This window comes from Micropterus salmoides, unplaced genomic scaffold (genome assembly GCF_014851395.1).
Source record: "Micropterus salmoides isolate LMB-PRFRI ecotype aquatic unplaced genomic scaffold, ASM1485139v1 Ms_hic_scaffold_20, whole genome shotgun sequence".
Classification (NCBI taxonomy): domain Eukaryota; kingdom Metazoa; phylum Chordata; class Actinopteri; order Centrarchiformes; family Centrarchidae; genus Micropterus; species Micropterus salmoides.
Window position 1 is genome coordinate 21,532,103 of NW_024041151.1, and position 60,109 is coordinate 21,592,211.

Genomic DNA, 60,109 nt, shown 5'->3' on the forward strand with positions numbered 1-60,109 from the left:
GAGTGTGTGGCATAATGATCAAAATTCATCTTGGTATGTTTAAACCATTTGTATATCTTGGCTTGATTTGGCAGCTGGCGGCTTTCAAATGTAAAAAAAATTTAAAAACAGACTGGAAAAGTGTACAGTAATGTAGCATTTGTGAATTCATAAATTGGTTTGAGTGGATGGAGCCAAGGTGGGACTAGAAAGCAGCAACTTATAATAGCTTGATCAATAGGTCTCTAAAACTAAACTTAATTAAAAAGAAAAATCTCATTAAAGGTTTGAAATAAGTATATTATAGTAAATGTATTAATTCTAATGACAATTGTAAATTCAGCTGTAAAAAGCTAACTTTGTACCCTTTCTCCATGAGGTTGTACAGTATATCAATTTAATTTCCAAATCACAACAACAAACATTAGACATAGCCTATAATAAGCAATTATATATCCAAAACATATCCAATTTATCCTATCCTTATTGTCAACTCAGTGTTGGGCAAGTTACTCAGAAATAATATCTATTACCTAGTTACTTATCATATAGGTTACTCCTTAAAAAAGTAAAATTAGCTACTCTAGCCCACTTATTACTGGGTGATATAACGCCACTCTCTCCCGATGAGTCCAAGCATCACTGGCAGTAGCGGCTGGAGTTTCTTTCTGAGTTTCACGTTGCTGTGTTGCTTTAGCTGATGATTAGCCTACGTCAATGTGGAATTGTTCGCGGTTGAAAGCTTTTTGCTGGTCGCACAAAGTTTACAACGGACAACAATGTTGCAATTCTTTGCAGCTGTTGAAAATACCTCTCCTCCCTGTTCTCCTGTCTTCCTTTTTGGCTAATAGCTGATAAGGTCCGGGGCAGCTTAGCTGCAGCGCAGTCGCGCATTCACATCACGGGTGGCGCGTTCAGTAGGGCAGCCTTAATATGATTAGTAACTGTAATAACATTACTGTTTTGGAGATAGTAATCTGCCACACGAGAGCAACTGTGGTTTATACTGCACAGGTGTGGAATGGGCAGCTGAACGCAAACGAACATCCTTGTTGATACTTGGAAAGGAAGAAAACTTTATGCACGTCAGCTTGTAGATGGCCACATTACTTTTTTATTTCACTCAGCCAGCCCCTTAAACCCCCCCCCCTCCCATCCCCCATTATTACAGATCTCTCACGTGGGTCAGAACACCACTATGCATAGAAGGGTATTGCTGCCACAGCAGAAAAAGAAAAACGGATCTGTATTTTGTCACAACACGGAATGTTATTGTTATAACAATTCATATTACAATACAAATGCTCACTTTATAACATGAATCGTTTTGTTATAACAATATGTTATAACATAAAACTCTTCACATTATAAAGTGATAACTTGTATTGTTATATGACTTGTTTTAACAAAACCTTATAATAAGATAAATTGTTTCTTGTTACAACGTGATAAGTTTGTATGTTGAAAATAACGTGAAAAACATTTGTTATAACAATAAACGTTATAACATGATACTGATCTGCTTACTTTTTTTTGGTGTGGCAGCAATATGCTGCCATATGTATGAGTCTTCAAAACTGCTATATCAACATAACTACCACTCCCAAGGCCCGGCCCAGCAATCAGCTGTGGCACTCCTGAGGCAGAACTAGGACAGAAAAGGAACAGCACAGGGAAACACATACAGCCATACCCCCTCCCCTTAAAACAAAGAATAACTTATTTGTCACACAATCTCATGTACAAAAACAAGTTCAAGTCAGCAAAGCATTCACCCTGTCTAAATGTGAACGTGTGAATATAAAGCAGGGTTTAAAAGACACCATGCAGCCTCTCTGGGATAAGTAAAGAAAAATAAAAACTGGAGTGTTCCTATAGACCTGGAGTGTTCCTATAGACCTGGGGGTCTATAGGACAGGCTGGCTGAGAATATGGGGGCTAGACAGCCGACTTGCTTGTATCACAAGGTCCCTACACAGAATTAAATACGCTCCACTGGACCCGAGTGAGCGTCTTGTCCCCGCCCCCCTCAACAAGGCACAGCATCCAACCTCATGCGCTCACACGCTGCGTGATCCCCATCACAAACCGAGAGCGGTGGCTCTGCTGAACCGATGGAGTAGTAGTACTCGTAGTAGTGGGAGTGCTCGCGGGTTCCTTTCGCCCTTTTCTCCTCCTTTTTTTATTCAATGGATTCGCCTTTTCTCTGGACTATTGCCTCATTCAATCGCGGTAAGTGAGTGTGATGCCTGCAGATGCTGTGGGGGAGAAATAAGAGGAAACGGGACTGTGCAGCTATTGTCTGTTGCTGAGGCAAGTTCGGACCTTTAATCAAGTCGCAGCGCGGGAGTCTCATTAGATACAACGAACCAAAGCACGCAATGGAAACGGTTTTGTGAGTGGAACGGATTTCCCCGCCGATTCAGTGAGAAATCTGTGTAGAATAGTCTTTTAATGATCGTAAAGTATCGATATCGGTATTTAGACAGACACCTGTCTCTAGCAGCAACAGTGACCGCCCTCCAGAGCGTATTTGCGCTCCCACAAATTTTTGCATCCCTCATTTTGAACAGTTAGGGAAATCTGTGCAAATGTTCAACCTTCGTTGCCGAGCAAATGTGTCTTCAGTCCAGCAAGAAAAATGTGGCCCAACTCCCCGCCCCCCCCCCCAACATCAGAGGGTGGCTGTTCCTCCTCAGCCAGCCCCCCTAGACGTGCACGGCGCAGTTTATGTCTTTCAGATCACTGAAAGACTGGAATCCCATGCTTATTAAGACGCCTTGATGAGCGGTTTAGGGTAACCTTGAAATTAATTCAGTGTAGCATGTGTCATCATCCTCCTCTGATTGCTTCTCCTATCATCATATTCAGTAAAGCAGTGTCAGATGTGCAGCCTTGGCCTTGGCTTGAATATGAGAACTGAATAGAGGAACCAAACCTCAGCTTCTGTTAGTGCCCTGAAAGGAAACAGCCTTCCAACACAATAATGCTGATAAGTCTGTTTTGGGCTTTGTAGACGCTAATAATGCACCTGCTTTCTGGACCAAATGCATCAGGAATATATTTTACTGTCAGCTTCAAGTTGTATGTAAGGTTGTTACAGTGACCGAAGAGTACAATTAAAAATCTGCGCTGAATAACAACAAAATTAATCAAATTTCTTGCAAATGTACGGTTGAGAGGTGTGGCAGATACAGTAGCCTAACCAAACGTAGAAGTAGCCAATGTTGCCCAAAGCTGTTGTCAAAAAAGTGCAGATTTTTTTTGAATCAGCTGGAATTTCAAATCTGCTTAGTTCACAGTGATGGGTATATATTGCCTTTGACTCTTCCTGACTGCATGTGTCCATGTTGCCATTTGTATTGAAACCTCCTTGTGGCCCTTGGCTGGGCATTGAAAATAAGATAGTATCACCCGAGCCAGAGAGGCACATATTTCTACCAGCTATTTTTAACTTGGACCTGTGAGCTTGTGGGTTTTGCTGTGTGTGTTTATATTTGACAGGTGTATTCATTGTCGTCCCTGTAGTATAGCAGGCAAGTGGTGTTATTCCGCAGACAGATGGCAGGTGGCTGGGCATCAGGTGAGCCTTTACTTGGCTGTCACCGGGGGCCTGCTGAATACAAGACACCTCTTGGCATACTCCTACAATGCCATTCTACATAATGTCGTCACAAGGTGTGTGTGTATGTTGTAGGTTTGAGTATGCAAATGTACCTTGCATACAATTGATCAAACACTCAATGGAATGCACATGGGGTTTTGTGTGTGAAAGGTGTACACTACTTATACAGAAGGCCTTGTTTTGCTTTAGGGGATGTGTGTGTGTTTGCACCCTTCCTTGAAAGGTTATGTCACTTTTGACCAATCAGATAACAAAATACACTGAGGTCACAATTACATCATCATGCCTGGAAATGACATTAACAGCAGAATCAAGTACACTACTGTGGGGTCTCAGTTTCTAACACTTATTTAACTAATCATGATTGATGCTGTTGTCATTATTCATTTTTCATCACAATTCTGGTCAACATCACCTTTTTATCAGATTCATCGATCATTCTTGGTATTATTATGTCACAATTTTGTTACCAGAATTTGTGTTTTTACAAGAATCAGTGTCAGTGTTGGTCACATTTCATTCATTTGATTATTCTTGTCCTGATCGACACATTTGGATCTTTAGTAGCTTAAAATTGAGGTAACACACTTTCTGAGGCTAACGCTGTCACCATCTGTGTTCTGAATTGGATTTATTGCTTCATTTTGAACCTGGAGAAAAGAATATGTTTTGTCATAGTTTCAGAATTGACTGTCATGCCTTCGGTATGGTTTAGGCTCTGCCACATTTCGCCTTGCAAGCCCAGCTTTTAGAATAAAGCTGCACTAAGAAAGATTTCTCCAAGTGATGGACAACGAAAGGTTTGCTGGCAACAGAGTACAGCATGCCATGAGATTTGTCAAAATGAAATTCAGCTCCAGTGTATGATTTCCTCTTCACATAGTGATTGATAAATCAAAACCATACCAAGTGAAATGTAACATGCTTCCTGAGCAGCAGTGAGTGAGCGCTCGGGGGGGAAACTGGATACACAAACATATGTTGCTACAGTGCACCTAACCCATGGAGAAAGAATCATATTAGTTGAAACGTGCTGTTTCCGAAATGTAATTACAACAAATTACAATGCTTAAACAGAGACACCGGCAGATGCCTTGTGTTATTAAAAAACAACAACCCACCAGACGGACATATTGTAGTGAGGCTGCAGGAAGGACTGACCTCTGAACTCACGTCTGATATCTAACGCCTCCTCCACTCCCACACTAGAGACTAACTATTGATTGTACATGCACACACATACATACATGCCCAGACTGCCACCACACACAAACCCTTTCCATGGTCCACTGATAGCAGGTATTTGATTAGCATTAGATGTGGGGGCAGCGTTATTAGTGCAGTGGGGGTGTCCTGATTGGGCAATAGATCTGTCACTATGATGTCTCTGGGGTAATGATTAGCCCTACAGTGAGATAAGGCCTTCCCCTGGAGGCTGAGCAGCCCTCCTCTTTATCTGTCTATAAGAAGTCTGATACACACAGGTGATATGGTGTCAGAGAGGAACAAGAAGAATGGGAACACTAACAGCCCCTCCATGAATATTTTTTGCTTGGTGCCAGAAGCCAGACAATAGAGTAGCAGCTAATGTGGCTAAACATCTATATTTACAAGGATGCTTGATTAATATGTGGCAAAAGTGGTATGTTGTTGGCTCAGATACAGGAATATAACCAGTATTTGTAGCATGCCAGAATGCAGCGTGAGCATCTCAGTCCAGACTCATGTATATAATTAGTCAGAATGGAAACGGGGGCTAATGGAGAAATACTTGAAATTGCAGCCAAATATCCCTGCTGGCTGAGAGCTCCAGTTGTGTGTGTGTTTTTTTTTAAAAAATCCATGGCAACTGACCATATTAAGGAGGAATTTGAGATAGCTAATTTACTTATTTGAGTACACACTGAAAACAGATCAGACGTTTCATTTAAAAATGTATACCACTACAGTTTGGTGAAGAGTAATACAATTTGTTTAATTATTCACCACTAGTTTCCATGAGAAGTCTCATAGTAATGTTTGTTTGTAATGAATCTTCTGTATTGACCTGCAGCAAGTTGAACTAATACATTTATTATAGGGATGTCCCGATCTGATACTTTTATTTTCCTAGATAATACAGTTGCACAGTGCACACTTAAAGTACATTAAATTGATTAAATTTCTCTCTTCTTTAAAAACTATCCTCCAGTGTGTGCAGCCGTTGCCTGAGTTACCTGAGTGAACTTGCTTTATTCTGTCAGGGCTCTACGCTAACCCATTTAAGAGCACAGTGAAGAATGTTTAAGTTACACAGAGTTTATTAAAAAACAATTTAATATAATCATACTTATACTACCTTTGTGTGCTACTTCTCCTTGTGTACAATTATGATGTCATACCAGTAGGGGACTATGATATTGAAGACCCTGGTATCCACACACACACACACACACACACACACACACATACACACACTCTGCATGGGCCCAAAATATTGTCAAACCTTTTAAAATTAAAAAAAGATTTTTTGAAATTTGACAGCAGTAAGATTAACTTGTACACTGTCCTCCTAAACTGTTTTTCTGGTTCACCGCTATATATTTTTAAGTAAACACAACCATCAAATATTCGCCTTTAATTTGGTTTACTACAGCGGTATAAAAAGATTGCTGTGGTTATATTGCAATAAACAGCTCAAAAATGCCGAAATAACTAGACAATGATGCTGATTTGTTTGACATATGAATTCATGCTTTGCCAGGTCTGTCAGCAAGATGACAAGCAAACAACTTTTAAAATGCTTGTTTTCTGTTTCATAGCCAAGCGCAATGAAATTAACAGAATTTGAGTATTTTTTTTCATGTCACTTTCTACTACATCACCACATCTCAAAGGGAAATATTGTAGCTACATTTTACTTTATCTGACAGCTTCAGTTACTAGTTACTTTAAAAAATAAACTTTTTTCACACAAAAAAATAGGATGTTTTGATATAAATTAAATTACATAACAGTTTATACAAGTCCAGCTAGTTGAACTACATCAGTTAGGCTAATTGACAGAAATTTAATTGGCAACTGTTAAAATCAAAATGCTGGGGAAAAAAACCTACAGTTATCGCATGCATCGGGTCTTGCGCTTCCAACTTCCACTCCATGTGTGCATCCATGTTGCCTGGTAACAAACGTGCTTGCAGCAGATCACGGAATTCACCCTGAAACAACACATTTTAATTTCGTATCGGCTTAATGGCTCTGGCATTTAGTAGGCTACAGAGAAATTGAATATAGTGGGACAACTTCGAGGGCGTTATCTCATAACTTACTTACTCAGCGTGAGGTGTGGCGTGTGAGCGCGTGAACTGGCTGAAATGCGCGTGTCTCAGGGTGAATGCGTGAGACTTGAGAGCCCTGCAACAGACACATATTTTTTTAGAACTTACCAGGTAGTTCAGCTTCTTCACTTACTTTTCTCCAAGCAATCTCCTCTTTTAACATTTTAATATACATTTTTGATTTAATTTTCCCATGAAAGAATGTGCTGTCTGCTTCTGCATATTTATAAAACACAAAGACAGGGAGAGACTTGTTGCAGACATTGATTGGCGTTTATAGTAGCCAATAGCGCTGAATGTGCGTTGAATTTGCATCCCCAGGGCTGACTCAGCTAATAAAGGACAGCTAGCAGCACGGCTAACCGAGCTAACTAGCTACAGATACAGTTTACATTTATGGTTTAGCAAAAAGTAAATGTGTCCATCAATAAACTCTGTAAATCACCTCGGTACTGTATTCCCTGTTGGTCTCCGTGTTCGGTCCCGCTCATGCTGTGTTTACTGGGAGGTGCTGAGCGCAGTGTCGTTGACCACTCGCTCTGCTCCGGTTCTGGGGCGACGCTCTCTAACGTTATCCCGGCCTGTAAACTTTCTTGAGTAGAGGTGTAACGTTAAACGCAAAACACTCCCCAGGTGCTCCGAGCTCTCAGTCCGGGCTGAGACAGCAATGACCACTAGGCTAACTGAGCTAATTATATAACAGCAGCTAGTTAGCCGCGGTCAGTGGTTACTTTAGCAACAACAAGTAACACTTTCTGTTCATCAGCAACCTCCGTAAATCACAGAGAGTTGAGGCAGGGAACTTTATTGTTCATTTTATGATGCCCAACTGTTCCAGCGTTGCCTTTGTAGACAGGAGGACGCAGGCAGCGAGGCAGCTGACTTGCAATGTTAACAGAGCTGTCAACTGTGTGTATAGCCACAGAACTAACTTGATGGGAAAACTGATTGTGCACTGTAGCACAATAGTAACAATCTCTTTGAAAAGGCAGATCGTGGAGACTTTTTAATCGTTCATGATCAAATATTGTAACATCGCCTACCCCTATAGTTAAGACACTGATCAGTCTAGATAGTGTAACAGGGTAGGACCACAAACCAAAAGCAAGAACAACAAACATTAACTTGATGGGATTACTCTTCATCTTTCCAGGGCAATCACTGCAAAAGTGTGTGTGTCATTTTCATTAAACCAGCAGTGATTATTGATTTCAGAACTTTGTTTTTTACATTTTTATGATGAGTGGTTTATTAATCAATTGGCGGTGGTCTTTGTGTCTTCTAGAGGCATAAAGTGACAAGAGCAGGTTAGATAAAAAGGTCAAAACTCATTAATAGTGTCTTTGAGCTCTGAGTGCCTAAAATAGTTGTAGTAGTAGTAATAAGGGATACATTACAAAAACTAAAGTAAAACAAGTCCAAATAAAACATTGTGTATATACTTTAAATTAAATGACTGCATGAGAGGCGATGAGACGCTGCATTAGCATGATATTGTGGGAATATTGAGAAATCCCAGAAGTAAATAGTAAATGGACTAAACTTGTATAGTGCCTTTCTTCCGACCACTCAAAGCACTTTCCGCTGCATGTCACATTCACAACATTCACACACACTAATACACAGGCACAGCCTTCGGGAGTGATTTGGGGTTCAGTATCTTGCCCAAGGACACTTCGACATGCGGGCTGGGGGAGGCCGGGGATCAAACAGCTGATCTTCTGATTAGTGGGCGATCCGCTTTACCTCTAAGCCAAAGCCGCCCCAAAAGGGAAAGACTTATTTGTTTCCAGCCGGGTCAGGAGAACGGTGTTGCGATGGTTCTGATGGCTGTGATTGGGCTGAAAAATATCTGAACCCTCAGAGATCAAGAGCTTGTTTGATCTAAATATAGGAGCTGGAGATGTTACAAGGCATGAGAAAAACTTGCCCAGCATCATTCAGCATTCAACACACGGAGTGAAAACACACACACTCACAAGCCTCTGAGCAATTGTGTAAATGCATTTTCCCAACTTAAAAATTTACATACATACATATTTACCTGAAGCATTTGCAGTTGTTGACCAAATGGCATTTGATGGGATGGAAAGCGATAACCTCCATTTCTGCTGGATAAATTCACTACAGGAGCTTATCCAAAACTGTTTAATCTATAAATATAATTTCATTGAATTAAGTCAACAAAAGAAGATGGTATTGAGAAGGTACCAAAAGTAAAAAAAAAGAAGAACAGAACCAAGTGTAAACAGAAAAGCATTGACCTCAATTCAGTAAGATGTCACTGCACTGTGTTTATTCAGTAGGAATATTTTAATGAAGTAGGTGGTGATGAAAATTGACTGTTTTTCCATGAGCTGACAGAGATATGACAATTAGGCAATTGAGCTTCAGAGACAAATACCACTTTGCTTAATCAGGAAAGACATGTGGGTGAAACTCAGGTCAGCAGCTGATTCAAAACCTTTATATGTGGAAAATACAGAAATGTGTTTGCAGACTTTTAAGGCTGTACGTGTGAGCGTTTTGCTGTTTAGCAACATCTGAAGAAAGAAGCTTAATATCACCTCTGCTTTTCTCTGCTGCTTCCTTAGGGCTGGGCGATATGGCCAAAAAGTCATATCCCGGTACTGTTAGGCAGAATTCCGGTATAAAATATATATCGGTATTTTCTGCTAAAAAACCTGGAGGACATAATACAACATCTGAAATCCTCCTCATGCTGCCTCGATATTCTGCCAACAGGTTTTTTCAAAAATGTTTCTAAATGCATGGCCTCAGATTTACTACAAATTGTCAACATGTCTCTTCTCTCAGGTTTTTTCCCACAGGCCCTGAAAACTGCAGTCACTCTTAAAAAAGAGCAATTATAGGCCCATATCAAATCTCCCAATTTTAAGTAAAATCATTGAAAAAGCTGTTTTTCAACAGCTTAGTGCTTTCTTGGCACTAAATAACTGTTTTGATGTCTTCCAGTCAGGTTTTCGACCATACCACAGCACTGAGACGGCTCTTGTTAAGGTCTTCAATGACATCCATTTAAACACTGACAGTGGCAGAATTTCAGTCTTAGTATTATTGTATCTCAGTGCTGCATTCGACATGGTCGACCACAACATATTACTAGACAGACTTGAAAACTGGGTTGGACTTTCTGGCACAGTACTAAAATGGTTTGAATCCTACTTAAAGGACAGGGACTACTTTGTGTCTATAGGTAATTACACATCTGAGCTGATAAAAATGACATGTGGAGTTCCCCAAGGCTCCATTCTGGGACCTCTTTTGTTTAACATTTACATGCTTCCACTGGCTCAGATTATGAAAAACAACAAAATATGTTACCATAATTATGCAGATGACACACAGATTTACATAACCATTTCACCAGGGGACTATGATCCCATACAGGCGCTGAGTAACTGTATTGAGCAGGTCAACGATTGGATGTGCCAGAATTTTCTTCAATTGAACAAGGATAAAACTGAAGTTATTGTTTTTGGAGCCAGGAGGAACGATTGAAAGTCAGTGCTCGACTTCAATCCGTAATGTTAAGAACCACAAATCAAGCCAGAAATCTTGTTGTGGTCATGGACTCAGACCTGAATTTGAGGAGCCATATTAAGACAATTACAAAGTCAGCCTACTATCACCTGAAGAATATATCAAGGAGTAAAGGACTTATGTCTCAGCAGGACCTGGAAAAGCTTATCCATGCATTTATCTTCAGTCGACTTGACTACTGTAACAGTGTCCTTACAGGGCTCCCTAAGAAATCCACCAGACAGCTGCAGCTGATTCAGAACGCTGCTGATCAAGTCCTCACTAAGACCAAAAAGGTGGATCACATCACTCTAGTTCTGAGGTCTTTACATTGGCTTCCTGTATGTCAAAGAATTGATTTCAAAATCCTGCTGTTAGTTTATAAAGCACTAAATGGTTTAGGCCAAAATACATTTCTGATCTTCTGCTCCGTTACGAACCATCCAGACCTCTCAGGTCGTCTGGGGCAGGTCTGCTTTCTGTCCCCAGAGTCAAAACTAAACAAGGAGAAGCAGCGTAGCAGCGTATCATGCTCCGTATATTTGGAACAAACTCCCAGATAACCGCAGGTCTGCTGAAACAGTCAGTTCTTTTAAATTAAGACTGAAGACTTTTCTTTTTACCATTGATTTTAATTAAATATTTAAGATTTTTCTTTTTATTGATAACTTACACTGCACTGTAACTTTTACTGTCCTGTTTTCTTTTTCTTTGTTTTTAGCTTATCATTGCTTTTATCCATTTAACTCTTTTAACCCTGAATGTAACCCTAAAAATATTAACCCCCCTCCCCAGCCCGCTTAGCAAGGCTGGGGAGGGGGGGTTAATATTTTTAGTTAGCTTAGCTTGTTTCTTATTTCACCGTTTTAATTATACTTCATTCTCCATCTTAAGTATCACTCACTTATTGAATTCGCCTCCTTCAGTTCTCTTCACACTCAGATCTAACGTACCTCTGCTGCAAACAGCCATTACCAGTACCAGCTCAACTTGCCTCTACTCGGTTTGGCCTTCCTCTGTTTTCCATTGCAGATGGTACCCAGAGAGAGTGCCCCTCACTGTAGCTTGTCGTTATAGCGACGCCACACACAACTGCCGCGACGTAATGTTCAATGCGACACACACACCAGTGACCCACACACAACTGTCTCTTGATTTTAGTTAAAACGTTTCAACATTACTCAGAATGTTAAGACAGGTAAGACGGAGGTGACAGGAAAAAAGTACCTGGTAGCAAAGTACAACAACTTTTACACAATGGAAAACCAAAAAAGGCGAGTCGAGCTGGCACCGTGCAGTGGAAAAGGGGCTTTACCGTCTCTCTCTCCCTGTATGTCCGCTTCGGTGACTTTCTCCATCAGTAGTAGGCTAGGCTGTTTAAAGTCAACGAAAAAACAGAACTTGTCTTCTGGACTTGTCTTCCTGTGATTCACTTTACAGCAGCAGCTGAGCTGCATGTTGAGGAGGCGTGTTGACAACGTAGCCTTTCAAAACAAAACCAACGTGGTAGCTAACGAATAACATCTGACTGGTGTGTTCACTGTTGCTTTACCCCGTCTGCTCTTATAATATAGATAAATATCCACAGTGTCACGACTTGTAACGTAATCACCGTGTTTCTCTGATAAATGCTACAATGTGTACAAAGTGTATGTGTGGGAAACACTGAATGAACCGTGTTTTTTTTTTTACAAGACAGGTCTTTAACAGTGTCGACCAGCACCGTGTCTCCCTCCCTCTTGTTAGAGAGTTTGTGAGTAGACGGCTGCGTGCAGACGCACAGTGAGGGGCGGGTCTGCGTGAAATTATATCGGTATACCTCATATACTGATATACCGCCCAGCCCTATGCCTCCTCATGTCTGGCTTCTTTTTCTCTCATACTGCAAAGTAACTCTCTCTGGATAAATGTTTTTTGGTTAGTTTGAGAACTTTAGAAACTTTCTTTTCTAAAAGGAAATTCTCTTTCTGATATCATCTTACTTCTGTGTTTGACATTCTTGTGCTCTCTACTGCATATTGTTGCCAGGCGTCAGGCGGATTTTCTAGCTAAGCCTTCTGTCAGAAAGACAAAAAAAAGAATTCCCATAGCAATCCCTCACAATCAAGTGTTGATGCTAATCCACAAGTTATTTTTATCATTGCTGGTGCAAAGACAACACAACTTAATTCAGACTTTGTGCGGTGGTAGGACATGAATTAGATACTAACCTTCATCGTGGTTAGCATTGTTTTCATTATAATCTAAAGAAACAGTCACAACATATATTAAAGAGACACAGGAAGTTTCCATCATTTATTTTTTCAAAGATATAGGTCTCCGGAATACTATACAAGAGTATACCACCGATTTAATATTGGACTTCTATGACATGGTCGGACTCATGTTGAGATGAAAAAAAAAATCAAAAGTAATGCAGCTGAACCTTTGTTATCCCACACATTTTTGTTTATTGCCTAATCCTGGCGGCTACATTACCCACAATGCAACTTGATCTCCAACAGTTCCAACACAGATTTGTGTTTGTTTTGACGGATAGAATGTGTGCAATAAAAAAAGACCAAATCTCTCGTTCTGCTGCATCAAATTTGATACTTTTTCCCCCCCAAACTGTCCAATGTGGATCTGACAGTGTTAAAAAAGTTACAAGAAAGCAATGCTTAAAAAGTGGAGTACCCTTTTAAATTGATCTTTGGGGAGCTTTTGTGATTTTTTTCTAATCTTACTAGCTACGTGATCATCTCCCCAGCTTCCCACAACCGAACACTGGCAATTAATTATGTGTGTTCGTTGGAATGCGTGACCAACCCGAGGGCTTGAACCTCTGTAGGAAGTCTCTCTAGGAATCAATGAGTGCTTTGCTTCTGCACCTTCTGTGTGTCAGTACAGTGAGTTAATGAGATTTGATTGCTAATGCAAACTAAGTTGTTGAATATCTTCAGTAAGGTAAAAGCTCAGTATCAATTCTGTGAACACGAGTTAAGATGTGGCATGGCTACTTTGTTTATTCAAGCCATTTTTTTAAATATAAATTGTACTAGTAATTGATTTTGTTTGCAAAGTAACTGACACAATTAAAGATATTGGATATCTTCACCCAATGTATGCTACAGTATGAGCATCTTCAGTTTGAAACTCTAAAATCCATAAACTGCATGTTGAACCCTAAATATAACTGTCCATATGTGCAAATGTTAGGTGTAGGCTATGTGGAGGCGCCAAGAACTGTGGCTGCCAGTAAGAAGAGAAACCATTTATAAAGATTTGCCTGTAACTCCTGCTGAAAATGACAAGCAGCATGTCCCAAAAGAGGTTGCAAAAATTCTTCTCCCTCAAATGAACCATTTTTTAAAACAGGATTTTCACCTCACTTTCTTTTCCCGCATGTCTTTCTCATGTCTTTTCTGGCTCTTTCTCACTCTCCCGGTCATTTTTCTCTATCCGCTGTGAGTCACTATCCTGTCTGATGTTTAGCTCTGAACAGAGATACAAGAGGAAAGATGATTAGATTTCATGATTAACACACATAAGTGTATGCGTGCATGTGCATGATAGAGGGAGTTCATCACAGCCTGACAAAATGTGGAATGATATTCTTCTAAAAGGTGGTTCAGGGGAAGATTGTGACCCTTCCATCCATGGGAGATTTTAGACAAATTAAACAAGAGCGTAGCGCAAATGTATGATTTGTCAGCAAATTCTTTGTGAGAAAACCCCTTATTTGGTTTAACATAGTCTATAGAAAAAAATAGATTGATTTACCACAAATGACTTTTAAGAAAGCCACAGGGAAGTATGACAACTGACTATTTATAGCAACAAAGATGCTCTGTTGGCAAGAGTGGAAGCCATGGAGCAGCTCTGTGTCTGTGTGAGGGAGTGTGTGCAGTCTGTGTGCAGTATATACCTTGTTTGTCCTGAACCTTTTCCTCAGTTGTGATTTCAGGAATTAGTATTGAGGACAAAGTGATTTACGATTAATAAGGTTTGTATAATAAATGAAAATAACCATTTGGTGACAGCAGGAGCATTTTCAGCATGCAACAACTCTGATTATTTTTCTGTAGTTAAATCAAAAAGAGTGTAGGTTAGGTTTGGACACAGACTGGTATGCTGAGTTGGCACACTTCCCAGCAAAACATGCTTCTCAGTTTTCATGCAAAAATACCCCATCAAAATAAATTGAGGCTTCTGTAACTGTGCATAGCACTTCAACAACATCAAACATAAGTGATTTTGATAACCATCTCTACACCAACCTGTGGAAAGCAGCTAAGGTAATATTACTGTAATATTAATACATACAGTGGGATCGCATTTAAACAGGTCTGCAAGTCCCAGTCAAAAGTACCACTCTCATATCTTTCCATTAAATATAAGCCTACACCAATGGGTTAGCTTAGCTTAGCATAAAGACTGGAAACACAGGGAAATGGCTCGCCTGGCTTTATCCAAATCAACCTACCAGCATCTCTAAAGTTCACCAACAAACACTTTTCATTAACAAAGTCTAGGGATACTGACTGCTTCACCCTGTTTGTCTTTGTACTAAGCTAACTGGTTGTTTGCTGTAGCTTCACATTTATCCTAAAGAAACAAGAGTGGTATCTATCTTGTCATCTAACTGTCTGCAAGAATGCATATAACAAGTTTGACAAGTTTTTCGAGATGTTTTTCCTTCCTCATGTCTCTGGTTTTCTCTGAGGCTGCAATGTCATTTATAGATTTGCGATTTTATTTCCTGTTTAATCAATGAATCTATAAACTATAAAAAGAAAAAAATGGTCCATCACAAGTTCCCGGGGCTGACCTTAGGGTGACACTTAAAGATTGCTTTTTATGTCCTACCAACAGACCAAAACCTCAAATATTGCATTTGCGGTGTGCATGCACAACATGCAGGGAAAGCTACAAATCCTCACATTTAATGAGCTGAAATCAGTGACTTGAAATAAGAGTTTATTTTTTTAATTATTTCAGCACTAGCACTAGCACTACTTTCCTCTCATATAATGAATCATACACCAGGTTGGTTTAAAGGCTGAAATTGTTCTTATAGTTACGAAGGCAGCTTTAAAATTCTGACCTTAGTAAGAGTTCAATAACCAATGCTCCTGTTCAAGTACAGAAGGAGAGAAGGGCACAGGGCCACGCCACCAATATGCAGGCGGTGATAACAGAAGGTAATATTTCATTTTCCATTCCCAGCGTTTGACTCTGAGCTCTATAGCCGACTGTCATTGTGACAGTTTAGTCACATTCAGACAGTCATCACAGTCGGACAGAACAACTTGGCAGGAGACCAGGAGATGGTCAATCAGAGGATATTTCACAGTCCGCTCTTGCTGTCTCTGAGAGGACAGCAGTCACGTCTAGACAAAGTCATCACACGCTGGCTGAGTGGAGAGGAGATACTGATGGATCCTGACAAGGCCTCTGGGCTGCACGTTTGATGAGCTCGCCCCTAGGAAGACGATCTGATCACCTTTCATCTGACTGCAATCAACTGCCTCGTGGAATTGGAAGAAAAATGGTCCTTGGTTATGATCTTTGGAACTTCTTTTGAAACAGTGATGTCCCGAGGCTAGAAGAAGAGAGAAATCACGTTAGGACTTGACTGTGACTATGTCCGCAGTAACTCCTCAGAGCTATGAGGCTGTTCTGGTGAGTGAGAAATAAATGAATGTAGTGTAAACTCTTTGACATTGAGTGCGGCCCCCTTAAATTTTCTGATTCAAATCATCTGTCACAGAGCCCCTGGTCAAATCATCAAGCTCCCGGTCCAACTGTCAATTTGCCAGTTTTTATTTTTTTGGTCTGTTCCCTCCGCTGCATTGCCCACAGAACAAGATAAAATTAAAGCTTAGACTGCACAGTTTGGATTCTCTCAAAAATAGTCCACAACTCCCAGAAGACATCTTAGTAGCCACTTTGAGCTCAAAAAGGATAATATTTGCCAATGATTTTAAGCAAATCACAAAGATCTCCTATTTTCCAGGAAAGGTCATAGCTGTTGATTTTGTGCTAAAATCTTGCTTCTAGAACTAAATCCTGTGGTTGGTCTGGTTTGCTATAACTCCGTGAACAAATTGCACCAGATTCAGATTGGAAACAGCACGAGGCACACTGGTTTAGATGGCATCGACCCAGTTCTTGCGTCTGTGCAATAGTTTGATTGACAGCTTTCACTCCAGCCTAAGCAAACTGAACCAATCAGGCAAACGCACAAGAGTTCGCTTGAACCATACCAAACAGGTTAGGTGTGAAAGCGCCCTTAATCAGTTTTCTGAAACTAATGATTGTGCAAGTGTAAAGTTAAAATGCAGTTAATTGGATGGATGGATGGATGGATGGATGGACATTACAGGAGGCGGTGCGGTGCTGCAGTGGGTAGCGCACCTTCTTGCTCTGCCTCACAACAAGAAGGTCGTGGGTTCAAACCGCGGTTGCCTTTCTGTGTGGAGTTTGCATGTTGTCTGCATGGGTTCTCTCTGGGTGCTTCAACTTACTCCCACCATCCAAAGACATGCAGACTAGGTTAATTGGTGACCCTAAATTGTCCTTGTGTGAGTGTGACTGGTGGTTTGTCTATGTGTGTCCCTGTGATGGATTGCCGACCTGTCCAGGGTGTACCTCACCTTTCGGTTGATGTCAGCTAGAATTGGCTACAGCCCCCCCCCCCCCCCCCCCCCCCCCCTATCCTGTACGCAGGATAAGCGGTTGACGATGGATGGACTACGTTACAGGTGTAACGGCTGTGCTTCACATTATCATTGTGGGAAAACAATTTTATTGCATTGTGACTTATCCATTTAGCCCATCCCCTTGTGGCTCAGGAGGTGGAGCAGGTTGCCCGTTAATTGGAAGATCGGTGCTTCAATCCCCGGCTCCTCCAGGAACTACTGAACCCCGAATTGCCTCTGGTGGTTGTATGAATGTGTGTGAATGTTAGTTTCTGTTTGAGCACTTAGGCTCTGTGCATGAATGTGAGTGAATGGTGAATGTAATGTAGCGTAAAAGCACTTTTGAGTGGTCGCAAAGACTAGAAAGGCGCTATACAAATATAGAGCATTTACATTTGTTGATGTGTTGTGTTCCAATTTGAACAATGCTGTCGATTGACAGAAAAACTCAAGCAAATCTAGTCTTTTCCACCAAGATTTGAAATCACAGTTGGCTACATGAACTGTTTCCATTTGACTGGCTTGATAAAATCATGGTTCAGTGGAGCAAGCTGCAGGAATTATGAATAATTTAATTCCTGTTGGTGGTTGTAGAGAAAAAAATAAAACAAATGCCACATATCTTGGAGTATCACAAGTGAAAAGGTATAAATCTGATTTCTATGGTAATTTAATTTTGGGGGCTTTTTGTACCAGATTATAAGCATGACTACTCAATGTCCTCTGTGGATAATGCTTCCCCACCTGCCATAATCTGAAAAGTCACTGAGTCACTGGAGGCTGATTACGCTGTTAATGTGCTCTGAGACGGATGTCTAGTAGTAGTGTTTTTTTTTGTTTTTGTTTTTTCGTGGATTTATTGAATGCAACAAAATTTACATGGCATGTGAGACTTTTCACATGGGCACTTGCAGTTTTAGCGAACTGTTAGACCATCCATCAACTGGAAAACCTTAGTTCAACCTCACCTGACAGCAATCTACCCTGCTGAAGTGCCCTTCAACAGTCTCTACCCTGTTGCTGACAGGTTCTTCTGTGGGTGAATAAAAATGTTAATTCTGCAGCTTTATCACCTGAAATCACACATGCACAGGTGTTAAACATTTTAAGTATCACATGGCAGGATGGCAGGCCTTTGTGTTGATTTGCGTTTCATATACAAGACACCAAACAGACTTTTGCTGAACCTTTATTCCTCATTAAGCTGAGAGACTGGTGGTCTGATTGTTTCCATCTAATGTCAGGTTGATTAGGCTGGATTTAATGTTAAATGAGATGGGACAGGCACTTAGGGACTGATTAGACCTGCCAGCATCACTGACTGCCTGTGCCTAATGACTCAGTGAGATGTGAAGTGTTTGGTTTCAAATTGGGATGAGTGTGTCACTGGTGTTTTCCTCTGTCACTAGAACTTCATGTGAGGTGCCCAGTAGCAGGTGGAACTTTGAGGACTGTGCTATGATACAACTGCTCCAAGTAACTGTCATAATACTGCTGCTGTCACTGTATAACTAAATCATCAACACTGACCAGCGTTATACACAGAGCTTAGTGAACTCTTCCTGACATGCAACAACTACTCTGCTGTAACAGATGGGGGTGTTTCCTTGACTTACTAACCTAACTAATTTAATTTCATTCATTTTCACATTTCTACATTTGTAGATGAACATCAAGATACTCCTGGTTCAGTTGCAAGTTGCAAGAGTTTGAGCAAACGGTTCAGTGATGTTTAAATGTCAGGTTATGGAGTTAGTTGCTCACAATCAAAGGTAACACTTAATCACTTACTTGAGTTGTTAACAGAAGCACGCAGGGCAACACAAAAATAATAAAAGGCAGGTAAAAGTCCTCCAAGAACAATTCCAAGAAGAGTAGTTCAATAAAACAACAATGAAAAAGTCTGGTGCAAGTCTGGTCACTTGGACCAAAGCAGGAACACGGGGAGAAACACAGAGATGCCGGTAAAACACAGTACACAAGTGGCTAATAAACTAATGAAACGCAGGCTGAAAATAAAGGGGAAAACACAGGAAGACAGGAAGTAAAACAAAACATGACACATGACTATCAGGACTAAACAGGAAGTAACTAAACTAAAATGTGACAATATCAATCTTTTCACCAATCTCTTAGCAAGAAAGTGAATAAGAGTATTTCCCAAAATGTCTAACTATTGCTTATCAATAAATCTTGACTGTTGGATGGTAATTGAAGTACTAATTGAGGTGTAGTTAGAATAATTTAAACAGTAGGAAAGTGCGATTTAAATCCTCAAGCAGCTGACAAGATATACAGTACACGTACAATATATTTAGCTAGTATACCTTAATAAATTATTTTAGTATTTTTAAACCTGGGCACTATGTTCATATATTTTGGTGTCGAAATGAATCAGCTGGCTGATGCCAGCCGACATTATCCTTTAATTTAACCCTTTACCTAAGCTATCTCTTACAAATGTTCCTGCTTCTGCAGAATTATGATGTAGTGATGTTAAATACAAGAAAGGATGACTGACGAATTTCATTGTCTGTTCTGTTCACTATTTGTCTGACTGATTCTTGAGTTTGACTTTGTTTTTTGTTGCTGAAATTTTCTCTTGACTTTATTACATTGGTAGACAAATAAGTTACTAATCAGACAAATGCTAAAGAAAAAATTCAACAAAAATGGACAGTATCTGAACTGTATGTGATAAGCAGAGGCGCATATGCAGTGACAATGACACAAAACATGTATCTATAAGTTCTATATAGATTTTCCATGTTTGCACTGGTGTCGCATTTGAGCTCTGTGAGATTCTGACTAAATCCTTGTTATGACCCCGACTCTTTTGTCCCAGATTTTTGTTGAATTTTGTGCTGCTTTGTTCAGATAAGAGTGTTTTATGACAAATACTCAAGCCTAAAACCCATTTTTAGGTTGAGAACTGCTATTAACTACCATACAGTTGCATATAAAATGCAACAAAGGTGGCAATGTTATCAACATTTGAAATAAATAGAAATACCAAATACAAATATTGTGTTGATATTCAACTGAACCTGGCTCAGTCGTCTCTCCAGTGGTTAAAATGAGCCAGTGTTCAAGGACAATTCACTATCTAGTACAAAAAACAAAACATCAGTTGGTAAAAAACAGTTTTAAATGTAGAATTTGGAACGCTTCACTGCCCCCTTTCTCTCCAACTTGGCTCCACAACAATCCTCCTCCTCTACACACTCCTCTCCATATTCGCTGCCTTTCATTATTCAGAACTGCACAGGAGGACAAGAAAGAGCTCTCAAATCAGACACAATATTACTGTTTAATGGGGAATTAAGTAAGATTACAGCCCTGTGACACATTTATGAGCATTAAATATCTGCAGGGGGGTCATAGCTATGTTGATTAATACCAATAACTCAACAATTACCACAGCAGAAACTGGAATTTCTGTCTTTCCATAGTACCTTTTAAAACCTACCTAATCAATATCCGCTGAAATTGCAGGACACGTGCCACTTGCACTGTCAGTTCTCTGGAAATAAAATAATGCTATGCTAAGTAAATGACAAGCCATTCCAGCTCAGCTACTATTCCCCTATTTGTTGCATATTTCTATTTGATTCCCACTCTCACCAAGGAGCCCACTGGTGTCCATGGGGAAATGACATGTAATTGTTTATGACAATTAGAAGCTATAATGAAATGCAGTAAAACACGATGACAGGAGAACAGAAGCAGTGCCAGATAATGTGTTTGAGTGTGGGGATCAGTTTTATCTGTGTGGTTGCAGTCTCTGCACGTCGGACAGAGCCAGAGAGAGGAGTTCACGATACATTTTTAAACCACTGTGATTTTTTATTCTGAATTCACTTTTGTTGTATGTTATTTTCCAATACAAACAAGAACAGAGCAAAATGTCATCATCAGAATGCATCTAATGAAAAGCAGAGAATGCAGCCATTGCTCAGTTTAAGCGTTACCCAAGGGTTTAAAGTAATTAGGATACAGAAACTAGCTAGTTTTTGTCACCAAGGTCCACAAAGTCTGGATTTACCCCGACCCTCCCCCTTTCCACCTGATCCCTACTCATCGCCTTGCAGGCAGTGAGTGCAATGGGCCCTGGTTGCTCTTGGAGCTACAAGAAGAAGTGCAATTACTCGATTAATCAATTCATGGAGTGACAGAAAATTCTTCACTAAGACTAGATTAATTATTTTTTGTATAAAAATGCCAAACCTTTCCTGGCTCTAGTTTATCAGATATAAGGATTTGCTGTGTTATATTATTGCAAATTGAATTAATGCTACAAGCAGTGTTGGACGGGCCCTTGCACCGCGACGCTCGTCTAGGCCATGATGCAGTGGCTGGAGGTTGGGAGTCGCAGCTCTGAATTATTATGTGTTTTGGATGCCTCACAAAGGAATTAAGCTTGACTCTGTGTTCCGCAGGTGGCGCTAGAGAACACCTGCTAACGATATGTTGTGTACCTGTATATATATATAATCGAAAATTTGAAGTGGATCCGATTAATTCTCTAGGAAGAATTTGTTTAAGTACCCGCCCTATAAATTAGGCTTTTTTGTGTGTCTTGGTATTATACACGTCCCACAGAAATTTTGTGCATGTAGTTTGAATGTGGCGCGTGGGCCAATTTTTAAAAATAATTTGTAGGGGGCGCTATGGGCAATGCACAAGACCCATATGACACTATGCCAATTGGGACATGTGTGCAAAGTTTTGTGAATTTTCAAGCACCTTTAGGCCGTCAAAAATTTAATTAATTTGGAGGTTTTGTGGGCACAACTGACTGCGAGGTCCAACATGGACACAACACAGGGACTGAATCTCCTAGATGCTTTGGTAGATCTTGGAACAACCCAGAGGGATTTTGGGAAAGAAAAAGGTAATTTTAGCTGTTCTGATTTTCTGCCACTGGGACCCAGGATATGCAGCTCAAGTATGAATGGATGGATGGTTGGCTAGGCTACTTGTGAAAGTCAGCTTCCCAAATGTGGTGATTTTGACAAATATGATTCTTTGCTCATCATGTTTCCGAGTAAATAATAGCTAATGTGATTTTAGCATATTACTGCTCTGTTAGGAAGGAAAACCTCTTCCCACACAGTGTTTTTTGCATGACATGAGAAAGGTCAAGTAACTGGTATGAAGTCTTGGAGTGTAATAATCTTAATTAATACCCTTTGTAGCTGTAAATAATTGGTCAATATCAAGAATGGTTCTCATCAATACTCCATTTTGCTGAGTACTCCTATCAACAAAGATCTAGTGTGATTGGTGGAAATGGCATCGGGGCATTTCTGTCATTATCAGATAATAAGCCCTGACACTTGATGTTCCTATCTTTGCAGAGTGAGCTGCCGTGAATCCTGAAAGGAGAAGTCTCCCGACAGGAGACAAGATGGCGTCCAACAACACCCTGCGCAGCTACTCCATCATCCCCTGTTTCATCTTTGTAGAGGTGAGAGGCTGCGCTTTTTGAACAAAGTGTAAAACTCATGCATATGTGCATGGATTTTAGTCCTGGTGTGTTGAATGTACATGATGGTGGTTTGTGTGTGTGTGTGCGTGTTTTGAGTGACAATTTAACCATTAGCAAATGACCTCTTCTGTTAAATAATACACTGTTAACCAGAGCGTAAAGTGTTGGAATGAGTGGAAAGCTGAATGTGTGTGTGTGTGTGTGTGTGTGTGTGTGTGTGAGAAAGAATTGTGCTACTCCTCAATATTTAATTACCATGTCAACTGAAAGTCCTTAATCAGAGAGATGTCTCAGGAGCCGTGCATTGCTCTCCCCTCTCTCTTTTTCTCTTTCACTCTCTCTCTTACACACACACACTTCTCTGAGGAAATATCCTGCATAACAGTCTCAGATGAGTTTATGCTCTCTTTCTGCCTCTTCTTTTATCTCATGCCTTCTTCTTGACTGACCTTAGTCATATTTTCTGACACCCATCATGAGACTCTTTCATGTAAATGAATATAATTGTCTATGCTATGCTGATGTGTGTCCTCCAAGATAAGTGAAATGTGATGATTTTATGTGGTAATTTCTCTCATTTGATTCATGATGTTCTACCTTGCTGCTTTTGAAGAATCCTCATGGGATATTGCCTATTTTTTGCTTCAGTACTTCTTATGTAACAATCAGATCATTGTTCTGGTCTTCTTTTCACATCTGAGACATTAACTGAAGACAGCCCCAGTTATTGATTGGCCAGATATCAATGATTTAAATGGAGCTTTGTGTCGATGATACAAGCGATGGCAAATATCTGCCTTGTTAGATTAGTTCTATTCCAATTTTCAGTTTCAGTTTCTAACTAACTCTAACTATGAGGCACTTATCCATTCTGTATACTTGCAAAAAGGAAATGGTGCACGGCGTATTCTAATTTGTGTTTTTCAGAAAAGGTCAGACGTGCTATCAACTGATGCCATATTAGAAATGTTAAAATGCTACTTTGACTCCCACGCAGCCAGACTTTAAGCTTAAGTGAGAAATGGCCACATACAGCAGCATTAACATAAAAACACAGTTGAGACAGCCACATTTGAAGCATCATCCTCCTAGAAAAAGCTTCTTTTTTAAATTGTGACACACTATTAATCATCACAAAGTTCTTCAGCTTCTGTGGAAAGTCCTTCTGTCATCATTGTACAGCAATTTACAGCTTTCAAGTGTCTTGGAAGTCAGCATGAAATGCTCAGTTGGACATTGCTAATCATGGCTGTGCAAATTGTTTAATTAGAATGTGTAACTAGAGGGGGGTTAATATATAACCGATTTATCACATCATTATAACATCCCCAGATCATCTAGGTGGTGCTAAATTCTATATTCAGGATGTTTTGTACAAGTGGATGCACAATAGCTTCTTGTTCTTCTTGTAGCAAAACAACTTTCTATCATGATTTAGAATTTGCACATCTCTTCATATCAGATTTTGATGATGAGATTTTGTGTTAAAAAACAAGCTTATTCCAGACCTCCTGCAGAATACTATATTACCAACTTTAGCTTGTTCACACCAGTTAGAGACAGTATTACCATAGCAACATTTGCATCTTCAAAGATGTTCATTGATGGTTGCCAAGCCAGTATGAAGCCAATAAGCAAGCTGCTGTTATTGGTTATTGATGGATCTCATGCAGGAGATGTGGCTGTCTTGACGATTTTATTGGAGATGAGAAAATCATTACAAGTCCGAGTAATGGCTGTTCTGTTACCTAATCACATCAATTAGGATCACTGCGGAAGATGAGGGAAAAGGAAATGTTGACGGTGTTGTTCACAATGCCTTATGAGATTAGAAAATTGCTCCCTCTTGAATAAACATTACAGTTTTACAGTTTCACCATTGTTCATATCTACTTGAATCTGTTGTTATGAGCTCAAGATGTAAACAGCAGGTAGTAAAAACAAAACGGTTCATTATGTAAGGTCTTTATACACCACTGAAAACATAGTTATGAATATTATATTGCATTTCTGTCAATAGATCCTCCTAAATATTATGCACTGGACCATTAAAGCTATTTAAGTGAATAGCTGGATTTGGAGAGTACAATATTTTTAGCAGAAAGCCTGAATTACAAACAGGGGACATGGAGTTTAAAAGACGTCAGGGTCAACTGAAAGATGCTATTGAGTTGCTTTCTGCGAAATGTACGATCCAGTGTTTTTTTTCTGGCTTAAAGTCAGGATATCTCGGCCTCTACTGCTCGATTTTGACTACTCTCTTCTCAGTCTCAATCTGTCTTTATGGAAGGACAATACTAAATGCATAAGTGCAGCCGTAAAATGGCTGAAATCAAGATTAGTAACATCCCAATATGTCTATAAGCACAATTGCCTGTACTGATCATAACAATGGAATGGATGTTCAATTCACTGAACTGTGTTTCGTTTATAATATATAATATTCATTTATAATATAGCGTTGTCACCCTGGCCTATGCTGTTAATTTTATTGGACATTCTATTGACTTTCAGTATCTAAATGAAAAGCACATGTAAGCACAAGACTTGTGGGGGGGGGTTACATGACAGTGTAAATGTCTCAATATTTAAAAAAATCTGTCACACCATGTATATTTTCTCCATGTTGCAGCAGGGCACAGGCAGAGTGCTCCTGACAGAGACACTGTAATGTAGCCCATTAAGTAGCAAGCTGTCTTTAATTTTAATTTCTCTGTTTTCACTTACTCCCCCTGTTCTTCACAGACATTTCTCAAAGGCATCCTATCTATCTCCCTGTGTCACTCTGCCTATCCCTGTTTTCTCTTTCCCTCCCTCTTTGATGTCTCTGTCACATCCTCACAGCCTCATTTCTCTCTCGCCCCTCATCTCTTACAGTTTCTCGTGCTCTTCCTTTCTCTCCACCTTCCTTATCCTCTTTTGTATTGCTTCATCTCAGTGCCCCTCTCTCTTTCTCTGCTCCTTTGTTTCTTCTTCTCTCTTTTTTTGCCCCTGTTCTCTTACTCACCTCGCCTGTCACGAACAGAGCAAGGCGGAGGGACAGTGCTGTCACATGACCCGAAACAAAGCGTCCTGATTGGAGCAGCTTGACTGTGTAGTTCAGTGCCAGAGGCTGTGTGACAGGGAGGATGTTTATTTATGGTGATTTGTTTATTTCATCATGTGACTTGTTGCTTTTCTTTCATCCGCTACCTCAAGATGATTATTTGTTGTCGCCATTTGCCATTACTTTGGGAGCGATTGTGAAAACGCAATACAGGACTATGAGATGAAAGGGAATAAAATAAGAATAGGATGAGAGGACTGGGAAAGAGTGCAACAGAAAAATGGGACACACAGGAGGAAAGAAGACATGACATGGGGTTGATGAAGAAAGTAGAATAGAGGGAAGGAAGTGAAGAATGAGAACACCTATATTCTGTACCTCCCCCCACCAGATGAGATTATGTAATACACAGAGCCCAAGGCTTTCATTAATCTAACTAGGACCACCTAGACTTTTCAGGCTTTGTGTACAAAAGTGTAAACCTGGCTGTGTACACTTTTTGCTAGTGCCTAGTAAAGTCTTTTCAAAACATCACCTGCACTGGGCTGTATGGAAATGAACCAATCGTTAGTGAAAACTCCCACTGTCACCCTTAGAGATAATTTCTTTCTTTTATCTTGCTCAATCTCCTCTACCAGTCTGGTGTAATAATGTTCTGGGCTGTCATTTTTTCAAAAGCAAGAAACCCATCCCGCAGGGAGAGATTTTGATGTTGCTCTGTCTCTCTCTTGGTTACACTGATGGAATAAGATTTTAACTGGGGGATTCTAAAAAGGGACTTTTATCTGGGGAATGGCATGTTAAATTCAGTTTTGGAACAGCACGCAGCCTAATTAAACCTGATAAGTTTGTTTGAGTTTGAATGGGAAACATGTCTGCAATCTGGGATGACAGCAGTTTCTGCAGGAGATATTCACTTAAAGCTCAGGAGAGGACAGGTAGATTGTCATATAGTGCAGAGGCTATTTTGTGTTTTGAAGGTGAGGGAATTTTGACCCACACTGATAAATAAACAAACCACTTGTATTGTTTTCTCATGTAAATCAGATTTGAAACCACCTATAACCTAAATAATTTCATTATTGTTTCATGTGATGGTGTAAAAGAGTAACAACTGCTACTGAATATTACAAACTGCATTAGACCCACTTTGGAACAACATAAAGACTGTCACTTCTTTTTTAAGATGCTGTCTTTGTTTCTTAAGAACCGTCTTTGGTATATCTGGGATTTTTCATTTAAAGGTTCAGTGTGTAAGTTTTAGTGGCGAGGGTGTCGAATTGCTAAAAAAAGTCTCTTAATGCATTCACATGCTCCTCGGGTGGTCCTATTTCCCTAGTTGTGAAGTCATTCTTCCGACTTTGGTGTGTTCATGTGCTCTTAAGTCGGAATGTGGAATCAACATGGACACTACTGCAAAGATGTGTTGAATTAGCATTATCAGAGCATATAAACAACTATGATATATCAATCTAAATTCCAAATCCAACAACAAAAAGGCTGTGAAAACATATGTTCCTCTTTTACCCCTGGCAAAATGTGTGGATATATTTAAGGCTGAAACGATCAATTAATTTGATTAATTCCATTAATTTGATTACTAAAAAGCATGGACGCAAATTGTTTACATCAACGTTTTGTTTGCACCATCAGTCACCGCTCACCCCTCCCTTTCCAAGCATGCAGGCTCTTGTGCTAAATAATACATCTGGGTCTCCATTTGTCCATTTCACGTCTCTTCTTACTTCTAATAAATCAGACGACTACTGCTACTATAACTACTACTTATTCTGCTTCTTCGTCTTGTACGTATTTGTTGTAGTGACGAAACATGCTCTGTAGAACAGTTTGAGTGCGTGGGCTACGGTAGAAACATGGCGGTGCAACATGACTGTAAACAGAAATGGCTCTTCTAAGTAGTAAAAACATAATGGTTCATTATGTAAGGTCTTTATACACCACTGAAAACATAGTCATGCATATTATATTGCAATAGATCCTCCTAAATATTACACACTGGACCATTAAAGCTATTTAATACAGTGACACAAATATAACATCTCACTATTCATCATTATATCTCATATCTCATATATCATTTATCTTATAGCTTTTTGAATATATGGAGGAAAAAATAAAAATTGTAAAAACTGTCTTCTGTGTTACTTAAAGACAAGAGTGTAACAAGTGTAATATCACGGTCTAAATCCGGGGAAGCCAGGCCAACATGCCCATTTCTGTCAGTCTTTTTTTACAGTCAGCTAACACAACATGACAGTGAAGTGAAAATCTAGGACTTGGTGTTGGATTTATATAACATTTTCCTGGTTGTTTTCATGACATGAGGAAGGAAAGGCGCGGTGGGACTGACAATCAAAAGATTTTGGAGTGAAGGAGAGAAGAGAAGAGATTGGGCGGGTTGGAGAAGGGTAGTGATAGGTTAAAATGTTATTATGATGAAATTGGCTGTGTAGAAAGTAATTACAAACATATAGCAAGGTAATGTTGTTGTCAATATCCAACAGATGCAAACATAATAATCATCACTCATTCACCACTGTTGATTGTCATAGAACTGGGCTTTTCTTTTCATAAAAATGTGCTGTCAATGCAGTAGACATATTTGGTCCATGATCAGAGAAAACTCCAATTCAGATTTCCTCATACTCAACAAACAGCTGGTCAAAGCTACAAACACTTGGCTAAACTCTGATAGCACCGCCGGGGTGACAAACACTAGGCAGCACGGTGGCCTAAGGGTTTGCACTGGGGCTTTCCAGCAAGAAGGTCCCACGTTCGAAACCCAGTTGTTCCGGCCTTTCTGTGTGGAGTTTGCATGTTCTCAGGCGCTGTACTGTGGTTGGAATGGGTTAAATGCAGAGGATGAATTTTGCTACATGTATGTGACAAATAAAGTACCTTTAAACTGGGGCAGTGTATATCTAATTCCTCATAAAAACACATATTGTATGTTTTCACGCTGTAACATTAGTATTAGTAACAGCACACTGAGCTGAGGGGGTGATAATTCTCTGTGGGTTTATCAATATGAGCTATCCCTTTAACATTACAGGCAGTCATTTGATCCAGTTTTAATTGTGAAATATTGATTAGAACAGTTTTAAGTTTGAGACAGAGTAGGGGATTTTACTTTGCTAGGGGCATACAAATAAATGATTTATAAATGCTGACAGTAGGATTTATTTTTCCCATTCCTCTAAAGTGAACACTGAAGGGACTGAGAAATGTGGCAAGTAAAAACTCAACAGAGGTAGATGGCTGCACCAAAATGCCCTGCCAGAATCTTGGGTAAAAGAGGTGAATTGTACCCTCCAAGGGAGACGGATAATGGCATGCTGCAGTAACTTTGTATAGCCATTTTACGACAGCCAGTCTTGTCAGCCTGCCCTTCACACAGCTAATGCAGCATGACGCTGGCTGGGGAGTGAATATAATGAAGCCGCAAGTTATGCTTTACAGAGAAAGGGACACTTGTCCAGGTGTAGAACTGTCACACAAAAGTCAGCTCATGAGTCACAGAAATGGCTACCAGTATCCAGGGATTACACTGCACCCCTATTTTCTTTTCAATAGTGTTGTTGGCACACTTCAACATCTTTATCAAAAGGTTAGCGACTGCAGGACAAGAGAGGAGAAGAGTAAGATCAGGCTGAACAAAATGAAATTGCTTGTCTCTCATGGTCTTCTTTTAGTAATTTGCCACAGCTGGTTGACTCTCATGTCTAATAGCTCAGTGATTGTTTATGGTACGGTCTGTGTGATTTATAATGGGGAGAAGTAGAAGGAGGTAGAATGTGATTCCGATGATTGTAGAAGGAAAGAAATGGTCCAAGGACATCTTGATCTTTCCAGCCAGCTCAATGTTTCGTACCAGCAACCTTAACATTTCATTCTACTGCTGAAACCAGGCTGGTGAACGAACACAAATGTGGTTTCTGTTGTGACTGAACTTGAGGCAAGCTTTGGTCTTTTTTCCAAATACAAATAAAGTGAAGGTCAAAGTAAAATGAAATCTCAGTAATAATAATAAAAGTTCAACAAGTGTACTGTAGTTTGCTCCCCTCTTATTAATCTGCCCTTTTCAGGCATTTTCTTGTAAACCTGCATCCTCAGGTATGTGATCCCACAAGGTATTACGTGGCATTTCTGCAAGCGAAGGAATTTACATATTTTCAAAGGAGACCTGTGAATAATGTTTTAGCCGATTACCCTTCCGGAATGTGTTTTTGGAACAACATGAAATCAGGAAATGATCCCATATCTGTCTGTCTCTGTGTTTCGGATGCTGGGTGGTGACAAGCTACTTTCAGGAGCTGGAGGATTATTTGTCTTTTTTTTTTACAATATGTAAATGTAGTTTCTGATCATGTGACTGCTGCACTTTGCTGTTTGCCTTTAGTTATGAGTAGTAGCAGAACCAGGTTGTAGGGTGTGCAGCCAACTATTATGGTCCGTCATGTCTGTAGCATGCAATAAATATTGCTAACTAGCTTAATGTTATCTGAAATGTTGGCAGAGAAACTGATAAACCACACACCCTGCAGAACACACACAAACACACACACCTAGACATCTCCGCATGGCCATCTGTCACAGGACTAGGTCTGCCAGCATTTCTCTCCTGTCCTCTGTAAACACAGTTGCTTTCTTGCCTTCCCTGTCAGAACCCCACTGGCCATATTGTCCAGTCTGCTTCACACTTCGTGTATATTTTACAGTAGATAAAATTAGTTTGCATGAAACAACAGTTAGTTCTGGTCAGCTAGTTTGATTGGACAGTATTGCTCAGCTCAATCTCAGTATTGCTGAGTTTAGTAAATCAGCTCTTGTGTGTTTTACTGTAGTGTCTGACCTAGGAATGCCAGGAGCTGTTTACTGTGTGCAGCTGCAAAATGAATGTGTTTGAGGAATCATATACAGGTCAGTGTGTACTGCAGCATACGACAAATTAAAAAGTGCCATAATAGCTTAAATGTGGTGGCTTTCACTAGGGATGGGGTTCGTAAATTTTTATTGATATTGATACCCTTATTGAGACTACCACTATTGATACTTTAGTATTATTTGGTGACAGTTATTTGGTAAGACCAGACCCAACAGGCATGACGTAGGCTTGCACGGTATGAGGAAAATATTCAATGTTCTATAACATTGTTATATATTGAGATAATACAGTATATGACTTGCTATAAATAAACACATATTGAAGTGTGCATATTAACTGCCTGGTTGTTTTTAAATAAATTATAGGATTAGAATTTAATATTTTAAACAGCTTTATACAGCTAAATATTTCTAGTGCAGCAAGATTAATGTTTACAACAGTAACGTCACTATATGAAGCAAATATGTGACATCACAACACTGAGTGACGTTCAGAAAGAATAAAAAAAAACTCAGGCGTCAGTCCGCAGCTTCTCACTGCCTGCCAGTAATGTTACCTGGTAGAAGGAGGAGCGGCTGGTTTGTATCACCCTGCAGCTGAGTTTACAACAATTTGCCAAATTTTAAGACTACAGACCAGTCTGTGCTCCAGACAGACAGCTTTCAATTTGGCTTGTTTGTAACATTTGGCTAATTGCCAAACTAATGTTAGCTGTGCTTGCGTAATACAGGATGAGAGACTGAGGACAGAGATGATTAAATTAACCCTTTCTACATGTTTACCTTACAGACAGGTGTATTGATAAATTATTGTCTTTTTACTCCCGAAGGTTTTATTGCACATACTTACAGTAACAAGCGTAGCTGACAGCAACTCCAGTAGTTTGGAACTAACTTAACTTGTGTGTGTGTATGTAGGAGCCGACAGAGAGCAGGTAGACGCTGCAGCCTGATGATAAACAGTCCCGGGCCCGTTTAATACCGTGTTTTGTTGTAATCATTGCAAACATTAGCTTTCTTATCCATTGCGTTTAAACATAAATCAGATTTGACCCTCGAGACATAACGTTACATTATAGGACCCGCTAGTCTCGATAGCAGTATCGATAAGCTCAGACCTTATTGATTTTCGGGTTTTGAGAAATCTTGGAACAGGGTCCGTTTAGAAGGGCCAATGACTATCCACTGTGAAAAGTTTCTCTTCCAAACAACTCCCCCTTATCTTATGACTCTGTTCCTTTCCGAGAGCTGGCTCTCTCAGCTCCCAAATGGCTCTTCATTTAGGACCACTTCTGCTTACATTAGAATCAGCTTTATTGTCATTATGCAGAGTATGGAGAGCTAATGAAATTCAGTTAGCGTCTAACCAGAAGTACAGAAATATAGTGTTTTTTTCGGATAATTGCAATTATGCTATATCTTAAATATTAAATATTATATATTGAAAATGTTTAGAAGAGAAGTGGATAGAGTTGGAGAATGGAGAGTGCAAATGTATGGATATACGTACAGTATGAACAGCAATCTATGCATATGGTATGTATGCCGAATATAACAACGTATACACATTAGGTTACAATTAGTTAATGCACAGTAACATTATTAAACAGTGTAGGGGTTTGGTCTAAAAATAAATAAATATGCAAGATTCTTTATCAGCAAAACATTGAAATATTTTCTTTTAGTGATGGTTAAAAAGTGGGATGAAAATTAACGAGTGGGAGACTTTGGTCTCCCACTCGTTAATTGTCTACTTACCAGCGGCAGCGATACTATGACAAGCTATTTTAAATAATTTCAAGTAGGAGAATCCACTCGTCAGGCGCATCTCACTCTCTGCAGTTTCCACGCACGAGGGTGTGCGTGCCAAATATGACATCCAGACTTTTGTCAAATGAGAATAGAAAAGTTGGGTCTGTTTTAGGGTGGTCACAGTCTCTAGACCTATAGACAGTGTTTCTGATACTAGTTTTTTTCAGTTTTTATCTTCAATGAATCTTCTACACCCATGCACCACTTATATGCATTAAGAAGCTACTCTTTGTCTTTAACTTTCATAAAAAAGGAGCTTTACACACATATCATATCAGAGTTAATGATAATGTGTTATACATTTTGTGATCTTGATTTGCGTGTGTACACTGGTCACTTAGGTTGGAAGGGTTTTAAATCTAGTTCATGTAAATTTTAGCACGCCGTACTCAGCTTTACTCATATAAAACGTAATTTCCCAACAACAAAACATGTGGCTAGTGAAAAGGCTGCGTGGTTAGTAACTTTGGAAAAACACTAGCCACAGTGGCTGGTGAGCAAAAAAGTTAATGTCAAGCTTACATACATTAACCATAATTGAAGTAAATTATTTTTGTTAACCTAATAATACCTACTGCACAACATGCTATCTGTGGTTTTCTTTACCCAGGATCACTGGGTAACATGTATGCTGATTTACACTTTTTGTATAATTTACATTTCAACAACGTGTCAATAATAATAAAAAAGCTTTCCGTACAAGTTTGATTTGATGTACTTAATAAATCGACAGTTGAAGAATGGTTTTAACATAAGCATAAGCAAAGTTCCAGGCTTCCAAGTAAACAAAGAATAATGACAAACAGATGTGGGTTAGTGTAACACAGTAAGCTCTCTTGGAATTAGCCCTGAACTGTAATCAGTCTGAGATGGAGCTGGTGAAGTGTCATCTCAGTTTGTAGTCAGCAAACTTATTAGTGAAGTAACTGATGCTAATGTTAATTTATATATATCTCATTGATTTGTTGCCCTGGTTGTATTTCTGAATAGCCTTATAAATCTGCTTTAAAGGTTGTACTGTTTGTTTAAAAGTACACAACTCATAGTCAAAAAGACTAGAGGTCAAAATGACCTCAAAAAGAGGTCAAAATGTTATGGATCCACAGCTAGAAACAACAAATCAGCTAAGGATATTTTATTAAACATGGGGTCCCAATGCCCTCGTCCATTGTGGGACCTAGAATTTGTTGCTTTGCTTTCAGTCATAAGAGACAGCTCAGGCCATATTGTTTTAGTTCAACGGGGCTCTAACCTTATTTACCTGGCTTGCACTCATTTTGTCAACTTGGTTTGGCGACCAGATTTTCAGGCTGGGTTGTAGCTGTCGCAACAGACATGTTCAGTTCCATTCCGTTCAGTGTGCTTTATTGGCATGAATGTTTAATTTAAACAATGTTGCCAAAGCAGTTTGCAACAAAATCAGTCATAATCACTGTTCTAGTTGGCTTAACATCTCTTTTTTTTTTTCTTTTAAAGTAAACAGCAGATTGCGGAATATATGTATTTCTTGGCATTTTGTTGTCCTCCTTTTGAAGCAATGCTGATCTTTCTGCAGTTGCACAATGACACCTGGTGTTGGAGAGAAGTATTACAAATGTCTGGCTTGACCACATTTTACCGTTTTTCTCAATTGCTTAAACACATTTCTTGAAATGATGCCTCTTTTTGTTGAAACTAAACACAAATCCACAGCTTCTCACCCAATTCCCCAAACATCCTATTTTCACGTCAAAATGACCGTCAAAAAAACCCCATTCAATCTTGCTGAAAAACCAAACTTTGCCCTCAGCAAACCCTTATAAACACACATAACAACACAGTCTTACACACTGGTGAGATAAATTCAAAACAATACTACAAAAACTGGTTATTAGTAATGTTGCTTGTGGTTCTCCCCTTCAGAAACCTTTTCACATAACAAAAGAAATAACTAATGTAAACATTTGCAAATTTTTTATTCCTTAATGTGCTGTACAGTTCAACACACCAAACAACAAATTATTCTGCCCGAACATCCTGTCTTTGGTCTGGGACAGGCCAGAGATTCTTGTTCTCCACCTCCTACTTCTCTCCCTACTCCTCCTCCGTTTCCCACCTCCTCCTCCCTGCTCCTCTGCCCTCCTCCTGCTCCACCTCCTCCTACTCTTCATCTTACTCCTTTCCCATCTCCTCCTCCAACTCCTACTGTTCCTCTTCCTTCACCTCTTACTCCTCTCCATACTGCTCCTCCTCCTCCTCCTCCTCCTCCTCATCTTCCTCTGTCCCCTCTCTGGTGTCCTCTACCTCTGCCTTCAGATTTCTCTGGATCCATTGTTCCAAAACTGAATGAACAGACTCTGGCCCTTTTATCTATCTATTGAAGCTTCTGATTGGTGTGTTTTCAATTTTGACTGTTTGTGTTTCCACCTGGGTAGTTGTGTGCTAATTGAACTCAACCTATGCAGTGAAAATATTGAATGTTAGTGTTTTCTCAATGACCGCATGGTGTAGGCAATGAGAAATGAAGGGATTTGTGTGTAGAGGTTAGAGAAATGGGTGTACTTTTAGAAAAATGGAGTTATGGTTTTGAAATTTTTGTTCAAAAGCCTGCTTATAGTGTTCAAGCAATTGAGAAAAACTGTAAGAATCAGGTACCATTCATGATAGTGCTATCACTACTTTATGATGTTTCAAATACGAACATTCAGCAGATTGCAGTTTTTCAGCATACAAATGTGAAAAAATGAGACGTGAAGACCAGTCTTATTTATTTGTAATGATCTGCTTCATTCCATCAATCAGTAAAACTTCTTATCATTCTGTTCTTTCTTTTTCTTTCATATTTCACATTTTCACCGTCCCCATAGGGAGCTGAGTATCCATTGTTCTACTACTCTATTGTTACTTTTATGTGACTAATATTTCCATTAATTGGCAATACTTTTGCCTGACTAAGAAATCCTACTCCTACTACCAGTTCCGGTGACGTGGCACGGCCTTTCTTCTATCTGGCAAACATCTCACCACTTTCCTTTGATATAAAACAACCAAGCATAGTGCCAGCAGGTTGGCTACATTGGCGTCAGTATCGGCACATTAGTGGCTGAATGACATAAATGCAGCTGGTTTTTCTTTTTTAATTTGAACATTAAAAGACTTGCTTGGCAATGTCTTACATTTTCTATTCCAGTGTGTATATATATATATATATATATATATATATATATATAAAGAACAAAATTGCCTGCAGCCGATTCTAGAAAGAGAGCGAAAAGAGGCCAGAGACAAAAGATGATGTTAGAGGGATAAAAGGATGAGGGGGTGAGGGAGGAGAGGAGGTGGTAAGTGATGGTGGTGCTGGGGTGCTTGTAAACGAGAGAGAGAGAGAGAGAGAGAGGAAAAGAAATGTTTTTAGGGGATTTATGCGGTTGTTTTTTTATTAAAACCTATTTGATACGTCACATCTGCGAGACGAGTGGATTGATGTTCAGGGATCAGCCTCAAAACAACTTGTTAAATAAGGAAATCGACTTCTTATCCGCTGAAATCAATCTGAATCAAGGAGGATAGCCTGCAGTGCACTGGATATACAACTAACACGTCCCTCTTTCCCCCTTCTCATTCTTCTTCTTCTTCTCCTATTTTTCAACTTTCTCTACTCTCTGGCTCTGTCTCGCTCCAACATGTTTTTCTTCCAGCTTGTCATCATGTCCGGCACGGTGTTGTTGGCCTACTACATGGAGTGCACGGACCTGTTCAGCGTGCACGTGCAGGGTTTCTTCTGTAATGACGCGGAGCTGATGAAGCCGTACCCCGGCACAGAGGAGTCCAGCTTCATCCCCCCTCTCATCCTGTACTGCGTGGTGGCTGCTACTCCCACTGCTATAGTGAGTACAAACCCATTTTATGTGTTGAAAAAGGAGGTTGCGCTTCAACAGTGTGATTTTCGGTGGAGTGCTAAAACCAATATCCAGTGGGCACATTCCAAAAAATATGATAAGGTAGCACCTCGCTTATTTTCAAGTCAAGGAAGACAAAATACTCACATTTAACTTGTTTAATTGGCACAAATCACAATAGAAAAACGCAATGAAAAATATACAATTAAATCAGATTTAACGTGTATTTCACTGCACTGTTTAAATCCGGCGACTTCTTAAAATATTAGGCCACAATCTGGAGTGTAAACAGCAGTAATCACATGTGGCATGAATGGGTTTATTCTCTCAGCCTTCCTGCTTTTCTCTGAAAGAGCAATCATTTGTTCACTGCTTACAGCGTTCTACATTTGAAACTAGAACCACCAAAAATGATATGTAACTATGAAATAATCACTACTCCACTAAATATCATATTGTGGCCAGTCTTCATTTAGGCTACATATAACCAGTGTTGGGCAATTGGTTACTCAGAAATTGTAATATATTACTAGTTACTTACTACTCCTTAAAAAAGTAATGTTATTACTTTACTTATTACTGGGTGATAGGGCTGGGGCGATACGTCAACGTAATCGACGTAATCGATTACGTAAATACGTCGACGCGCATTAGGTACGCATCGCTGCATCCGATGTGGGAGCAGCACAGCTGCTGTCCACGAATACGAGAAGCAGCACGAACATGTGAAACGAAAGTAGCCCGCAGCAGTTTTGTCTAGATGGCAGCGCCGCAAATCGTGTTAACTTTCTGTCGCCACACAAGCACGGCACATCATCAGCACGAGGACACGTAGTATTTCTTCATTGCCTTCATGTTAAAAGTAATTTCTGCCCGCTGCTGTCAGGGTAACGTAACGTTACACTGCAAGTCATGTAATGATAGGCTGTTTCATATTTTCTGTTTATTTAAAACAGCTGATCTAATTACAGACAATTGTCAATATGTCTATATTTTTTTGTTCATAGTGTGTATATTAGTGTTGTCTATTCTGTAGTTTGTGTCTGATATTATTTTATTATTGTGTTATTGTATTATTGTATAAGTAAGCACATCCTGAGCATTGTACAATCCTGAGTCAAATTCCTCGTATGTGTACACATACCTGGTAATAAAACTGATTCTGATCCTGATCTGTGACTGTCTGGACAGTCGGTGAGTCCTTTCAGGTGTTCACTGATGCAGAAATACATTTTATTATCATACTGCATTACTTAATATTCAAATTAATCCATGTCAGAAACATTTAAAGTTTTAAGTAAAGTAGCCTAATTAATGTCCGTTATTGTTATTATCACAACATCAGTGACGTGGAAATTGGATTAATTTTGTGCAGCGGTGTTCACGAGAGAGAGGGAGAGAGAGAGAGAGAGAAAGAGGGAGCGAGCTGAGCCAGGAGGTGCTGCTTGAATATATGCTCCTCAATGCAGCAAAAAAATTATTTTAAATATGCCTGGTAAAAAATTTGGAAAATCAGTATGTGGCGGTCAGCATTGATAATTGTCCAAATTATTGGCTAATTATGGGAAACACTGCTTTCACTACCCCTCCTTCCCCATTCACCCCCAAACAAAGCAGTCTCCCCTGACTTTTTAGCTTATATCATATCCATAACAGCAGCAAGGAGTGTGTTTACAGAGCATATAGCCTAGGCCTAACGTTTCTTAACACCACCGGCTGAAATGAAAAAATAAAGCAAGTAAATCCTGACTTTTAAACAGCGGTTTTTCTGCACATGTAGTCTGTTTATAAGAGCAGTATTCAGTAGTTACAAAACGCTACGTTAACGCTTAAAGCTGTGGAAAGAACGCCTCTCTCCCTCATTCGCCTTTCTTCCTTTAGTGCTTGGCTATCAGCGGACATTAACAACAAAGTCCGGTGCCGCTGAGCTGCCGCACAGTCGTGGATTTACGTCAAAGATGGTGTGTTCAGTAACGAGTAACGCAGCGTTACTTGCCTTAGTAACTAGTAATAATATTACCGTTTTAGAAAAGTAATTAGCCGGTCGACATGCATATATTTACTGACTTAGGTTCAGGCACTAACTAATGCCATGGTTGAGGTTAGGGAAGTTGCCTCGGGGGTCTGTCAACTCCTTAAACAAAAACATCGCTAGCTAGATAGCTAGCGGCCTGGATCTCATACACACGTACCTGGGGGCGTCCACTGTCCACGCAAAATCGCCGTTTTGCCTACAATATACACGGCTTTTCCAAAGCATGTATATGTGACGCATGAGAACAGGCACAGTGTTGAATTATATGCGTTCAATAAACAGGCCATCTATGCAGAATATAAATTTGGTCATACATCTTATCTGTCTGTAACCTACTGCAGTTATCCCTCTATCTTTGGAAAAGTCCACTCTCTCTACCAAAATATGGGAGAAAATGTCACAGCAAACTGTGTTTCCTGCTCTCTGTTGTTTCACCATTCATCCACCTTTCATTCAGTTCTGCTGGATCGGTGTAACTTCTTTAACATTAACAGGAAGTCAAGTGTCAGTTGGCTCAGTGCTTGTAGTTATAATGTAGCTCCTGTTGTCCTTTCACATCTGTCGTTAAATAGAAAAAAATCCCATAGACAATGTTGCTAAATCCATACTACATACTAATTTTAAGCTTAGTATGTTAGGTTTCAGTATGTTGTGTATTCACATTGGAAAAGGGACTAAAGAAAGCATACTAGTATACATACTAATATTGTTATAGCAGGAAAAGTACAAGTGTAATCAATATTGTTAACATGGCTCTGTGTCATGTAAGGTTCAGCTGTGTCAGTGAGCCGGCATAGAGGAGTGCAGCCCTCATTAATGTTATTAATTACACACCAGCATTGCCTGCTGTTTGACATCACAAAGTATCCTTTATGAAAATGGTCTATTAGAGATCTTTATCACAAAACACACGTAATAACCAAATCATATAAAAGTTTAAACTTGTCCAAGCTGCTCATTTGTAAAGCTGAGTCACAGTAATAGATGTATGTATTCAGACGCCCCATGCAGGAGTTGCGACATGCAGCCACAAGGTGTCAGTTTTGCTCCATGACTCCAACCCAGCACACCAGCCCAGGCTTCATATGTGTCTGGTCCCCCGGGGTCGCTTCATTATTAAACCCTTGTCAATTATTTTCTGAACACCTCCTGAAGAGTGTTTGCGTGTGTCTGTTAAATAATTTGAGTTTGAAATGGACCATATGTGGAAAGGGGATGATGGAATCCCAGAATCCAGACAGATTCTGGTTCAGTGTGTTTCACGTAGCTGACACATGCCTCAGTATGTTTTCATCATGCAGTGCATAGGTGTCAAGGGCTGCAGTGGTGCAATGGGTTAGCTCTAAATGATTCTTTAAAAAAAAAAATCTGCTTCGGCTTTGACTTTAGTGCACTTCATCTGGAGAGTCCGGTGTGAAAAAGAAAATACTGTGGTGACAAGATAACTACAAATACTGTATTTGTTGTATGCTAAACAGTTAAAGTGGTTTCATGTCAGCTAAATAATTCACTGCTAATTTAAATTACTGGAGCGCACCATGTTTGTTCTTATTGTCATTATCATTATTATCAAATTTGTGCAACAACAATAATATACAATAATTACAAAAATTAGCATTTATGGGTTGTAGCTATTTACCCATGTTATCAAAACCACCATATCCACCATGTAGTGTAGCTATCAGACATTTCAACTAAAACAGTAAGAATTTTCATAGTCTTTCTGCATTGTACGTGCTTTGTATTGTTACAGTCAATACCCAATGCTGAATACATTTTGAAATTATTTTTATTTGTATATTAAATGCATTTGATTCATGAATAATTATCTATTCACAATGCAACAACTTGATTTTCTGAAAGTGTCTTCCTTTAACGCAGAGTTAAAGATATAAACAGAAAGAGTCACAAAACCCTAGAGATAAATAGGTCAATGTTATAAAATTGCATCGCTCCCACTATTCTGTAGTGCAAATACTATACCTTTCCTATGCATTATCATGTAATGCATATCATGCCGTTAAATAATGTACATACTGTATAGATGTTAGCAGGGGTGATATATGTAGTGTGCATGCTGTAATTTCTTCATGTCATCATGGAATTTGGTGTTTCAAACTACTACTTCATGCCCATCCCTTTCTTGGCTGAGTAATACGAGTCATGTTCTGTTGAATGCTCTACAGCAAATCTAAAATGTAGTAAATCTGTATGAATTGTAGAGTACAATGCAAAGGCTTTTAGCCTGTATGTGTCCCAGTTTTATATCCCAGGTTCCTTTCCAAACTGTCATCTCCCTTTTCTATTATGATTTCAAGGGGCACTTAATCAGGGATGTGATTCTTAAAGATGTCTGGTTCTTGGACACACGCCGCCCATTTATTTGTAATGAGATATTACTGTTCTGCTGCCTCTCTGTGCCTCCCGTTTTTTGGGTTTACTATCTGGGACATTTCGTTCCTGCTCTCAGGCTCTAAACATTGAGTGCGGTTACCGGGTATGTTAGGCTGAAGTAGGATCTGAATTATTGTCACTTTTATTGGACAAATAAAACACACCCTATAGCTTGCATTTTCTCCCTGTGGCTAATTGGTGTGCAGACGCATCAGCAGTCCACCTTGTTACCACACCTGTACTCACACGCTCTCACACTCACACACACACACACACACACACATACTCTGACATACACAATAAAATAAATTGGTTTAAAATCCGGAAGAGTGCTCTGATTGGCCAGGAAATATGACAGACAATATTATTTACAGCTGATTTGACTAGAGTGCATCTGTGTGCAGTTTTGACAGACCTTCTGCACTGGTTACTTCACAAAAAAAGAAGAAATGCCATCATAGACCAGCTGGAATGTCTAACCAACAACTTAAGTGTATGTCTTGGTACACAGGAAAAATTGTAAATAAAATTATGGAACATATTTGATTTTTTAACTCTTTTGTTCCTACCATTCTATTTTTTCTTTATATATTAGTGTGGTTGTGCTCTTTTGTCTCTCATGGTTACACAGTTTCATTTTTAGTGTGTAGTTTTATATAGATCTAATTAATCCCGATAAGATGAATCTTTCTTTCCTGTATTCTGCTTGTCCCTGATTACACACGCCACCTAAGAGAGGGCTGTGTCAGCTGTTAAAGTTTTGTTTAGCACTGCTGGTCATCGGCTATATTTCCATCTCTTTCCCCGCTCTCTTTCTCTCTCATTGGCCTGTATGTGGCCTTTATATTTCACGGCCTCTTTATCCGTCTGTATGCTATCCCAAACTTTTTAATTGTGCCCTTTGAGAGTGCTGCGTCAGGTGCTTAAGTTGTGCTTGACACTGTGTATCGCTCCATCTCTACATGCGTCATAAACCGGAGAAGCAGCCAATCAGATTTAATGATGACATAGCTGGGATGCTGGCCAATTAGCAGGGAGGCAGTAACTTATGCAAAATGTTCCACATGGCCGGACCAACGGCAGGCGGTGGAGGTTAGATAGGTCGTGCTCATGCAACGGTCTATAAATCTGTTCAGCCGTGGACAGGCATCAGAAAGTCAGTCCTTTGCCCTCGGAGCCAAGATAAGAAAAGCATGATGTTATTCTTGTCAAGTGTGGATCCAAAAGAAACAGGTGGCTGACTAATATTAGGTAGCGAGCAGAAACCACTGTGACAGACTGTAGAAGTTTCTCGAGACAATTTAGGTCCTTTGTGGCTAATTCCTCTTCCTTTTTATGTGCGTCTTGGTAGCAATACTGAAAATAATCAGCTCATTAAGAAGACATAAAAGGAGCATTAATTGATTTTTACCCCCACTGCGTGGCAGCACAACAACCTCTAAACACAACAACTTTATATATTATCTCCTTACAAAGTGAATGTGTTGATGAGAATGTGAGCAAAGACTTCCCTAGTTATACTTCCAGCAGATGTGGACCAACATTAGCATTCATTTGGAGTCGTGTTTCAATATGTGTCCAATATTCACTCTCATTTTAGCTCTGTTTTAATCTGTAATGACTCCTGAAGGAAATATCTGTCTCTTTAGCTGCTAAATGTTCCACTATGTTCAACAGCTAGTCGCTAACTTTGTAAGTCAATCATTTGGTGCTTGGTTGGAAGTGTACAATGGGTTTTATAGGAAGTTGTTTTCTGAAAACAGCTGCCTGCTGCTGGAAACAACTCCCATGAGAGCAGTGAGAGCGGACCAAACAGAAAAGCTGCAGGCCATCAAAAACAATATGCTGAAATATTGACATATGTCAAATATTAAAACACATTAAGATGCTAAAACACTGAATTGGGTGACAATTCTCTGTTCGTCACTGCAAGTGACACATCACATTAAACACAGTCATTTGATCCATTATTTACAGAAAAATATTGATAGAAGAGTATTATTTAGTCTGTTGTGGTAAGCCGTGGTGGTTGTCACTTGCTCATTGCTCCTCAGCTTCGGCCAGATGAAGTGATCAGTCAACAGATTTTACTGCTTTTTACATTACATTCACTCATTTAGCTGACTTTTATGCAAAGCAACTTATAATTGATATATACGTCAGTGGTCGCACGCCGCTGGAGTATAAGTGTCTCGCTCAGGGACACGTTGGTGGATGTGTCGCAGTGGGAATCACACCAAAAGCATGTGTCTTATCCACTGCACCGCCATCACTTTCCTCAGTTTTATCATTATAAACCGAATACCTTTGGGTTTTGGGCTGTTGTTTGGACAACAAATGGGCATTTGTTACCATTTATTAACATTTGATAGAATAAAAGATGAATTAAACAAAAACGCGAATGATACACTGGATGAATGGGTAGATAACAGCATTGTCATGGTCCTTTTTCAGTCTGCATTACATATTTCCAAATAAACTTTACTCAATTTGAACTACTGATATTTGTTTCGTTAACATTTGAAAAGATCCTCACACATAATCAATAGCTTTTAAACTGTAACAATCAAGACAAGTTGTCTGCTGCCTAGGGCTGCATGCTTAATTATTATCTAATCAAAAATTTCTACTTTCAGCAGTCTGTATGATGGAACGAACCACGCCATGAATTATTTATGGTTTTCGACAGAGAACAATTGTGACATTTAATGTGTGAGTTAAAACAAATATGAACAGGGTGAAACCTATGCAAAAAAAGGTACTCCTAAATACTGTGGACAGTTACTGTCTGTCATTTTGTCCTCATGTCACAGGTACAGTATTTTACGAACTCCACTCAGACTGGTGGATGGGTCAGCGTTATTAAGATAGTATATGATCCAGAAGTATGTTCTGTTCGTTTCATCTCAGGCAAATTACTCGTAACAATTAGGCGCCCTATGAAAGATTTGCATGTTCTATTTGTGTCTGTTGTTCAACCTTTTCATTTTCTGCTCAGACACACTGTGCCAGTTGAATGCCAAGTTGTTCCTCAGTTTTCTGACATGGTACGTTTAGAGAGAGTTGTTTTCAGTCATTTCAGTTGAGTTTTCGTGACACTTGCATACTGGAGACTGGGGGGTTACATGAGTTGAAACAAGATGATCAGTCAGTGGTAACTAACCTTTTCAGCGCTGAGGCAGACTCTAGTGAGATAAATACTTCAATGCAATTACCAGTGGTTTGAAAATGTTAAAGTCGTCATTTAGGGAAAGTATCTGAAAATGGCTCCCTGATTAGCAGCATTTCATGGACCCGAATGGAATAAAGTTATTTTGAAAGTTCTAAGTGCCAGTAACTGAATGGAGTACCTTTGATCTTGCATCATGGCAAAACCGACCTAAATTTCACATGCAGCATAGCAAAGGTCTGTTTATTTTTTTGTGGGCTCTCTGTATATGCATGCTTTTGACTATGTGTTCTACACATGATACTGAAAGAGGCCCATGAATAATTGTGTTTATATTTAGATCATACATTTCCCTTTGAACAACAGCCTGCAGTGAAGGTATGTTAGTTAAGTGTTACACTTACACCTTCTTTTCAGCCTCTGCAAATTGAATTTTGATTAGTTACAACCACTGCTCAGCCATGACCAAACTGCATGATATAAGTTGCCTGCCTTTTCTACTTTCAGTCTATTTGAAGATAAACACCTTTTTTGGTTGTGTTGCCTTTGAAGGCAGATGTTTCTAGGTCATTATGCATCAGAAGATGGATTTTTCTGTCATGATGCATTCAATGATAGTTTCATTTGGTATTTGCATGCTTTACGTCAGTCGTCATCCAGTGTAAAAAGTGTTTGAAAATATTAATCAGCTTGCTTCATGCTGACAAACCCAGACAGGACTGAATCCAGTGCAGAGCTTTAAAAACAACCTATTCAGTTTCATGTGACTTCTTTGTTTTTTGAGTTTTCCAACATCACAAGACCATTTGCTCCTGCTGCTCATAGTCACAAAGAAAGAAATAGATTAGAGTTGCATTCACAAGAACATGTTGATAATAAAAAAAAAGCCTTCACGAGGGATGGAGAAAAATGCAGGAGTTTTGTTACCTGTCCTGGGGCTCAAAACAAACTCTTTTATAAACACAAACACACACACAGACACATGTGTACACACATATGCACTTACTGTATGCACACACTCCCACTTATAAACACACGCACATATTTTTGCAGCAGCCTGCATCACTCAAGGCAGCTGGCAATGACTTTCATTTTGTGTGTCCAGCAGCAGTTTTTCCATTAGACCTGATGTAATGTCTACAATATAATGGACCCGAAGAAAGGCTGTATTAAGACACAGTATATATACACAGGCCAGACACGGGGCAAAATGTTCTTTTGCCCTGTAATGGCATGCCTAACTTCATGTTTTCTTTTCTTCCTTGTCTATGTGGGGTTTGTTTTTGCTCTTTGTGTTTGATCTCTGAATCTTTGTGAATTTCTTCCTCTTTCTGTTTTTTTTTTTTGTGTGTTTGTGTAGATTTTCATCGGAGAGGTGTCCATGTACGTGATGAAATCAACGAGGGAAGCTCTCCTGGCCCAGGAGAAAACCATTGTGACAGGAGACTGCTGTTACCTCAACCCCCTTATCCGCCGCATCGTACGTTTCATAGGTAAGAAAGTTAGCATGTCAAAAAGTCAAACCGCTCCTTCATGTTACAGCTGACAACTTAGAAACACACTCCATCATGAAGAAACACACATCAAAACTAGTTTAGGAATTTTGAGTGTATCTTATGGGATACATTTACCATACAGGGTACAATATAATAATATTGAATGAAGTATGGAAGTGCTGCTGGAACCTTTTTAGACAGGAGTCTGGTCTCAGCATTTTGTTTGTAAATGTTCATTTCATAAACAACATATTAAAACCTGTTCATAGAGAAAACTCTTAAGTAGAATTAAATTAATATCTTATACCACAAAATAAGGATAGTTTTGCCGATTCTAATCATTTCATTCAGCTCAGTACAACTTACTCACTGACTTTGTGGTCTGTTTTCTGTGATCACATCATTATTTAAATGCATATCAGTATGCACTTCAGTTATTGTATCACCGATCATAAAGCAGTGATATTAAAGCGCTGCTTTTGACTTTCTTCAGTCAGTGTTGGATTCTGTTTAAGAGTCTTCTGCTGTTTCAATTTAGTATAAAAAACTATATATAAAAAATTAATTCTGTTTATAAGGTTGCAACATCATGAATGTTACTGTGGCTTTCACAGTCTATCAGTAAGCTTTTAACCAGGAAGCAACATGCTGTATATCATGGCTAAGGTCACAGCTGAATGTGGGTGCTGTCAGTCACCTGTGAGGGGAGCTCCAATGCAAAAAGCTACCAATTCAAACAGTCACCCTGATGATTCAGAGCCTCAGGATTTGGCGTTTAAGATTCCCTTTTTGTATGTTCAAAACACTTCTAGCGTCATGTAAAAAAGGACTTCCCGAAGCACTAATGATCATCTAAAAGACAAAAGAGTGGAACCCTCAACAGGGACAAAAGCAATATACCAGCAAACTTCCCACAACCTGCGGATAACATGATATTTTGTGGATATATATGGATCAGCCGTCTTCCTGTTGTGTCAGACAGACACAGGTCATAAGAGAGATTTATAAGATCAGGTTAACAAGGTTGGCCAGCATGCAGCAGCAGCTTCTTCTACACATTTGAATCTGAGGTTGTCCACAAATACTGCATAGATCAGCAGATTTTGATCTTCCGTGTTTGTTACTTGAGAATAAAGTGTTAATTGGAGCTGGTTATGTCCTGTTATGCGTCTGGTTTTGACGTGGTTGGACCCTGATTGGCTGACCACACCATCTGCTTTGATTTAATCTTAGGTAGGTAAGCTGAGGCAAACTTGCTGGTTGAGGCTTTCCAGTTTAAATACAGCAACCTGGCCTGACTGAACAGATTTCAGTAATTCTTCAGTGAGGGAAGCCAAATGGATCAAGTCCAGCTGTGATGCATTTTACTGCAGCTTCTCTAAAACTGCATTAGCCACTAAAACAGAATTTAAACAGCTGTAGCAAACATGTTGGACCTTATAGGATCCATATAAAAGATTTTCTTTCTTACAATTGGGCTGCTTCATACCACAATTAAAGGTAAGGTTTGTAACCTCACACATGTATCGCTTTACTAAAATGGATTAGAAGACATCCACCTGAAACCTTTGAATTTACATTTTTACAGCCACTTTTCCGTAAAGCTTGAGTAGATCTGGGCAAACTCTTTGCTGTCTGTTCCAGTAAGGGAGGTCGTCTGCTGGACTTTCTTGGCATAATTAGAACTGTGTTGTTCATTTTTAAATAATACCCCTTCAATTCATAAAACACTCATCAGAAATTCATTAGGCAATTCGCATGATTTATATTTCCGTCTGCTCCCGAACAATCTCTCTCAAATTTGTAGGATCATCGAGGCTTTTAGTTTCCCGCTCTCTTGCTCCCTCCTGTCTCCTCTCCTCTCACCCTAATTCCCCCTCTTTATTCCCCTTCAATGCCCTTCACACAATCGTGTCCCTGTACCCCTCACAGGCACTCGAACCCCCCCGTGCCCCTCCCCCTACCCAAGCCCTCTACAGCCCCCTCCCTGGATGAGAATACAAAGCATAGTAATTTCATGGCTAAGCAGGCCAGATAATCAGCAGTCATATTTCACTGCAAAAGGAATGCAGACGCAGACACTGGTCAAGGTTGGAGGGCTGAAGTGCAATCATTCATATTAGGTGCGATTTTGGTGTGTTTGTTGTGTTTGTTTCTTTCCCTGCCTGTTGTCCACTCATCTTACCTAACATTTTAACTTGATTTGATTCCAACATTTATGTTGTGTTATAAATAAATAAAAAAATCACAGTAGACATATTTCAGGGAATAAATGTAATGTAAACTTTAGATATTCTTGGGTTTAGCTCTGCTTAATGACAGTTCATAGCTTATGTGCCAGCACTGGGAGCCAGACAGCCCCGGATATGAGGTGATAATGTATAAATGTGTGGGCTTTTTTATTTGTCATAAATTCTCATTGTTTATCTGTTGTGTCTATGTGCCCCAGGTGTGTTTGCGTTCGGTCTATTTGCCACAGACATCTTCGTCAACGCAGGCCAGGTGGTGACGGGAGGTCTCTCGCCCTACTTCCTGTCTGTCTGCAAGCCCAACTATACCGGCACTGAGTGTCGTTTTAACCACCAGTTTATCATCAGTGGCAACATCTGCACCGGGAACCCCGTTGTCGTGGAGAACGCACGCCGGTCGTTTCCATCCAAGGACGCTTCGCTGAGTGTTTACTCTGCTGTTTACCTGACGGTAAGAAGAATGGACACGAGCAGTAGGCACTATAATGAAGTTTGCTGTGGGCATTTTACAGACAGAGGGGTTTAAACAATGGAAAAAACATCACATAACATTTCACTTTTACACATTGAGTAAAGATAGTTTGATATAGATTGATCTGCTTATTTTGTGCCATATGGTATGGGATCACATGATCTTTTTTTCTAGGAAAATTACCATTGTTTCGGTGAAAACACCTTATTCCTTTCCCTCCGACTTTAGAACAACCCAACATTTGTAACCTGCCATTTCACACTTATGTGTGAAGTAATGTAATAGTATGAGGACCATGCATGTGGGTGTCATTAGATTAAAGGTGAGAAAAGTTGCCTGTTTAAAGGGAATGAAGTCTTTAACTTTGAGGCTTAGTCATGCAGTTTGTTGACTAACTTCTAAATCTAAGTATGTGTAATTGGTGAAGTTAAATCAAATTAAGGCTATATATATGTACATAAATACAGCAAATATATACTATACTATTTTCTTCCAACCCAACCTGAGCTCAGTTAATTTAAAATCAATGTCAAACTTATTTGTGGCACTAGAGTTACTCATTTGGGACTGAATTTAATTCATTTACACCTTGGAGGATTTTTTTTGGAATACTGAAAAAATAGAAACACCCAAGCAATTAGAGCTGGATAGATCTTTTTGGCCCGGACTGATTAAAGTTATACTCTGGATCTGTAATTTAAAAAGGCTTTGAATAAGAAAGAACCTTTCCTATAAAAGGGTGCAACATACATGTAACCAGCAAGGAGGGACTTAATATTTATTGAAAGTGTCCTGAGTAATTTTTCAGACAAGCTTTAGGCTGATTCAGGCATTTTTAGAAAACTGCCTGGAGGAACACATGAAGAATGCTTTTTTGAAGGGCTATTTGAAGAGCTACTATTTCACATCATAGTAACGGAGGGGCTCAGCTGCTGAAAAGCAAAAGAGAGAGCAGAGGTGCAGATTTTATCAGCAGGAGCAAGACGGATACATGGAAAAGATTGTTGATAAAAAGAGGATTTGATACGCACAACCTCTCAGTTCCCATGGGAGGAGGTAAAAGTTCAAAAAGCGAGAACATATGTAGAAAGAGTGTATATTTTCAAATTCTCACTGTCTTCTCACAACTTTGCGCGCAATCACAGGTTCCCTTATCAGGTTAGTCTTGAAATCTTTTATTCTCTGTGAAAAAAACTCTTTGTTTTGGAGAATTATTTCACTCATATGATGTAAGTGTTTGACATCTCTCCTTAACCATTTTACTATGCAATGGAGGCTTTGTGCTGTCAGGAAATGGTAAAAATATTTGACTCCATTTTGGTGGGAACACCTCCAGTTGCTCTGCATGAGATTATTTCTGGTCTGCTCTACCTAAAGAGAGAAACAGGGGCTCTTTTGTATTTTCAAAGTTGTTGGTCTGATTTAATCTGGCTTCTAACCCCCCTTTGCAGATGTATATCACCAGCACCATCAAGACCAAGTCCAGCCGCCTGGCCAAGCCTGTGCTCTGTTTGGGCACGCTCTGTTCTGCCTTTCTTGCGGGTCTCAACCGAGTCTCAGAGTACCGAAACCACTGTTCGGACGTCGTGGCTGGATTTATACTGGGATCAGCAGTTGCTCTGTTTCTGGTGAGGATGGTGAATGAGTGTGGGAGGGTGGATTAGAGGAGAGGAGAGAAAATAAAAGATGATGGTGGATTCTGGTCATGTCTTATTTTCAAATTATAATAATAATTTCCAACTCCACTTTGGAAGTGACCCAAACCACTAATTAAATGATTAATTCAGGCTACAGCCCTTAACAAAGCCTGCAACATGGTTTTGGTGCCATTTTTATTACACATTTATGTACTAATATTCATATGAACATCAGATTTGTTTTTGTATTTTAGTATAGTTTGAAGTTAGCTGTGTATTAATTCAGGCATGTGTAATGAGTCCCTAAAGACTAATTTGGTAAAGAAGCTAAAAAGTGTAGGGCATGAAGAGTTGAGAGCGAGCATGTGAAACAGGATAAAGCATGGTTTATAGCCAGCTTGAAGAAAGTTCAGATACAGGTGAGTTAGGATAGAGAGAAAAAGGTAAGGACGCACTGGTTGATTGGGGGAAAGAGGACGAGAGAAAAAAAATGAAAGGTTGCACCTGGATTTCTACTGTGATCAACAGTTGCCCTGGTTTTCAAAGAGCTCAGTAAGGAAGGGTAGTGAAAGGCAGAAGGACCAAAAGTGAGAAGAAGGTTGAGGGAAACACTAGTTTGAAATAGTGGTTGTGTTTAATTCAGTGATTAGGGAGTGTCGTATCCAATATTTATGCATTTGACTCATAACAGTTCAAAATAGCACTGTAGCAGCAAGACAGAGAGTTAGTGACCTTCTACGGGGAGAGCAGTGATTGGTGGTTATGTAGGGACTGAACCCTTCTATAGAATTTGACCTCTAACCCCTTGTTTTGTTACCTCAAAATAGTACTGTACCCTTCTATGGGTTTGACCTTTTTCTTTGCAGACTCAAACCCTTATCCTGTACCTAACAGATACCTAAACATATCCTATATAAGCTATGTTTGATGTACAGAGAGACAGAGTGGCCATCGGGCTGGCTACTGCAGAGCTTGTAATTGATGCTGAACTCTTTGATTAATAAATTTTATGATCAAGAACAGTGTCAAGCGGGTTTCCTCTCAACACATCATCGCAGCATTATTGTTCGGACACCACAGGAGAGATCCAGTTAAGGGAACTAGTGAACATTTAATCCAACATGTCTTAGTTTGTATTCCACTGAAAAATGAAATTGGCTTTGTTAAAGTTTAAAGTGTTTAAATGCAGAGACGTGATAACAGCTCAAACCCTCAAGCTGTTTTTGTGGTTGCAGCAGAAAGCCCACTGAGGAAAAAGTGAGGTGAAGGGAAACCCCCACAAATCAAAAAAGATGTATTTAACAGTCTCAGAGGCTTCATTACGGGTAATTGCCGCTGGGCCCTGGATCATTGCTTGTTCATTGGTTCGCTGGCGGCTGGCTTCACAGCTTTTTGATTCAAACAAAGAGAACCAGTGTTGTTATGTGTATTTACAGGGAAACCCCGCAGATGTCCTGCTACTACTGTGATCAAACATGGTCTGGTTATTTGAAGGTTGTATGGGAATTTATACCACAGCAGAGAAACACCCCAAGCTAACACAACTTACATGACAACAGCACCTTATATAGAGAGCAAGTACAGCTAAGAAGATCATTTGTCCAGTGTGTTTATGAAGGCGAAATAAAGTGTTGGACTGACAACCAGTTTTTGGATTGACAGTGAACATCACATATGACAATATAATATTAGCATTAAAACTAGCCGCTTTTCACATTTTAAAGCAGTTCGATTTACTACAGCTATCAATTAGAAATATTTAATAAATTGTATTGTTTTGCACCTAGATGCTGAGGGCAATGAGTTGCGTTAGATGATTAAAGTATTAAATGTTTGTGCAGACATAGTGGTAGTGCAAGATGATTGGTTAAATCCATGTTTGATGTTAAGAAAGTGTGGGGCTATAAAGAGTGACAGCAGTGAGATTTACAGACAGCTCTACAGGATGGGGAGGACAAGTCCAGATATTCAGATTTTGGTCTGAAGAGGCGCTTAACAGAGTTTCCTGCGGGAGTAATTAGCAATCACACCTGCTCTTGTTGTTGCCATTGTGTTGTGGACTTAGGAGAAAGCTAAAGGCCGGTGATGTGTGGTGATGTGATCAACATGAAGCAGCTTGTCTTTGGACCATGAGGAGGAGGAGCCACCACACCCACTCTTTGATGCAGGATATAAGCTTCCAGTGACTGACCTATAAAAATTGACATACATTGAGTCAGTGAGCTCCAGGGAAAGATGAACACAAGAAAGTCAATCACCAACTCAGCAGCTTTGGACCTGCTCATTTCAAGCATATTATCAGCAAACCATGAAGTGAACGCATTTACCCAATGGTCCTGATGAAGCTTATCATGGTCTTGTCATCTGAGAACCGAGGCAATTTGATGGAGTACTATCTTGAGGGAAATTAATTGGTACAAAAAAGAGTAGAAAGCAGGTATAGCTCAAATCCCGGTGCTATCAGTGCTCACAGAGAGGTGAGCTGAATCGACTCATCAAACAGCATCTGCCTTTGGTCTTAAAAGAGGACAGTCGTCCGCCAGCAGATTGAAGGATCAGTGTTAATCATGTGAGGAGGTGCAGAGGATGTTGGCCACATCAGGAGACAGAGGTGTCCAATTGAAGTAGAGGCACTTTCTGACTGCGTTCCAAGATTCCAAGTCGTCTTGTTTTCTCTTCGTCTCATTTTATGAGAAAATATGCAACTTTTATTTGAAAGCTAAAATAAGATTTTTCAGCATTTCCATGGCAAAAAGCAAAAATTTCACTTGGCTCACCTGAGACAATAGCTGGCAACTTGGCCTGTCTTAGAATGGATGACAAGATGCAAAAATGAAAAGAAAGCAGTCTTCCACGGCCTTTGGGGCTGCGATTCAGTTGAGTGAAAATAAGAAAGTGGAAACCATACTGAAATGTGTTTTAAACAAGCAGGATGGTTGTAGCTTAAAATATTTTTTATCCAAGGGTAGATCAGCAACAGCCGTGTTAAAACAACGTGTCAGTGTCAGTGTAGAGTTGAGCCCAATGGTGTGTACTTTGAACATTTCTGCCTTGCCCATGACCAGCCTAATCAACTTAACGTTTAGAAGTACTTTACATTTTTCTACAAAATTCATATGTTTTTGTGAAACGGTGATGCTAAATGCTGAGTGTCGTTGTTAGATTCTGGCTCAGCAGCTTTCATTTGCTTGGTCTGGGAGCACTAGAAAAGCACTGTCCATGAACTGCCACAAATAAGGAAACCTTGAGCATCCCCCTGCAGCGAATCACCCCGCTTCATTTTCTCCTTTGCCACTGCCTGAGGGCATGGTCAGCCTGGGGGGGAGATTCTCCCTCGAGCTGCCTTCTTTGATTAACTAGTCCATGGAAGAGTACAGAAATGCTGCAACCTTGGTAGTGTCTCTGCTGTTAAAAGAACTAGAATAAGTAACTGTAATTTACAAGAATTTTAACAGACATATAAATGAAGAAACAAGGCCTCTGCATGCGTAGTGCCATGCAACAAAGAAGAGCCGCCCGGAGCATGTCCATTGACTGCATTAAATGATGGTTGAATTTTGTAGACTCATACAACGTTCTGATTGAGCTTTTATATCCATATAAACTTTATATTACAGCAATAACTGTTCGAAGCCAAAAAAAATATGATCACGTTTCTCCCAAAATCTCGTGGGTGCTTTGAATTCCTTCTAGATGGACACTAGGGTTGGCAGGCAGTCTGATTTAAGGTATAAGAAATCTCATCTATCTAATATAGACATCAAGTGACATTCTCTCTTTTAACAATGTTATGATACTCAAGCTACATTTAGGTGTTTCTGCAGATAACTGTGTTACATCTGTTGAATAAACTTTGTCTGATAATAGGAAGTTAAAATGTGTCTTGAGGGACCAAATATACAGCATGTACACATCCTTGGATCTCTGCTTAGAGACTCGTACAATTTCTGGCTGTGCAACTGTACATATTATTTGGTGTGTGGTGTTTATCAAGGCATTATTTTTTATAGGGATTGCAATGTCAGTCTGTTGGTCCAGCACTATAGTCCAGACTGAAATGTCCTGACAATATCTGATGGATATCTGATGAACAGACATTCAGTGAAATGTCCCAACAACTCTTAGATGGATTTATTTGGTGGTCTTTCGTCCAGCATTACAATCAGATTTTCTGTCTGCCTAATTCTTTGGTTTATGACCAAATACCTGTAATACTAATGACATTCCCATTGGCTTCAGCTGTACTTTTAAAATGCTAATTAGCAGATGTTGGCATGACTGTAGACTCGTTATAACATTTAGACAGTTTTGGGGGATGAAGGTTAAATATTTTGGGTATGGTTAAGTTTAAACTTTCTCATGTATTCACTAAACTTAATCTCTAATAACCTAATGCAAAAACCTAATGTGGATCCAGCCTTTGGTCCACCTTAGGTTTGTAACTTTTGTAAAATACCAGTCACAAGGCCAGAATGTCATAGCTGAAACTAACTCTCCCGTTAATCCTTGATGTTTCATTTCCAAGTCAGCCTGTGTCATCGGTAACCTACTTTGCTATTCATGTTGAACTTTCCTCATCCTTCACAGGGTATATGTGTTGTGAACAACTTCAAAGGCGTCCACAGTGCAGCAGCTAAACAGAAAACTGAAGACTACCGTGGCCTGCCTCTGATGACTTTCCCCCGTGTAGAGAGCCCTCTGGAGACCCTCAGCGCACAGGTACCTCAGAACATGTCACCTGGCATCCCAGTAACTTAATCTCTGTGATGCATATTATCTTCCCTCAATTCATTTGCAGCTCCCTCAAGACTGAGTTAAAAACAAAAATCCCTCTTCAGTTACTTTGAATTTAGTCTCTCTGGTTTGTACTGTAATGTGCTGTTAATGTAATTTCTCTTCACTTTAATGTTACTTTAACACTAGAACCGCCAACAGGTCAGATTTACCCGCAGCTGTTTTTCGATTGTATGTAACTTAGTTTCAATATAATATTCAATTCCCTGAGTCTTTGAGTAGTTTGTTTGTTATGTAGCACCCCCTATTGTTAAAAAATGTCAAGATAAAGCCAGATTTAAAAAATGGGCATTTATGGCTGTAAGTGCCAGCGGTTAAAATTTACCCCTCATTTCCCGCATTTATATAAGCATTCTATGTTGCTGTTGGCAACGCCTTTTCTACTACAGGTATTGTACTTGCTCACCGCAGTGAGTGAAGGAGAGTCTGACGGAGGGGGCTGAGCAATGTGTCCTGGGTTGATTCTGCATCTGACGGGTCATTATCTGACAGCGATCCACTTGCATGAACTAAACATGCATAAAAGCAATGCTTAGGGCCTATAGCTTTTGGGTAGCCTACATGATCATCAAAACTAATGCAGCTGTAGCCTAGTTTTTCTGTGATCGAGGTGTGTTTTGCGGTCAAGAGAGCGTGCAGCTCCCTCGTGTGCTTTTTGACCTGCAGAGGCTATATAGTTTTCTAACGCTGTGTATTTTTTGGGCAAAAGTGATCATTATACATTTTTCCATTGTGTAAAAATCTACTTTGAATTTTGGAATTGATTATAATTTTTTCTTTTAAATAAATGCTTTTGCTTGGAACTGCAAACTTTTGTAGCTATGTGTAATTTTCTGAATATCAGATGGGGTCTGAAAAAAACAAGCAGAACAGTAAGAACTAGCCTACATTATTAGGCTATTATTATTACTGCCTATAAAACACTACAACAGACAGGCGTTTTTTTAAATTGTATGCTGCATTTAAATTCAAGCTGTGTTTAGAATATAACCAGGCTATAACATCTACAAGAGCAGCGAGTGGATGACATCAAAAGAGCCACTGCGTGTGGACATGATCTTCACAGAATGCATGATGAAGGTATAAATAATCGAATTGAATAAAACATTCTGAAAATGCCTGAAATGTGGGGATGGTATTTATGGGAAATGCACAGCCAAGGTGCTGAATGTTTGTGGGTAGCACAAATAATCACAAAATCAATGCATTTTTATAGCGGGTAAATTTTACCCGCTTTGGCGGTTATCGGTATACGAACCCTGGCGGTTCTAGTGTTCAGAATTCCCTATGGAGAAGGGGTGTTACATTTACCAACCAAATATAGAGCTTCAGTATCAGTATCAGGTTGACCATTTGTTCTTTCTTTCTTTCTTTCTTTCTTTCTTTCTTTCTGTTTACACAAAGCAATAACACATGTTCAAAAGAACATACAGGCATGACATTTTGCACTACATCCCTGTCCTCCTTCCCACATGCAGAGAAATAATACAGGACCTCACACACAGAGCACTCCCGATAGTGGTGGACAATGATTTCTTCTACCTTTTCATTTCCACATATTTTTTCTCTCCTACCTGCTTTCCTTTAACTTTCTTTCTTATCTCAATCCTTATACCACTTTCCCCATCCCTCCCCCCACGTCCATTTACAGAACCACTCAGCATCGATGACGGAGGTCACATGACTAAGGGGGCAGCACCGGGTCACGTTTGCGTCTCCACAGCACTTCCAGACACAATGACGAGGACGCATGCAACGTGGCTCCGAATGCTTCACAAAAAACACTACTGATATATCTGTTTAATTCACCTGGGGGACAAAATACACCATGTTTCTAATGGTTCTCATCTAGTTGGGCTATGCTCAGTTCAACTTGCCACGGCACACAGATTGCATCTATGGCAAAAATATTACAAGGCAAACTTAAGCACAGATTGTTTTTCCAGATATTTGAAACCATTTGAAACGTGGGACATTTTTCCCTCCATTGTGTGCTGTTTGTAGTTAGAGGACGGTGTTTTGTACATTTTGTATGAGCGAGTGCTATAGCATATACTGACGGTGTTAAACCTGCACACTTCCTGTCAGCTGACCCACCCTGTTTTACATCACATCCTGTCAGGTGACTTGCTGCATTGATCACCACATCTATGCCCCTCAGTCTGAAAAATATTATGGAAAAAATATTGATGTTGTTGTTCTGTGATGTTTGTCATTTGTACAGAAAAAAAGACAGAATACTTCTTTTTATTATCTCTTTCTGTACATTAATTGACCATGTCAGGTCATATTTTGTAAAGATTTTGTTAATCTGTATGACTATTACTGTATGATCCATTTGGACCTGTTTGCCTGCTGTAAACCTGGATATGTTTTGGTATCAGTTTAGGTGTTTTGGGGAATGACTCCTCTCCCCTTTGGAGGAAATGACAAGGAAGAGTCAGTGACATCCTACGGGTCAGAAAATGGGGTTTGGCACTTGCAGTGCCATATAATCAGCCACAATGAAAATGAAATATGATTGGTTGACATTCTCACTATGATTGTGTTTCACCCCAATTTCCTGATTCACTGTGATGTTAATAGGGATTTTTCTCCAGAGGTCTAGTGGGGCTAGCCTGTGCCAGATCTACCTGAAGATTTCACTGGTATGGCTTTACGATTCAATTTTAACAGAAATCCCAATGGAAGACATCCTCATAAGATACATGGAAAAAAGAAAAAAAGAGACAGAAATGCTCTTTGAGGGAAACTGAGTGACTTACTTAAGGTCTGGCTAGCCGTTTTAATGGAAACCAGGCTAATGACTCCTGCTTCACTTTTCCTCTTTGATGCACCCCTCCCCCTCCCCGACCCACCAGTGGATTGTGATGCAATGTTGTGATTCCATTTCCCATTGGAAGATAAGCCCAGCATGGAGAAGTCAAGATGTTTTATAAATATTCATGATTTGAACTATACTCATTATCATTGTGATTATAATCGTCTTTTACTTTAAGAACAAAAAAAAATAGCATTTCATTTGAAATGCTACATATATTTTTTTCTTGGTTTGTCCACAAATTAAATAGTCAGTAGCAACAATGTGTTCTCTGGTTTTTTATTGTGTGACAGAATGCTCAAAATGGTAACTGTCTTTTTCTTACCATAAAAAACAAGCAATATAAAAAGTTAGAAACATAGAAACAGCAGCCTAATTAATCTCCTAATACAGTCAGTATTACCTTGCTGGGAGCTGTAGGGAGTGGGTCTGTCCTCCACCTTCTCTTCTGTGATTGGCCCTAATGTAAACCGTAGCTCATCTACAGCCTTAAACAACGAAACTGCCTCGGACTCAGCCCTGACAAAGGATGTGATGCCTTGCTTCCAGTGTGGGTAATCAATAAAAATTGAGCACACACTAGAAAAATGTCTTTCACTAAAGCACTGTTTCTATTGTGCACATCCACATGGTCAGACCTGCTCAAATCTGAACTCTGGTTTCAACTGAAGTGAATGGGAGGCAGAAGTATTTGTAGGATGGAAGTGTAATGTGACTCTATCTCTAAACATGTATTTTGGCCCCCAACATACTTGCTTTTTAACAGTGCGTAGGCATAGACAGGCGTTGGTGATGCAAACGGCATTGTTCCTACGTACTTTGTGTGGACCTGGAGGATTAAACGTGAATCCACTAGGGGGCAGATCAGAGCCGGATCATCACCGACACCGGATTATCTTCCTTGACAACCTCCGAATTTGCACAAACCAAACATAGCGACACTCTAGGAGGTATGATCTAATGAGACATCATAACGATCTCAGTGACTACGGACTAGCTCCAGGAGTTTTATTGTAAACATCCCGCCATAAATCTCCTACTTTGATTTTTTTTAAATTTTTTATTTGATATCTTTGATATCTTTGATATCTATTTTGAACATGCAAATAAAATTAAAAAAATAAAAATCAATGAAACAAAAAATAGTGGTAAAAAACAAATGAACAACAAAGAAAAAGTCCATACTTTCCAGTACTTAAAAACCTCTATTTACATGTGCAAAAAGGAGTAGGAAGAAGTAAAACTTATGTACTCCTACCCCTTTATACCCTTACTACCATATTTAAGGAAATAACTCAAAATAATAAGTCTAAATAGATAATAAATCTATTTTAAGTCTGCTGCTGACCTTCTTCTTGTTTTGTGTTTAATGGTGGTTGGCAAACCAACTGCATACCACCACCACCCGGGCTGGTGTATTGAACAGTAGATTGCTGCTGACCTACCTGTCAGGTCAACATACTGCCCCCATGTCCATGTGCATCTTGCAGACGCATAGTGTTAATTTCTGGAGATGTGCACAGCCTACGCTCCAAACGAACGTAGAATATGCCTGGTAGCCATCTTGCGTACGCGAAAGCATAGTTAAAAGCAAGTGTACCCGGGGACACAGTCTAGCGGTAGGTGCTTCATAGGAGGCTCAGTTCAAAGGAAAAAAGCTTCTTGCTTTAAATGTACTTTAATTATGTACCCAATCATGATGCTTGAGTTAAAGTAAATAGACAATCACAGGATAATTTCACTCAATAGATTCTGAGTTTATAATAATGGAATGCTTAGCAAAAACACAGCTGACATTTATTTTGCGACCTCCTAACAATGCTAATATATGCAATTTCAAAGGAGATGCTTGATGCCTTATATTGTTGCCTCTGAGAACAAGTCAGGAGAACAAAGTGATGTTTTAGCAAGCCTATGTTTAGACAGGCCCCCAAAAAGTCAACATGAATATGACTATTTTTGTCCCACCTACCAAGTGTCACATCCTGTGAGGCAGGCCTTTCCTTCTTTCGCCACACCCCTGTCCAACCGCACATGCTACACAGGCAAGTTATTAGAATTGAGCATAGATATGCTAAAACCAGGGTCTTATTTAGTTTTACTGTTGAATCATCCTGTTACGACAGCAGCGACTTCAGTGATGTTTATGTCACCTCTAAGCAAGGCATATACACACAGAGACACAAAGAAAGCTGACAGCTCAGCCAGTGCACTTGCTCTTTTGCTCTGTCAGGTATTCATTTCAGCTGTGACAGCCTGCGCTTACCCTGCAGACACACTGGCTAAATAGATAGCGACTCTTTGTTTGTCTGTGTGTGGTGTGTGTGTATATGTGTGTGGAGGTGGGGGGTTGGGGGGTTGGGGGGTAGTATTTGACCATGCCATGTGTTTATAAAATGTCATCCATAGCTGTTTTGAGTATGCCTTCCTGTCCAAATTGCTGTCACCTAGCAATATGAGTGAAGGAGTGAACCAAATGTCATTTCAAGGTGTGCAGCAAAGCACTGAGTGGTTTGGATATAGCTGCAGGGTATTTTTTAGACCATAATGGAATCTTTTTATAAGGGAGGAAATAAATAACTGCAGCTGAATCTCAATGGGCAACAACAACAAAAAAAAAATCAGAAAACACATAGTTTGATTGGTGTGCCCTGAATGTCAGTCATTGTTCTGTACCTTTGGATTCATTGACTCAGCTTTGTCTCTCTTATGAGAGCTGGAAACTTCATACCTTCTTATCAGTGAATGCACATCCTTTATGTC

At 39.6% G+C, this 60,109-nt stretch overlaps 1 protein-coding gene across 3 annotated transcripts; it reads left to right on the plus strand.

Annotated features, from left to right (window-relative positions):
* Positions 1–2,028: 2,028 nt before the first annotated feature.
* plppr1 (phospholipid phosphatase related 1) lies at positions 2,029–57,603 on the plus strand. Of its 3 annotated transcripts, none has more exons than XM_038734614.1 (8): positions 2,029–2,211; positions 22,508–22,617; positions 36,079–36,267; positions 45,238–45,370; positions 47,823–48,073; positions 49,546–49,722; positions 54,319–54,450; positions 54,915–55,279. In XM_038734614.1, the coding sequence occupies exons 2-8, from the start codon at positions 22,558–22,560 to the stop codon at positions 54,966–54,968; spliced, it is 996 nt and encodes a 331-aa protein (XP_038590542.1). In that variant the 5' UTR covers positions 2,029–2,211; positions 22,508–22,557; the 3' UTR covers positions 54,969–55,279. The 3 variants fall into 3 exon arrangements, with proteins under 3 accessions (XP_038590542.1, XP_038590544.1, XP_038590543.1); XM_038734616.1 differs by lacking the exon at positions 54,915–55,279 and adding an exon at positions 55,930–56,148 and having other exon boundaries at positions 2,030–2,211; XM_038734615.1 differs by lacking the exon at positions 54,915–55,279 and adding an exon at positions 56,177–57,603 and having other exon boundaries at positions 2,031–2,211.
* The last annotated feature ends 2,506 nt before the right edge of the window (positions 57,604–60,109 follow it).

What these genes read in the sequence shown, in the direction of transcription:
- plppr1 (XM_038734614.1), top strand. Translation starts at nt 22,558, where the DNA reads ATGGCGTCCAACAACACCCTGCGCAGCTACTCCATCATCCCCTGTTTC. An exon ending in CCTGTTTCATCTTTGTAGAG is followed by an intron (nt 22,618 to 36,078) that starts GTGAGAGGCTGC and finishes TTTTTCTTCCAG; the next exon opens with CTTGTCATCATGTCCGGCAC. An exon ending in CTGCTACTCCCACTGCTATA is followed by an intron (nt 36,268 to 45,237) that starts GTGAGTACAAAC and finishes GTGTTTGTGTAG; the next exon opens with ATTTTCATCGGAGAGGTGTC.